Source organism: Zosterops lateralis, assembly GCF_965231275.1.
Source record: "Zosterops lateralis genome assembly, chromosome: 4".
Lineage (NCBI taxonomy): Eukaryota > Metazoa > Chordata > Aves > Passeriformes > Zosteropidae > Zosterops > Zosterops lateralis.
The window spans coordinates 46194268-46266122 of NC_139765.1; the positions used below are offsets into that span (position 1 = coordinate 46194268).

Genomic DNA, 71855 nt, shown 5'->3' on the forward strand with positions numbered 1-71855 from the left:
CACTTACTTTTATTATCTTGTTTTCTTACTTGACACTTGATCTAAATCCTACTAGAGCCACTGGAAATACACTGCTTAGATGTAAATATGCGTTTCATAACTGAAAATATTGGCTTGGAACATAGAAATCAATTCAGAGTCCGGAATGAGATCTGGTATATGTTTGAAACTGCCCTTGTAAAAGTGAAGATAATTTTCTATTACAGTCCTGTACAAAACTAGTAGGACACAATAAGAAAGGTGTAACACCTTGAAGGGTTAAAAGAAAATAAAGCTTTTAGAAATCAGATGATAAAAGCCTTAATTACAGTCAGAGCTATTGTGAGATGTAGCATGTCTCTGTGAGTGAATGAATAATATTTCTGTATTTTAAACAGCTTATTGTAAACATTACATTTCTCATGTTACAATTTTTATCAGGGCTTATAAATAGAGATTAAATCTAAATTAATTATACCTGAATAATTGCAATGGGAAAATCTTTTAAAATAGAGAAAGTATGCACTCTTAGACTACTTTGTGAATATTATGGTATATTAATTGAAGAGGGAAGCAAAGACTTTAATATATTTCCAGTACTTTAAAAACCCTTCTTCCTGCCATCTTTCATAAGTTCATTTTCATGTGAATTGAAGTAGGTTTGTTGTCATGAAAGTTTTGGGGTTTTATTAAAAGTGTCTACAAATTACCATTTTTCAATATAAAAAGAAAATTTTTCCTGCAGAGCTTATACATTAAAGTATCTAAGCACAGGAGACGAAAATAAAGAGGCTGAACACATGCAGAAGCACCACTCTGTTGCTTCTTCTTAAGTATTTTGAAATTCTATCAGCCTTAAATGCATATTCATCAGCCCCAGACAAGAGGATTCTGATTTCAAGCTGTTGACTGCCTACTACACGGATCCCTGTGCCTTCCTTTAAAACACTAATCGTGCAGGTCTTTGAGGCAAGCTGTTATCTGAGAGGGCTGATCTGTTCTCCACAAAGAGGCAGTGATTGTGTTTCAGGCTTAGGCGTGGAGTGAGCATCCTCAGCCTGGCTGCCCCTGGCCGGGAGGTGCAGGACATGGACTGCATGCCATTTCAGCCCCAGAGGTGCAGTATGGGGTGACTTGGAAAGGTCTCATGTCTGCCTCCCTTTTCAGACCCACAAGTCCGAGGAGCAATGCCTCCTCCTTCTCTCTTGGTGGCTGATGGCCTGAAAGCCATACTGATCCAACAGGATTAAAGTGAAGATCTGTCTTTTATAAAGCATTTGTCTAAGGCTGAAGGAATTACAGGCTTTGTGTGCATTAGTACATTAACAGGGCCAGGACTGAGCTCTGGTATGTGCTCACCATCTGCTAAAATGTTTGCACAGACTTTGGCCCAGTTCTGCCTTCACTCAGCTAAGTGCTTCCCAAACAGTCTCTGGACTTGAGGTGGTTACCACAGCCCAGAGACCATTCCCAAAGAGCCATGTCAATATATAAAATTGTATGCATAATTGTAATATTAGTACATTATTTTTACCATATATATGTAATAAAAATATATTTATATAATGCATAAACATGATTCCTGAATAGATAAAAATTACCATATAGCTATAAAAATCTATCAATGTGTTAATAATAATAATATCTAAAAATATGATAGTACATTAATATTGATCTCTATGTAATGCTAGTATAACTACTTTGTTTAGGGGTAATCAGAGGGTTTATGTATATACCTGCACTGTAGCATTTATCTCAGAACCAAGGAACAGTTCCCATTTCATTTTACCTCCCATTAGAGATGTGACCACAAAGATCAGCAACTGATCTGCACACAAAACAGTGGTTTCTAAATTGCTGTAGGTTATCTTTGTCTTCTGGAGACATCTGCCACAAACCATGTACTGAAGCTAGAGATAGCTGTGCTCAGTTTATGATAAAATCATCAACTCTGCTTTTATAATACCAGTGGCTAGCAGTGACTCTTGGGGTCACTGGGACACCTTCCTGCAGCCATGGGGGCTGTACTCACCTTATTATTTCTTTTCTATTGGGATGCTTTTTCATCTGGTTTATCCTTTTTTTATGTTATCATTATAATTTTTAAGAGTGCAATTAACAGGCAGCATTTCCATCTACAGACAAGAAACATGTGGCCTCGTCAGCAGCTTTGCTATGGTCAGAATTTGCAGCACTGCTAAGAATATCACATGGGGTTCCTTCTAGATCCATAATCCACAGGAAAAGTATGGCCAGAGACTGGTAAAACAATCTGTTTTGTCAGCTTTCCTAAAATGTGCTTTAATCACTTCCCTTTATCTGGTCTATGCAGCCCTTGTTGGCTAGGAGAAATGAGCTGGAACTAATTTACAAGCAATGAGTAATAGGCAATTTATCTAGTAGCTTACAACTGTTGCCTGGATACAAATCTCTTCAAATGTTTTTATATATAAAATGCTTCACAGCAATTTGTTTTGATGACAAATTGTCAAACAAGAAAGCCAGGGCACATGACATTACTACCTTTACCTCCTTTATGACGCAAAATACTGTTCCTGTGCTGCCACTGAATAGGTATAATAAGGAAAAGTAGCTCGTCAAGCACTGCTTGATGACAGAACTCTGTTTAGTTCTCATTTGCCTCTAGAGCATTAGAGACATGAGGGTACAAAGATCAGAATTTCATTTAATCAGATGACTAAAAAACAGTTGCTGCTATTTTTGCAAGGTAAAACATTGGAGAAAACTATTATAAAAAAATCACAACCACCCATTCAAATACACTGAGTTAATAAAAGGCATTCTCTCTCTCTCTCTCTTAAAAGTGGAACTGTTGAAATTGATTACAAGGATATTAAAAATCTGTGAGTAGGAACCAAAAAAATTGCAAACCAGATTACCATACACTCTGAAGAGGTGTTTTGAACCAGCTTTTTTTCCTTGTTCTAATATGTGTGTCTGCCAAAATCAATCTGCGTACAGATGTATGCAAATCAAATATTGGAATTCCCAAGGTGAATGCTAAGCTTCACCCACATGTCCAGCTGCTGAACTATGTCCCAGAAACACAAGACTCTGGTGGGAAACAAGGAAATCTCCTTTGCAGAGATTTGCTGCTCACTCTGATTACACCCACACTCTCTTTCTGGCAGAATGAGTAGTTTAATCAAACTCTAACATATAAAGTCTTAAACTATAACATCTATTCTTCTTTTTTTTGGCTTTAAAAATAAACAAAAAAGTGGAAAACAAAAGAAGTAGGAAAGCAACTCAGACATGAAGACAGCTGTAAATCTTCTGTTGAATTTTTCCCTATTGATTTACACCTTATATTTTTGAGCTTCATCCAAGAAAGGACATTGGAGTGTACTTTCAGAGTCTGGAACCCATGGGTGAGGAATTTACTTTTGGTAATTTGTAATATTGCCCAGCTTCCCTTTCCCTGGCAGCTTCCCAAGCAGAGCATAGGCAGGCTGGGCAGAACAAGCTGGTTCCCATGCTTCTTCACACTACTCTAGCTAAAGATAATTTATAGCAGTTTATCAAGAATTTTTTTTTACTTTAGAAGTTTCTAACAACCATGAGTTTCCCTATTAAAACCACTACTTAATATTTTTAAAAACTGAAAGTAAGAAAGCAGGGAAGCAAAGAAACTAATGCAGGACATAAAGTAAATTTTACCCACTGCTTCCTTCTGTTGCCTTTGGCTCTGGTCTGCTGCAATACAACTCCTCTAGGTCTAAAAGGTTCAGATAGTCACTATGAAATCACTTTTGCTATAACTATGCCCTCTCAGCTTCTCTCACCACCCCAGGGATAGGAATAGATATGAAGCTCTGGAACTTGAGGGGTTGGGGAAATGGTAGTGAAGGTCTGTCAGAGGTTCGCCCAAAGCAAGTCAGTTACCTCTACACATAACTACGGCTGTTCAGAAGGAAGAAGGACAATTGTTTAAAGTAAGGATCAGGGGGAAGGCTAACAAGAGAGACATCCTGATATCTGTTATAGACCACCCAAGCATGATGAAGATGCAGGTGAATTGTTCATAAGCTGTTGGCTGATATTTCACGAAACTGAAACTCAACACAACAGAGAGGAGGCAGCCCAGGAGTTTCCTGAAGTGTGTGGAAAATAACTTCTGACATATCTTGTAACTGAGCCCCACTAGACCTGCTGTTTATAAAAAGGAAAGGGATGGTGGGAGATGTGGTGGTCAGAGGCCTTCTTGGATATAGAAACCATGAAATGATTGAGTTTCAATTCTTGGTGAAGGAAAGGGGTCAACAAAACCTCTACCTTGGTCTTCCAGAGGGACGACTTCGGCCTGTTCAAGGCACTGCTTTAGAGACTCCCTTGGAAAACAGTCCTTAACAATGGAGGAGCCTAGGAAGGCTGGACATACTTTCAGAAGGAAATCTTAAAGGCTCAGGAGCAGGCCATCCCTACATGCTGACAGATGAGCCATTGGGGCAGAAGACCAGCCTGGCTGAACAGGGAATTTTTTACTGGAACTCAGTTTAAAAAAAGAGGGTTTATGACCTTTGGAAGAAGGGTCAGACAACTCAGGAAGAGTACAAGGATGTAGTTAGATTACATAGAAAGAAAATTAGAAATGCAAAAGCTCAGCTAGGACTAATCTGGCCAATGCTGTGAAAGAGAATAAAAAGTGGATTTATAAATACGTTAACAACAAAAGGAGAGCTAAGGAAAATCTCCATCTTTTATTGGACATGAAGGGGAACATTATCACAAAAGGTAAAGAAAATGTCTTCTTTGCCTCTGTCTTTAACAGAAAGAATTAGTATCTTCAGAGCAACTAGCCACTTGAAATGTTAGACAGGGAGCAGAATAGGCCCCCTGCAATTCAGGAGGAAGCAGTTACCAACCTGCTCTGCCACCTAGACACTCACAAGTCCATGGGATCAGATAGGATTCACCCAAGGGTATTGCTGAGTGAGCTGATGAAACAGCTCACCAAACCACTGTCCATCATTTATCATCAGTCCTTGTGGATGGGGGAGGTCTCAGATGGTGGGATGTCTCCCTTCTTGCAAAATGCAGTCAGTTTTGCATGACTGATGAAAGTGCTGTTACTTGGCACAAAATATTCAGGACCTTGTGAGAAAGATTTTCTTTGGAATATAAATCCTTGAAAGATTCAAGTATATGTCCATCACAACCCCCTCTATCTCCAGAAATGCAACCAACAGTGTATTTCCCCTCACACATGTGAGAGAAGCAGCAAAAAGCAGTTTTCTGTGGCAGTGTTTTTTTTTGAAGTTGAGCCTGTAGAATCGATTTTGTCTGCTTACTTTACCTTCTGTTTTGCCAAATAAATCTGCTTTTTCAATCACTTGGGTGGTAACTGCTACTGTTTAATTACTGAGCAAAAAGTAACTTTCTTATTTTAGCTTGAAGTTAAGGAAGTGTCTACTTTCAAGAATGGTAGATCAAAGGCAGCACCTGCTTAGCACACTTCAGAGCATCAAAGAAAGTGTTCCTTGAAACTACAACCTTTGGCCAAATCTCTTTTAGGTAAGATATGGTTTCCACAGCTCAAAATGAAGACTCACCTTAAAGCTGAAAAATACTTATCCATACTTCTAAACATGAGAACACAGGACATTTCATTAAAAGAATATATTATGGCCAAAGTAAACTATTAAAAAACCCTCAAAGATCATTTAATGTTGTATAAACCAATGACTAAAATTTAAAGATGAGATATTTAGATGCAGAGCAAAAGACTTTCTTTCAAGTGGCGAAAACTGCTGTGAGAGATCAGATAGAAAACTAAAGGGAATAATAAAGAAAAAACCCATTGCTTTTATTTTTTATGTTGTTCCAATTTTATAAAACCCTTTAAAGTGCAATATTTAAAGTAAAGTATGAAAAAAATAAGTATAAGAGAGTATAAGAGTATAAGAGAGACACAAACTGCAGCAGAGAAATGCTGAGAGTTGAAAGGCAGATGGCTCAGAGGATCTGTTGCTTGTGCACTGTGTGACCTGGAGCTACACTGCTTTGTGGGACCACATCCTGCAGCTGATGGATTCATGGAGAGACCCCTCAGGCATGAGGGAGCAGGGACATTTGCTGCTGAAAGATGCTGAAGGTTGTACTGGGATGATGAAGCCATTCAGGATTGCGGAAGGGTCTGGAGCGAATCTGCGGCGCTGCCACTTGCCTCAATGCCCAGCATAGATGGCTGTGGTGGGAGGTGGATGGTCAAATAATGCCTAGTGGTGCAAATTTTCTGGCTGGTTTTGTGGACTGAGGTTGGAAGGTAAAATAAGGCAGTGTTCCCAATTCTATGAGAATAATTTCATTTTCTTTACCTCTGTAATTGTCTTCAAGACTATTGCCAGTTTTTGCTAAAGCAGCTTTTAGGGGCTACATTCTTCCTCAACAATGACTCATTTATGGTCTATATTAGCCCTGTTTTACATTTGGAAAAAAATCATAAGCTTTTGTTCTCAGGAAATTGAAAATTATCATAGAAAATATTTTTATTGGCTAGTAGTCTTTGATATCTTCCAATCTCATGATAGACTGTATCATCAAAAGTAAGTGAAAACACAACTTGGAATTTACAAGTGACTGTAGGAAACATCAAATGATACTTCAGTTCACCAAGTTTGCTTCCTGGAAGTAAAATATACATGGAAAATTGACAAGAGTGTGTTAGCACTGTGCACACAACACTTTTTTCCCATATTCTAAAGCATACAAGCTCAGGACAATTTTTTTTATTCTTGTAAAAAATAAAGCTGTGTTTTATGGCTCCTTAACAAAGCATCTTCAGAATCATTGCTGTCTCACACACACATATAAAGCAAGTGACTTTTTTCTCATTAAAAAGCATGGATGAGATGACAAATACCCCAAGTTTTGTCCTAGAAATATTCTTATAAAGTTTGCATGCATTGTCATGAACAGTCCTATTAAAGTAATCCTTAAATGTATTAAACAATGCATTATTAATAATTATTAACTTCAATGTATGCAAAGGTCTTTAAGGTTCCCTACATTTGAATAATAATTTGGAAGTTACTACAATAATTACCATAAATCAATGTCAGAACACCAGCAGCTCAGGCTAAAGGTCCACTTAGCCTGGCATTTTTTCTCAACAAGGGTCAAAAGCGCAAGACCATGGCAAACATAGATGACACTTCCCACCTTTCTGGATGTATTTTGCTTACTTAGTGAGTCCAAGCAATAGAAGATGCCCTTTCCACCTCATCATCTGACTCCTCCTGAGCCAAATTGACTACTTGTACCCACAGTGTCCTCTGGCAAAGTCTCATGGAACTCCCTGTTCTGCAGAAGTTCTACCTCAATGCATGAAGCACTACATTTGATTAGTTCAAATGTTTGTAAGTTATGGAGAGGAATGCCTGCTCTACAGAAGATTTAATGGAAAAATGCCACTGAGTCTTTTCTTCCGTAGTATGTGTTTTGTTGTTACTGATGTCTGGTGGTGGGACACCCATATGATAGAAACCTATCATACACTGCAGAGTTTTCAGCCTATTCAATATGAATCTCCATTGCCAGTGTAAAATCTGAGCATCCCCTACTTTTCAAAATAACAAACAAATGGTCCAGGTTAAACTCACGAGCTTGACCCATGTGGAAAAAACCCATATGGCACGTTACACCACCTGGAGTACACCACCTCTCCATGAGTGGTCCTCTCCCTTCCATGTTCATATGGATCCCTCTCTGGCTTCTGCTGGGCATATTCTGCTGCCAGAAAATGCTGAGGCTTTTCAGGGATGGGGAAAACCTGAGTGCTGGAATTAATACAACATCTAATAAAATACTATAAACCACCATTTTTTAATGTGGGCAGCACTTTACATCTACAACCTCTCATTTCAGAAAGTTTTTTTTCTTTGGTCAGGTGATTCAGATTCAAGAGGAAGTACTCAGCAGCCCGTGGAGCTGTACTGGGAAATTACAAAGCAGTCACCAGACAGCTTGGCACACACATGTTCTTCTGAAGGTGGCAGCTGCTGTAGTCTGATTAGCAGCCATGAAATGGGTTGGTTGTAAGCCAGATCGATAAATAAAGTAACTTTTTCGATAACAAATCTGCCTTTAGATGTTAGAATGAAAATATATTCAATAAACTCTTGTTTATATTTTAGTCTTTCATGTCTGTTAGACTAAAACAAGGGTAAGAACCCATAATGCAGAAAAATGCTACCTGAATGTAGTGGGTTTTTTTTAAGAACAATGAGACAAACAAATAAATTAGTTAAAACTGTAGAATGAGATCAGAATGATTTTGGTTCAAATAGTCAAAAGTGATCTTTTTTTTCCCCTCAGTTCTAAAAAATATTGCTTGTTTTGAGCAGTGTCCAAAATTGTTTTGATTTCCTTTCTGGCTAAGCTGGGTTTCTGAACAGCATGTTTGATTCTCGAATCAGAATTAGCATGTTTCTAGATGCAGTGGTTTTATAGGACTCTCTAGGTTGCCTATAGGAGCTGCAAAAGCTGAGCATGCTAAAGAATGGCTCCTCTAATCTTTGGCACACTAAGGATTTTATGAAAGGATAACACTGACTTCGAAGATAAGCAAGTTGCTGCAGAAATTAAATCCCATTCAGTATGACGACAGCTGGGGAAACCAAGTAAGAAGATTAGTTGAAAATGTAGTAGTCATAAGTCTTAGCAAGTCAGCAACTCCTAATTGATCCAGGAAAGCATTTTGAGATGGTGCAGAGAATTACAGGGCATTCCCTAGGTACCCTTCCTCATGGTATAAACTTTATTTAATTTAAATGGCAATGGCAAAGAAGAAAGGAAAACACTAGAAAATAAATAAAATTTTGTAGAAGGGGCCAAGATATCTGCAAGGCACTTTGTTCTCAGTGAAAATTCAACCAAAAGATAGCATATAATTAGTACCCACTGAAACACCATCTCCCCAGGGCCTGCAAATTGTCAAAAGCTAAACCGTAGGCACATCAACCTGGTACAGATCCCTTAGCCTGCTGGAGGTTGTAAGCCGCTCTCCGCTCCTTATGCTTGATATTGCCATGCTGTGTTGATGAGCTTGGCAGCTGCTCACTTGGATATCATGGTGTGCTGCTGGTAGTGATGTCTGATGGGAGCTGCTCAAGCAGAAAGGCTCTTTGTGTGGAACACAGTGTCTGTCTGCAGCCTACCAGACTGTGTAAGGGCAGCTCAGGCTGTCAAATGAGACAGTTTGCATATTGTAATAGCCATGCTGCTAAAAGCAGAGGTTTCTTTTAGAATCAAGTGTTCAAAGTTATTAATAGTTGTGAGTGTGTGACCCACCCAATGAAATAGCTGGAATGGCACATGGGAAATAAGAGGATTTATCAATGACAAGATGTTTCTTTATCATTTAAGTTCTCTGTTATGTTTCAGTCATTCCTGGGCAAACAGTGTGCCAATTAGTTCAACTTCCCTGGGGAAAGGGTCTGACACTTTTTTCTTCCCTGAGAACATGTTTTCACACTTTTAATCAGAATATGCAGAGACTGCCTCAAATCACAAGAGTATGTCAAAAGCCATAATAAACCCCATAAATTGGTACTTGTAGGTTGGCCTTCTTGTTTTATATTTCTTGGTGTTTTTACCTGTAAAGAAAACAAACTAAAACCTGTATAGAAATATATATACATATATACAGATATAAATGATTGGTGACAATTTTGCTGATTGACTTCTGAGACAGATTTCAGAAACTGGCCAACAAAACAAAGTTTAGAGGCAACTGGCAGCCCTGGGGGATGCTGTCGGAAGTAGGAATGACCCTGTTTATTCCAAAGAATATAAAACTATATCCAGGCCCCTTTTTACTCTCCCATTTATATTTCTCATTAGGATCAGCAACACAATCTGAAAACAAAGCAGGGCTTAGTGTGGAAGGATTATGCTGTTCCACTGCCACTGATTCAAATGGATGTTCCTGGATTTCCCTTAATCATGCTGGGATGTCTCCAATGCCATTGTAACTTCAAAGCCTGAAAGAGGCTCTGCTGCCCCCTTGTTTTCCAGCCTTTCACCTACTATTTCTTGCTAAATATGGCAATGGGAAGGATGATAAGGGAATTGCAAAAATATTATTAAGTATCTATGTATTAGCAAAAAATAAACTGTTATCACCAAAGTATTTGCTGTAATTCTGAGAAGCTGTGTCAAAGAATAGAGAACATTTTATCTTTTCATTTTCCCCTAACTGGAGAAGGTATACTACAGTGCATTGTCTCCATTAATTCTGATGTTTTGCATCATGATGATTCACTTCCCATTCAGCAGAAGCAGAGCTCTGTATGCAGTCTTAAAATCAAAATGGCATTTTTTTTGCAGCCTCGGAGTACAGCTGGGACATGGATGGGAATCATTGTCATTCTTGTTCCATCTTTTTGTTCCCTTGATGACAAAGTTTCACCAGTAGCAAAACCAAAGGAAAAACTCCTACTCCTATTCCTACTCCTACTCCGAAAGTAGTTTAAAAGGCTTCCGCCATAAAATAATATCTGCCTGGTCTGTAGATTCTTGTGTGAACACAAGTACATTTTTGACCCAATACTATATTCAGAAATTATAACTGGGAACACTTCCCTCTTGTTTCAGGTAGTGTTTTTTGGTAGAAAAGAGAGTGTTTCAGGGTGGTGCTGTGGGCCATGCCAGTACCAGGACCCTTGTTCTCCCCCTGCTCCTGGCAGGGTGTTGCCCAGCCTGGAGAATCCATTACATCAGGGCTTAGTGCTGGGAGGGGAAGGCCTGCTGTGAGACGGAACCACAGTAAGTGACCTCCAGAGCCCTGCTAGAATCCACATCTCTGGGATTTTGTGCTTTTGTAATTTGTGTGTAGCTACTTAACTGGGTCTAGAGCTTGGAACATGTAGAGTCTTTTCTCAGCTTTCCCAAGGCCATTCACGTCCCTGTCTGGTTCTAGACCATACAATAGGGGTGGTGAAATCATCTTTTCTTACTTTTTAGTGCATTCTTCTATTAGGTTCAGAGCTGGGTGTGTTTGCAGGCTCCATCACCCCTGAGCCACATTTCCTTCATAATAGTAGTAATGGAAATTTAGTCAGCGGGCAGTCATATTATAATTGTGATAGGCTGTGGGAGATGGAATGTGGGTCAAAGTTTGACATTTTGTGTTAGTTTGGCCCTCACTCTCTCTCAAACCCTTTAAAAGTATTTTTATAGCATGTTTCATAGTCCCTTCAGGATCATGAGTTCATTCCTCTTCTTTTATATTTTTCATATTAGATTTATGCTTTGGCTCAAATCTCAAACCAATGTTTTCAATTACAAAGCTTTCATCAGTTTTAAGAGCATTGTTTCCCTTTTCATCAAATATTAAAACAGAAACATAAATGGAGTTAAATAATCGGAATATTTATTACTAATGATTACATTTAGAAGAACAGTATTGACCACTTAGGAGGTCTGATTAAAAACAAAGTCCAATGCCAAGGGTATGTTGCATGGGTGACTTGGAGAAGCTGCTCTAAAAGTAAGCAGTTGGCAATAAAGGAATAATGCAGCTTGCATATGGCACAAGGCATGTGGGTCATCTTTGCCAGGATTCCTCTTCTTATAGAGCTGCACTTTGCTTATGGTATTTGTGATAGGTTACTAGTTTCATGTTTCCAATGACTCAAATGTTTTCACTCTGGAAGAGAAGGTTTGCATTTCTTCCTTTGAGAGATACCGTACAGTGACTTTTTTTCAACATCAGATGTGACACTAGACTTGACAGAGGGCAAATATTTATCCTTCATTGGGGTCACTCCCTTGTTGCAAAGCCCTTTGCAACAAGAAGGGATCACAGCTGGCTGAGAGGCAGCTCTGGGGCATCCTGACTTCACTGTGGATTTCATTTTGTTTAGGCTCTGATATATTTGGAGGAGAAGGAGGAGTAGCATTTCTCAGAGGAAGCATTGAGTGTGTTGACACCAGTTCTTTTGTTGTTTCAGGTCTGCATACATTTCATGAGTATACTGCTTGAGTGCTTTGTTATTACACCATGTCAGGTGACAAAGGAATCAGTTCTCTCTTTTCGCATTTGTAGCATCTTCCCAGACCTGAGACTGTATATATTCTGTCACCTCCTCTTAGCAGCTGCTGCTGTCCCTTTGAGGGGTGGTTGTGAGGAAGAGGTGTGCCTGGGGTGGCTGTTGTGGCTCCAGGCCATTGGCACACAGTCAGCCTTGGCACACCACTTCCTTTCTCTGGCCAAGCATCTTGGATCTGCAGAGAATAAAAAAGATTAGTGGCATGATTTGTAAAGGCAGCCTGTGTATAACACCTACATACCTTTAAAATGCAGCCTTTAGTCTTTAGCTTCTTCTTAAGGAATATAAATACTTGAGGAAAGTGCAGCAATATGAAAAGCTCTATGTTTGGAATTACCTACATCTTGCCCCAAGAAAGGGGGCTGGGGAAATTGCAGTGGAAATTTGTAATCTTTGTTTTTTATAAAGAACATGTTAGAGGGACATGCATTAGTGATGAGTGTCTTACATCTGGCTAGGTCTCTGGTGAGTCTTCACTTTGTGGGATCTAACACAGGGCTGCCTCCCTGGCTCAGGGAAATGCTTTCATAACAGAAATGGACTTCTGCTGTAAAGGACAGGAAATGGTCTGTGTGGAGAACAAAGAATATCAAGCTTGATTTAAATTTTTAAAATTCATGACTCTACTTTTGTTTATGGCTTTACTCATATCCCTTGAAAATCATAAACCTTTTGGGAAGAAAATCAAAATGAATAGTGACTTAATGCTTTTAATGTCCCTGCAACTCTGAAACGTTATTTGCTTCTCTATTTTCTCTGGAGAACTGAAGAATCATGGCTGTTGTGCAGGTGTCAGTATTCAGTCAAAATTGTTCATTGCCAGTTACAGCTTTTCAGGATGATAGCTTGTTTCTGTTTCAAAATGCATCAATTTGCTCATTAGAAAGCACTAAAGGCTATTTCCCAGAAGGTTATTGATCCTGTCAAATGTAAAATACTGATGTCAAATACTGCAGTTTTAGAGAATGTCCTGAATGAAAAAGCAGGACATATTATTCTGTCGTATAGCATTTCATTACTGCTTCATGTTCTATTGTTAAAAACTTGTTGTATAAACACTAAAATGCATTTTTACAATACATGTTGAGAACCAAGAATGTGTTGGTTTTCATGCTTAGAGGGAGAAAATTATAGTGTGTCTGGGACTTGTTTTGGCAACATTATTAAAATACATTTTTGATTTTTAAAGCAAGCACAGTATCTTGAGAGTTTTTGAGGTGTACATGTGTATGATAGAGTATAAGTGATCTGCCTCCGTATCAGTTACCATCACTTCAGCATTGTGTTCATATCAATGCATGACACTCACAGCTTCACTTCACCTCCAATTAAACTTATATTAAAAGCTCATGCTTTTAATTGTTCTTAAGCATATTTATTTAAAACCCAAAGCAAGACTTTCATTTCTAGCTAAAACATCATTTAAGAAACTTACAATATTTCCTTAACTGTCAGATTATTTTTCCCTGTGGTAAGTACAAAATTTAAAAAACCTGCAGGTGTTTAGAACAGGTAGTTATCACAGTGACTCCCAAAAGCTTTCCATCTTTTATGTCTCTTATGCTGGGGATTAAATCAATGATTTCCACTATTATATGCAGCAGTTGATGGCAAATTTTAAAAATCTGTATTTATCAAAGAAACAGATCAAAAGTTGGAAAAGATCCATAGCTGTGTTTTAGTATTGTATTCTTTGCCTTTTTTCTTCCATTTCCACATACTATCTGCTATCAACAATGAGGGAGCTAGAGCTGCAGACCCCCACAGTGACAGATTATTATAAACAAAATCCTTTGAGACATAATGGAGAGTTAATTTTGAATAAAGTAGGTTAAAAAACTATCCTACTCATTGAAAAGGCAACATCTAACATAATTACGTTAGCTGGTGGGAGATAATTGACCTTACCAGCCAGGGTGCTGTAAAAGGAAGCTGAGGATTTCAGTGCAATAAGCCATGGGCATATCTACACCCCAGAAATTTAACATGTGAGCTTGTGGTCAGACAAAGAGATGCAGGCTGTAAGCAATGCCTGTTAGAAGCAGCAGGCTCCTGGCAGCCTGATGAGGGATTTTGAAATAGGATGTTGTGTTCTTAAAGTCCTGAAATGAGACCAGTGTAAAAAATGAACAAAACAAAGAAAAGGTAAACAAATAATGTCTGCAATTCTTCAGTATACACCAAACTCCATTGATAAAGCTATAAATTCATTTCAGATGTTAAATACAGAATAAAATTTATTGAAATCTCACAAAATGGATATTTGAAGAAGCAAATTTATGGTTTTAATGTGAAAGATGTAAAATACAATTTCATTTGGATTTACGACTGTGACACCATCATGGTGATTTATTTGTTTAAAAGCTGTGGAATTAGTAATCTCAAATGAAAGTGTAGCTGAGCTCATGTTTCTGTAGCAAGTCTTGGATAAGTGTCAGTGTCTAATATATTTTTAAGTAAAAATCTAATTGGGATTTTTTATTGCTTCTAATTAATGTTCATAAATGAAACGTAGTTTTGTGTTCCTTATCTGTATTTCTTTTTCCTTGCAAGATTTACTACCCCAGTAAGTCTCAGAGTCTCAGATTATTGGTTCCTCTTTCACTACAGTAAGGGGGAGGAAATAAAAGGATGTAAGCCAGCATCATCCCAGGTTTTGCTTCTTTGTAAAGTCCCTGTTGGAGGTCTGAGCTGTGATTCAGTCAAAGCAGATGTCCTCTGAGCCAGCCAAACCTTGAATATCTGCTTTCCTCACAGTGGGAAAACGGAGTGCTTCTGTACCAGGTAGGAAGTTGAGCTTGTTGGAAGAGAGTCCCCCCACTTCTTAAGGGACTACACATATAACTGAACCTCAGAGGGGGGCTGCAGCTCTGCTAGTGAGGTGTGGATGCCTTTCTACAGATGTTGGTTGGGGCTCTGGCTTGAAAAGAGAGTCTACTGTTGTACTCAACCTTATCTGGCGGCAGCAGAACATCCACCATTTCCTTCAAACAGCCTGTCAGTCTGCTGGAGGCAGCCCTGGGGAGGTTAATTCAGCGCTGTGAGAATATTCATAGTCTGTCAGTGGGCACTGAGGCAATATGGGGCTGTCACTCCATGCTATGGCTTAACCCCAGCCAGCAGCTATGTACCATGAAGCTGCTCACTCACTCCCTCAGCTCCCTGCAGGATGGGAGAGATAACTGGGAAAAAAGAAAGGGTAAAACCTGTGGGTTGAGATAAGAACAGTTTAATATTTGAAATAAAATATAATGTAAAATTAATACTAATTGTATTAAAAATGGACATTAAAAAAACCCAGAGACAGAAATAAACCCCTGGAAAAGCAAGTGATGTGCAATCCAACTGATCAGCACTCACTGACTGATGCCCAGCCCATCACTGAGCACTGATCTGCAGCTCTGGGACAGCTTCCCCCAGTTTATAAACTGGACATGATGCTCTGTGGTGTGGCATATCCCTTTGCCCAGTTTGGGCCAGCTGCCCCAGCCATGCCCCCTCCCAGCTTCTTGTGCAGTTTCCCCCGGCAGAGCATGGGAACCCGGAAACTCCTTGACTCGGGGTAAGCACTGCTTCACAACAATTAAAACATCACTGAGTTTTCAACATTATTCTCATAATGAATCCAAAAACCCACAGCACTATAGCAGCTATTGAGAGGAAAATTAACTCTAGTCCAGCTAAAAAAAAAAAAAAAAAAAAAAAAAAAGACACTCTGTAACTACCTTCCAGCTAGAGCCAGCTTTACATGGTACAGGATTTCTCACCACATAAAACATTGAATAAAGAAATTTGATGTAAGATTAATAACAGCTGCTGCTAAGTATAGGATCTAAAGGGCTTTATATATTTTGCTTGCTGTGAAACTATCCCTCTCATGTCTTTATTATCTCAAATCAGTAGCTATTCTTGTCATTGTGAGCTCCTAAAGCCTCATGGCTTCATCATCTGCTGACTTGGAATGAAGGTCAGACTCCTGGTATTTGTGATCTATAATGTGCTTACCCAAGCAGACATGGCTGAAAACATCTCGTGGTGTTTGCTGCCACTCCAGAGAGGAGCTATAGCAGCAACAAATTTGTTTTCAGGCCTGAGGGGCTGTCAGAGGTCAAACGTGTCTGACTGCAACCAGTTTGTACTATTCATGGAGGAGCACACAGCTCTTACAGCTGATGTGCACGTTGTGAGTATGTTTTGCAGCACCAAGACTTCTGCCTTTGATGTACTTGGACTAAGGCAGGCACCTAGTGACTGAATTTTCCTACTTTCCTACAAATTTCTTACAGAGATATAGGTGTCTTTCAAAATCTTAAGGCAAAAAAAAAAAAAACCCAAACAAAACAAAACAAAAAAACCCAACATTGTATCTATACAAATGAAATATCTGAGCAAAATCCCTTCTAGAATTTTCAAAGATCTTCATCTTGTCACTGGCTTTACAGGAAACTGGAGGCACAGTTTTGGAGGTTTGTTGTGCCCAACTCCTTCATGTTAGACTTCAGTCGTTCTAACCAGTCCCTGTCTGAGAACTAAAAGTGATTTACATTTGGAAACAGCTGAGATCTGTATTAGGGAACATAGGTATTTATAATATATTAGGTATTTATAATATATATACATTATATAAATCTGAAATATCTGTCTAGATCATCCCCTGGCTATATTCAGGAGATGAACAGACATTAACTTAGTTAATTTCTTCTTCATATCAAATATAATTTAATTGTGGTGCACTTCATGGTGGGTACAAAGAGAGCCAGGTGAGATGATTTCTTTCAGGAGGCTGTGGTGCAGGGGCTGACCACCACTTGCTGAGGACTCAGAGAAATTGCAACTCGTGGCACCACCAGCCTTAAAGATCATTTACACCTCTGAAGCCAGAGGTTGCCTTGATACATATCCCTTTACTCTCTGGTTTTGCAGTGCCACTGCTGCTGCCCCATTCCTTTAATTCAGAAAATCCCGTGTTCTTCTATATGCCAAATACTACAATGCCCAAATATCTGTTAACATTTTGAAAGTAACACTGAAAAAAGGAAGAAGAAACTTGCTTGAATGTGTACAACCAACACTCCCCTATTATGATCATCTCAAATTGTATATTCTCAGCAAAATTGAGAGGGTATTATGCCACACATAAGCTGTTGTGCACGTATCTTCCCAGTCTCAGAAGCATGACTGCAGTACTTGAGCAGCAAACCAGACACCCCTGATGGAGGGTGTGATTAAACACTCACACTATTATCCTGATTAATATGCAAATAAGCAATGCTAAACTGTTTACGGGATTCAAACAGTAATCACTGACCCACTTCAACAAATGAGGAATGCAGTCATGCTCCACGTAAGGACAGTGAATACATTTCTTTTCACCATTCATCTGAGCAGAAGGCTCTTGAATTTAATGTTTTATGTTCAGAATATAAATGAGTTTCATCTTGTCTGAAGCTTTATTTATCTAAGATTGAAGAGAATGTCACACTGTTTTGTTCATACACTGCCCTTCTCTATTAAAGATACGTTTGAAATTTAAAGATACATCTGAAATAAGAGGGGGGAAAACCACAAACCCCCATAGTTAATCTTTTGCATGTTTAATCAACAGCAGAATAAAAATAAAATGCGTGTTCAGTTTCGCTTCTACCGCGTGATACGGTAGCACCACCTGCTGTTTAAAGGGAGCACTGCTGCTTTAGTTATATGCAATATATACTATTTCTATATAGAGATGCCCATACCTTCCGTAAGAATCTCTACGGTTTAACCTTTTTGAATGGCTATGAAAAAGTCTTCTAGACTGATTTTGTGCTCTCAAAAATGTCAGTCCTTTACAGGAAAGGCAGGTATTTAAACAGTGATACACTTCTTGCAATGTACCCCATAATATTTATCAATGCCGAGAGATATGTTTACTGGAAAGCATCTGTTTAGATGCTTTACTCTTACTGTTTTCTTTGTGGAAAATATTTTGGCTGAAACTCATATCTTGGCAGCAGTAAATGGTCTGGTAAATTAGAAATCCATCACACTGGTTCCAGTAAAGGAGACAATAGAACAGTGATTTTTTGGTAAGTGGGAATAAAATTCTAAAGCATTTACAGAGATCCACTTGAGGTTGCAGAAATTTAAATCAGCTCATGTTAGTAAGTTAAATATTTGTCTCATAAATGAACAAAGAATAATATTTTTTTTGTCCAAATCTAAGCTCATTTTTAAGTAATGAGCACATAATTTTCCCTTTCTCTGTTTCTTTCTCCTCTTGCCTTGGTGCTGGCAATTCATGACTTCCAGTGCATTGTAGGAGAAGGGAATGGTGACCTTGCCCCTGATAAGTAACAGCTGTGTTAATTACTCAATACAACCTCGCCCCTTACTGAGTCACAGCTCTATCCAATAAAGATAAGTGCGATAGAATGGAGTGGGTTGGCTGGTGAGGGGGACTGGGGCCACCATCGTGGAGGTGGGAACTTTTAGTGTCATGAAGGAGAGGATCCTTGCTGTGAGGTGAGTCTGGATCTGCAGCCAGAGCCTGTTGTTAGAACCTGCAGTCACAGTCTAGCTGGATAAAAGCCTGCATTCAGAGTCTGCAAACTAATACATACAGTCATGGTTTAGCAGGAAATAACCAGCAGTCAGAGGCTGCAAGGGAAACCTACAGTAGGAGCTTGCTCCAGCCAGAGTCAGTGAATAGTTGGAGTCAGGATGGCTGAGCTATAAAGAGGAATAAACCAGGACCCTTTTCATGTTGTGATGAACAAAAATCTGTGTCTTGGCTCATTTCTACCCTTTAACAAGAGGGCTGCTGCAATATAGATTACTTGGTTTTCTCTGCAGCTTTGAGTTGTTCCTAGCACTGGGAATGCAACGAAGCGGACAGTACCTGCAACTGGTGCTGCATTGGTGTAGAGATGCCCCAGAGAGAAGCACTTTGGCCAGCACTTTAGCCAATGCTAAAGCCCACTCCTTCCTGCCATTTCCCTGAACATCTCACGTGGCCCCAGTGTGCAGGTGCTGTTTCTGCTCCAGCCTTACAATACAGCAAGAGGCTTCCTTCTCATAGCATCTATGGAAAGGAACCAAGTCATTCACCTATGTCTTATGCCTTTAATCAAGGTTAGATGTGGAATTTGTCTGGTTCTACCTGAGTGGTGAAAAAATTCATTCTGCTGCTCACAGTGTCTCCTGGGTTGCCCAGAAAGAAGATGGGTCTTTTGTGGTGCCTATTTCTGTGCAGCTGCAATCTCCCACAAAAGCAGGCTCTGGATCTCATTGCCCTTCCATCATTATGATTACGACTTTAAAGCCCTAAAGATTTAAGAAGTCTAAGAGCAAAGGAATTTCAGCACTTTTTCAGTGGGTTTAGAAATAACACATTCTGCCAAGCAGCCTCTTACTAGTGCCACTGACATAATTAAGTAATTATGGCTGTAGGAGTCCATGGAGGGCAGACAACCCTGCCAGTGTGAGCCTTGGCCTGGTGATGTGATGGGGTCCCTGGATGTTACACCATCTCTTTGTGACAGGGAAAGGCTGGGCTAGGCTGTCCTAGTGCTTTGCTGAGGCAGCACTGGATACAGGCTGAAGTGCAGGACGTGAATTTGCATATATGACACTAACCTGCAGTTCAGGGGCATTATCCAGGGAGAGGAGGCATCGAGTCGTGCATAAGGCAAACAGGAACAAAGTGTGTGTCATGGTTAAACCTCAGTCAGAAACTAAGCAAGCCTCATGCTGCCACTTGCATACTCTTCCTGGTGGGATGGGGAAACAATCAGAAGAGTAAAAGTGAGGGAATTTGTGGGTTGACTATGAATACAGTTTAAAAGGGAAAGCAAAAGCTATACATGCAAGCAAAGCAAAAAACAGAATTCATTTACCACTTCTCATAGGCAGGCAGAGTTTAAGTGGAATAATTACAGGCAAGTGGTTTAAATGGAATAATTACAAATGCACTGTGGTAAAAAGAGAGAAAAAAAGATCAAAGACATTGAATGAGAGATCTAGGCAGACTTCTAAGGAATGGCTGTGATGAATGCAAGAGTGCAGTCAATATTTGCACCACTGATACAAGAAAGCATGAAAGAGAAACTCTGGACAGTTATTAGTCTGAGAGGAATAAAAAAATCCCCTGTAGCTGTCCCTGCATTCAGAATGAGAGATAAATTTCACAGAATTAGAGTGATAAATTCAGAAGATGGAAAATCATGGGCAGTGGGCACCAGTCTATTCCAGATGGAATGCCACTGCTTGGAGGTAAATTTAATAAAACTGGTGGAATTTAAATAAAGACCCAGGAGAAAGCAAATGCCAAATTCCTACAGTAACCAGTGGAAAAGAAATAGGGCTGAACAATTCAAGAGGTGACTTAAAAAACCAGAGGATATCTGTTAAATATGTATGAAGTAATTAGTTAGATCAATGGAAGTGGAAAGTCAAAAAACTAAAAAAAAATCTTGATGCAAATCAGAAGTTATTGAAAAGATAAATACACACATTTGAGTTGGAACAAGACAAGCCTAATAAATAACAAAAGGAACGATGATGATTCAGTGTGCTTCTCAGATGCAGGGCTGCAACTGTACAAAAGCAGTTTCCACTGGATCTTAGGGAGTAATATATAGCACAAGTACCCATAAAGCTCAGTGAAATATAATTGTGTGTGTGCAGGGCTGCACTTTATGATTAGGAAACACTGAAATTGCACTGCACATGTAGGATCTAATTCAGAGGGGTTTGATTCTCAACATGCTATTTCTCCTTACCTGTAATAATTAGCCCACGTAATTCAGGGTTAGTGTATAACTGAAGCAAAGGACCCACACATATCTTCCTGTCAGCAGCAACAAGCCAACTACAATGCTAAATATTTTTAAATTAATACATTGACCCTGGGCCCATTGGTCCAAAACATGAGGAAATTTTTAAACCTGGAGAGAGGCTTGTAAAGTTACTAAGTTTTTCTGCTATAATCTGAGATGAAGTTCATTTCTCCAAGCAGCCCTCACAGTGTTGTGCTGTGCACTGGTAGCTGGAAAGGTGCTGATGTCACACCAGTGTTTTGGCTGCAGCTGAGCAGAGCTGGCACAGTATCTGCACAGTCCCCCCAACTTCCCGGCCAGTGGTGAGCAAGAACCCAGGAGTGGACACAACCAGGACAACTAGTAGTTGTCCAAAGGGATATTCCATACCATATGGTGTCAGCTCACATATAAAAGCCAAGGGAAGGAAGAGAAACATGGGGTGGAGAAAATTGGTTATTTACAATATTTACCTTTTGGAGTGACCACTATGTGTGCTGAAGCACTGCTTCCTGGGAAATGACTGAATATCATTGCCAATGTGAAGCTGAAAGTCAACCATTCTTTTTCTTTCTCTTTGCTTGTGCGTGAGAACTTTTGCTTTTGCTTTAGTAAACTGCCTTATCTCAACCTGTGAGCTGTTTTCTATCTTGTTTTCTCTCCCCTGTCCAGCTGGCAGGGGAGAGATAGAACAGCTTGGTGGGCACCTGGCATCCAGCCAAAGTCAACCCATGTAAGTCCCAAGAAACCCTATAACAGAAAGGAAAATTGAGCATTTTGGGTTTTCCCCCACATTTAAAGATGTCTATGCTGCGAACAATATTCTCAATTTTAATACAGTAAGCTCTCAGTAAAAGCAAAAATGTATCAGCTATGCAAACCCTGGGTTAAACCCCACAATTTTTTGGGGGGAATAGAGCTTTCCTCAGACAACAGCTTATATTGTTGCAACTCTTTTGCCATGTCTGAGCTCTCACTGCCATTCAAGGACTACAGTGAAATTTTGAAATAGGTTGTTAGTCTTAAAACATGCACTAGCAGAGGATTTGTAGTACAGTCATGAAACTTCTAAAATTGCCAAATCATTTAGCAATTTCATACAGCATTTTGTAAATCACTTTAAAAGATCTCTTACTTTGTAAAACATTACAAAATGTGCAGTTCAGAGAGGCCACCTGGACAATGTTCCCAAGATGGGATTAGATATGGCAGCAGTGTTTCTACAGTACACAGACACCCCTTGTGATTTCATAGCACACAAGGCCCAACAGGAATGTTCTCTTGTTCCAGGGAGAACAAAATGAGCAGGTCAGAGACATGGTAAACAACTCACCATATGATAAGTGACCTTTATGTCCTTTAGCAATTTTATCAAGCATAGCTTGTGCTTAAAGTCTGAAAGAAGTTAACGAGTTGAAGGAAAAAGCAAGCCTAATCCAGTGGTTAATAATGCAGACTACCTTCTACGGAACTGTGCTTTAGCAGCCCAACTTCTGCACTTCAAGATGTTCCAAGTCTCAAAAATTTTGAAATTTGTAACTTACTACGTAGTTGGAAGCCAGCTTTGTAGCTAGTGTGAACTGATTCTCAATTCCTCATGAAAAGATTACCAGAACAGTTTAGAAAGTGCGTAAAAGAGAATACAAATAACACTGAAAAGGAATCCATTTCCTCCAGTCCTAGACTGAACTGTGGGGATGACACCATTTTGAATAAAGAAAAACACATCCTCAAGGAATCTAATGTTTGTAGACTATAATATATTAGAAGAGTTCAGCTGGAATGGGTGTAACAAGGATCACCTAGCACAGCTACGATGTCTAGTCACGGACCAAATGATCTAGGACTTTTTCACTGTACTAGAGCACACAGCAAACTAGATCCAAAGGAGTGACACACTGACAGAACAAGCAGAAAATATTTAAGCAAATTAATTTTCTTCAATATGAATGATAGTATCTGTCTACTATAGTGATAACCTATGCATTTATTAAGGTATTATTAAGGTATATATGCATTACCCAGTTGTAGGCTGTAAGAGAATCAATGCAGACAAGTCTCACTAGAGCTTTCCCTTTTCTGAACTAGCAAAAACATCTGTGATTAAGATTGCTTTCCACTTGAGCTGAATCGTAACAAAAACATATTAAGAATGAGATGGGCCTGTCCACTGGAACAATATTCTCATGAGAATTTTTGTTTCTAGAAACGAATGAAAGAAAATGCCTTTTATGCAGAAACAATTTTAATAAGATCAAAGTGTACAAAAACTATCAGAACAAATGTTAGATAAACAGAAAACTAAAGAGCAATTTTGGCCTCACTGGACAATGCAAATATATACATACATAGTTTTTCATCCTATATACTTATTTTGTCCATTTTACTGCTGTCTCAAATACAGGCATTGCATGTTTCAGAGAAGCCTGCAGCTGAGAAAAGGTTAAATTATCTTTTATTGACTCAATTCACACACTTAAAAACCTTTGCCCAATTCATTTTTTTTAATCTTACTTGCCAGTATGTTTTACAGAAAACATTCTACCACTTAGCTTTGGCTGATGTAACATTTTAAATAATATTTGCTATTCACGTGATTTGCTTTAGATATTTAAAACACAACTGGGAAAAGAGTTAATTTGTCCAAAGAGGCTAAAAAGATGTTTTAGAACCATCAGTTGAAAGCCTTTACTGTATCATAGTCACTTCAAGTGTTGTAAAGTAATTTTCTACCATCTTCAGCTTTTCTTCAGAAAGCACGTTTTCTTGCTTCAACTGTCTAATAAGAGTTTCCAAGGACCTGAGCCTCCCCAAAGTTTTTACCTCCTGCATTTCAAGTAAAGTTATCTTAGAGTGGAGTTTTGAAATTTTTTCCCAAAGGTGATCTCTGTCTGTGTCTTGTCTGCAGTACGAATGCTCAGTCTGCAGTATTTCATTTCTGTCATATTCAGTCACTTCTGTCTCCTCTATGTCAAGAAACTCTTCCTTAACAGGCAGGAAAGAACTATTTACTCTTTCAGGCTCTTCTGGATTCTCAGCTGGCATAATAATAGCAATGACAGACTCTTCACTTCCACTGAACTGTTCAATGGTTTGTGTGACTGTACTCAGTAAAACTGCATCTTCATTTGTCTGCACTTCACCAGAACAGACCACTTGAGGGACAGAACTTTCAACTGCATAGTCAGTAACAGACCCTAAAGCATTGTTCAGTTTCAGAGATGAATTCGAGTAGTTAGGGTCTGTAAATTGCAAGACTGTAGCTGTACAACCTCCTGAATCCTCTATGGAAGAATGAACACTGGCAGCTTCCACGCTCTGGACTGCTGCTGCCATTAAAACAGGATTAGGCTGATGTACATACTTACATGAACTATCAAGAATGACAGATGAAGGTACCTGAAAGCCACCTTCATCTGGAAGCTGCAGGTTTTGAATTTGTAAAGGTTTTCTCCATACAGCTGGGCAAACTACTTCTGCTTCTTCCTCTACATTTTGTGCAATTACAGGATTTTTCTCTGGTGTACAAGGTTCAAGTGGTACAGATACTTTCTCTGACACAACAGTTGTTTCTTCCTGGTCTTCTTTCTGTACCTGTTGTGGACTGTTCTGAGAAGAATTTTTTTCCTGGAGGAGAAAAAATAATAAGAAAAGAAAATCAACACCTTGTAACAAGAAAATCATTGAGCATAAAGAAATTAGGCAAGTCTCATTTCACAGCACGGTACTGCAAAAGGACTAATTTAGATGAGCACTGTTTAAAAATTACATCAGAGGCCCAAGAATTCATGTAAGCATCTTCCACAACTTTGCTTCAGGTCCTAAGTGTTAGAATAATATTTTAAAGCTCTAAAAGCAATAATAGTGTTTGGCTTTTTAGTTTTGGGTTTTTTTTCCTTATTGTGGTTTGGGATTTTTTTATTTGTTTTATTCTGAGGTTTTTTCAAACTCTAGGGAATTTGAACTGTTTTACACAAGATACAGTAATTTTAAATGCACTTGAAAAGAAGACTAGCTAGCACCTTCTATTACCATCTGAAACACTGTATTAAATATATTAAATGTACACAGTACAATGTTCTTGCATTAAAGCTGATTATAAACCAGCAATTCCATTTTGCCAACTAAACGTCACAGTTTATGAAAATGAAGGGGTTTTTTTGATAGATAATAATCTTAGCAGAAAAATACAATGTTAACAGGACTTTAAACAGAAGTTGATACTGAAAGAGAGACAATATAAAGCTTATCCTTTTTTAGCCACTTTTTTTCCCTTCCTTCACATAAACTACATCACATGATTACATTTAAGATTAATATACAAATAAGCTTTTAGGTATGTCAGTCAGTGAAACAAAAATACAAAAATAGTGCATGTTTAATTTTTTTTCTAGTAGATCTGATTATGAAAAGACCAATCTGAAGAATGTGTACTCATGTAAAACTGTATACATGTTCACACTGGGAACAGAAAGACAAAAAACCGCAAAGAACAAAGAAACAGAAAAATAAGCAATTTTAACTTTGCTAATTAAATACAGGCCAGGCAAAAACCTCAACCAACAAAAAAACTCAAAATCCCAAACCAACAGAAAAACAGGAAAAGGGGAAAAAGACAGAGAAAAAAACAGAAGAAGAGGCCAGGCTGAAAAAATGTATTACAATGAATAAGATAATTTCAAAGTGTATGTTCCTGAAAGTATGTATGTAGTTTGAAGAATTCTAAGTACATTAAACTTTGTGATTCAATTTTATATGAAATTTCAGTCTCAAAAGGACTGGAAAATTTATACATAAATAGCATTTATTTGGTTACCTTCACTTTTTCAAAGACAATACTTAGTATCATGTCAATTTTTTGATTTTGTGAAAATGAAGCACTTCCCTTTCTTTGTTCTGCCTGCAGCTGAAAAACACCTTCTCAGACTATGCAGTTTACCTAGACAAATCTCTTACAAAATACATTAGGTAAATGTAAAGATTAGGTGCCTGTGTAGCACAGTATTTTCATAACCAATAGCTTAAGTCTGTGAAAGACAAGATGGACTAGTCTTGTAGGTTGTCTTTGGCAGCCTACAGTCCTGAGCTCTTAGGTTAAAGGTTAGGGACAGGAAAGAGAAATATGGAGTTTGAAACTAATACATTACAAAGCCGGTGTTTCTGTACAGTTAATAAAAGACTTTAAAAGAGCATTAAAATATTAAGAGTAATTGCATAAGAAAAAGCTTAGAATCATAATATTCTCATAAGAAATTTAACATTTTCTACAGTAAATCCTTCTGTAATTTCCAGTTAAAAAAGATATTGAACCTCCACTCAAACTAGAGGAAGCGTTCTTCCTTTACATTATGGAATCACACACCTGTTTTGTGTCAGTCCTGCTGACAAACTGTTTTGATGGACAGGAATTCTATTTTTAAAATAAAAAATAATTACCTAACAGATTAGAAAAATCTGTATTACATCAATAGTTGGTTAGCTTTGTACTACAAAACAAAACAAAGATAGAAATAGATTACCTCATCATCCGAGGAAGAGAAAATAGTTGGCACAGCAGTATTTTTCAGGTACCGTATCCCCCATCGCACGTCCAGGGAGTCGGGGGTGAAATGGTCACTGCAGAGGAGCTGGTGCTTACTCGGAGTCCAGGAATCGCGCTTCATGTTCCGCAACCATTTCTCAAGTCTCTCTTTATCATGAAGTGGGAATCTTTTCAAAGCAGTTGAAAAGACAAATAAGAAAATATACAAAAATCCCCGTTATTATTGTCTTTCTTTGTCTTAAATAAGAATATCTCATTGTCGCCTAGAAGGTAGCTTTCCTTTAGAAAGATTAAAATAATCTTTTTTTCAAAAATTTTAGGTATTAAATGCTAATCTGGATGTCATGTACATGTTAATCCAATCGTTATCTAAATTATTTCTAGTTGCCTATTTGCTCTGGAATTCAGAAGCAGAATTTCTGATTTCTGTTAGCTGAGGGTTTCAGAATCCAAGATGTTTTGAAAGTTTGATCCTACAACTTGCTCAAAAAGCAGTTCTGCTGAAGGGAGATGAAACACTGAGACATAATTTAAAGAAAGTTAAGACTAGTCCTCATTTTATTAATAGTATTTCTAGGGCTTATTTGTCTTTCTAGACACAACTAGTATTTTCTGTTTAACAGAATACCTCCTAATACATGCACATCTTCGTTTATCAGATAAATTTGGCAAGCTGAATATTTCCAATACAGGACTTAAATTTTGTTCAAAAAGTAAATGCATGGAAATGCAAAGCATTTCTACATTTTGTGTTTCAGCAATTAGACTTTCTCACAGGGTTAGGAGCCTACGTCATATTTTATAATTTAGAATTAACTTTTCAATCATCTAACCTACCTGAAAAGGAAAATGATGAGTATACACCTTCCTAAAAAAAACCCTGACTTAAAAAATACTTGCAAATGGTCAGACAAATTACATCAGAAAGAGAAACAAATTAAAAGGAAAGTGTGTGAAGATATGTAATTTACTTAATGAATTGCAATACACAAATTAAAGGGAAATTAAAGGCTTATTATGATGCAAGTACAGTCCAGAAGTGATGGCAACGGGAACATGAACATTCAGACCACTCTTGTCTCTCACCTCTTCTCAGACATGTATCAAGGTATTTGAAATGTGCTTCTATATTTCTCTGGTGCATACTGGTTTTATTTTAACTCCAGCATATAACTACATATGATACATAAACCGTAAGTTGAATTCTGAGCACTGTTAAGTGACTACTGTTCAGAAAACAATATTCCTGAGAATCATGAGAAGTAATAATTACAAAGGAAAAATCTCCGCTTTTGCAATCCCACCCTCAAATCCCTGAAGCTGCAGGTTTCCTCCAACACATAGCAATGACTCTTATGCAGGTACTGTGTTCTAAACCTGCAAACTCAGGTGATTTTGAGAGAAAGAGGGTTGAAATTTACACTATAAAGGTGCATGTCTTTACTCCTTCCCCAATTTTTTGGATTTGTTGCCATGTAAGTCCTCAAATTACCAAGGAAACAGAGCAAGCTTTTGATGCATCCAGTTCTGTGTATCTTCAGGAATGCAAGGAGTAAGAACACAATAATAAGAACACAATAACCTCTGAAGGACAAGTTAGAGGTTCAGGCCCTTCAAATCCTGTCTGCTCAGATCATGTACACCCAGTGGCAGCACTGCATGTATGACAGAGCACGCTCCCCTGTAACACAGCTTAGGCTGGGTGTTATCACAGAGGTCCAAAAAAGTCTCTCAGGAAGACAGTGGCTTCCTTTCATTGAAGGTTATGTCTCCTAGAGGAGAACACCTGCTCCCATTGCAGCTCCCTCACAACACAGGACCCACTGCTCCACCCAGACTGCTTCAGATGGAAAACAAAATAATCTGTAGCAAGGGAAGGGTCTGACAGTGAAAGTTATTACTTTAGCCTAAAGGCAGCATTGCTAAAACCTGCTCAGGCTTCAACACTCCCTCACTTATAAACAGAATGTTCTCTGGTGTAAACAAGACACAAAAAAACAAAAAAACAAAAAAAAAAAAAAAAAGGGGGGGGGAATTGAAAGAGGAAGTGGACAGAATTTATTTAGCAGCTTCCATCACTACACAAGTCAGAGAAGTCAAGAAATAAAACAAAGAAAGGCAGTAAGGCCAGTTGATATTAGGCAACAAAAAGTTTGGAAGGGGCTCAGACCCCAACCACAGAGCAGCAGAAGACTTCTTCAGTGGTGGTAAGAGGCAAGGGAATAAAACTTGCAATTCATGTCTGTAGTAGTCACTAATATAAGGCAAGAGAAACCTATAAATCAAATCTCAGCACCCCTTCTATAGGAGCATGAAACTCAGAATGCAGCTCAACTACAGCTAAGTTTTGGCAATCATCTCCCTACCGATGCCACACATTTGAATATAAACATGTCTTGATTTGATTATCCATGTGACACTCACACTCTCTAAAGCATAAGAAAAAAGAAATTGTTTTCATGATTGTTTAATGATGCATTCCATATTAGAAATGTGCCAGGAAAATAAGCTTTCCTTCAATCTAAAATAAAATTTCTTTCAAAGCAGTCTTCCTGTAGGTCTTCCTACACAGCCTTCTTGATCTTGGAATGACTATGACTAATCAGAAAAGGAAAGAAGACTTAGTTTGAGGTATAAATTTTACCAAAATAGATGTTGAGGCTAATTGTGAAATTTATCTTCCAAATCTTTCTTAAGTTGCTTTTGTTGACAAACAGTTCCATACTTTTATTCTATATAAACACATTAATATTCAGTTACCTGCACTGTGCTTCTCTCAGGATTGTGAAATACTGTTTACAACTCCCCACCCTGGGAAGCGACAGCCACGTAACCACAGCAGGGCAGAGTTCCCGCAGGCCCGGGGCGGGCCTGCCCCTGCAGCCAGTGCCGTGCAGCATCACAAACTGCTCTTTGCCAGCCCAAGAGCCGGCCCCAGCCAGCCCAGCTGCCCCCAAACAACCAGCAATGCCTCTGTCCACAGCGCGGGTAAAGTAATAATTCTAGTGGGAAAATTTCACTATAAGAAATCATTTTATGTTTACTTGCTTACTCGTCCGGGCCCTTGTCCTGGCATGTAAACCTTCATACACAAGGCACTTCACCACTAAGCCAGTGTCTCCACTACTGCTTGTCCCGCTGGAACATCGCTTCCATACAGGCAGAGCGAAACAGAGCCAGAAGTGCAAATTGTATATTTTAGTCCAATTTGCTTGCCCTTTACTTCGCGGACCCCCCCGCAGGTGTCCGGAGACACCAATTCCGGAGCCCCCGGACGCTGCCGATCCCGGCCCCTCTCCCAGGTCCCGCCGCCTTGTGCGCGGGTTGGTGTGTGTGATTATGTCCACTCTTTATTCCCTACACCCTCCTTTCCCTCGGGGGGTCAGCGCTGTTTCCCTCCAGCCTCCCGGGACCAGACGGGGTTCCAAGGCGAGCACCACCGTGCTCGACCCGCAGCGCTGAGCCTTTCGGCCGTTTAGTTCCGCGGCGGGGCTCACTGCCACCCCCGGGGCAGCGCTCACCCACACCCTGCCCCGCTCCGCGGCCACTCACGGGTAGAAGCTGAGCTTGCGCTGGTCCTTGGCGCTCTGGCCGCCGCGGTTCTTACAGCGGGTGGCGGCGCAGTACCGCGGCATGGCGGGCGGCCGGACTGGGCTGGGGCGGTCTGAGCTGGGCCGGGTTGAGCTGGGCTGAGCCGGGCCGAGCCGAGCCGAGCCGGGCCGGGCCGGGCCTGGCTGAGCCGAGCCGAGCCGAGCCGAGCCGAGCCGAGCCGAGCCGGGCCGGGCCGGGCTGAACTGAGCCGAGCCGAGCCGAGCCGGGCCGGGCCGGGCCTGGCTGAGCCGAGCCGAGCCGAGCCGAGCCGAGCCGAGCCGAGCCGAGCCGAGCCGGGCCGGGCCGGGCCGGGCCGGGGGCGGCCCCGCCTCCTGACAGCGCCCCCAGCGGCGGATGGTGGCGCCGCGGCCTCCCACGTGCAGCGCGTCACGTGCGGCCGGGCGGCCAATGGCGCAGCGCTGCGTGTAGGAACGGCGGGGGCCGCAGTGCGCGGGCGCCGGGTGCGGGCGGGCGGGAACGGCGGCGGCGCTGAGCGCGGCGGGAGCGGGGCCGGCGCCCGGTGAGGTGAGGGTGAGCGCGGCGGACACGGGCCGGGGAGGGCTCGGAGGAAGTGCAAGGTTGCTGAAGTGGGTGGAGTGAAGGTGGACGCGGAGGGGTCGGGGGAAGGGGGGCGCGCTGCGAAGCTTGTAGGGGCAGCGTGGGAAGCAGGCGGAGGGGCGGAGAGAGGGGCCACTGAGGCTCGGCCCGGAGCATTTCTGTGGAGTTCGGGCCTGTCCGAGCCACGCTGCGGTGGTGTTCCCCAGCCCGGCTGCCCGGGAGATGGGGCAGCGTCGCTCGGGGCGGCTGTTAGCGGCTGCCCGGCTCCGGCCCGGCCCCGCCTCGCTCCATGGTGCGCTCCGGCCCCGGCCCGCTCTCCAGGGGTCTGCACGGGCAGGGGGTGCCAGGTTCATTCCTTCGTTTCCGTGTGCTCCACGGCAAGGTTCAGGAACCTTCTTCTGTATTTGCTTTCGAGTCAGTATAGAGGTCAAGACAAGTACAAGCTGCTGAGTTTGACAGACTTGCCTGTAGCTGCTTGAGGACTGGAAGACTTGCTTACTCATCGGATTAGTCCTGGTAGGCGAATCGAGGGAAGACCTCGGTAACTTTATTACTGTCAGTAAATTGTTTGCAGAAGTAATTATAGGACGTGAGCATTCCACAGGTTACTGTAGAGCAATTCTGTAATGAAAGCAGGAGCAGAACACTAGTGATGCTCTGTGTTCTCTGAGGACGTGAGACTTTGAATATAAGCATTTATCCAATATTTTGGTTATTTACTTTCAAAGACGGATGGAATAGAGTATTTGTGTTGCAAGATGAACTAGGCCCTTATTTGTTAAATCTGACAGATTTTATCATCCTCAAATATGGCTTCATTGTGCAGCTGTTGATGAACGTTGATAAACTAATGAAGAACCGATTGTTATCACCTCTGCAGTACTTTGGATAAACATTAGACGGTGCACTTCTAATACAAAGGTGAATAGTAGTTGAGATCTGTACCTGCTTATCCAACAGAGTTAAATAGTTACTATGTGGCATAAGGTCTCTTACTTCATTGACAGATGTACCTAAATAAAGTGTAGCTCTTCATAATTATTAGAAGAGCTCATTACAGTGTGAGGTTAATGTGTACAGAATTTATTGAATTCTGGAATATGGTTTAAGTAGCTACACTGTGTGGCCTGGAAAGTGCAACTTACCTGTCCCTTTTTGATCGAGAAACAGAGGGTGAAGAGACATAAGCAAAAAAAAAAAAAAAGTATTTAGAAGAGACTTTATTTTGAAAAAGATTGTAAAAGTAGTTAGGAATGGCAGGGCTGAAGTAGTTGACAGTAGCAACACTAAGGTACTGACAGCATATAAAATAGGTGTTTTCTGAAAAGTAAATTGAATAATTGGCAGTATCTAAATATAATACTTGCTCTCTCTGATAACCCTATGAAGTTTAAAATGCTGCTTATACTGGAGTTTTATTTATATTTGGTTTTCATTTACAACTTAGTCTTAAATTTGGGTTTGAGCTCAAGGGCAGGATTAAATCTGTGTTTGATAGTTTAAAAAACAGTGAAACTTAAGTACTATGCTTTAGAAATCAAATATAGCTAAGAACTTCATTACAGAACTTCTAAGGTAAGGAACTGTAGAAAAATAAAAATTCAGATATATTTTGCTATCAAGAATTAATACAAGTTGAGATGGTTAGCCAGAACAGAAAACCTGAAGGGGCTAACTTGATGATCTCTGGCTCTCATGAGTTATGGAAGAGGGTTTTGCTCTTACCGGAGGATGTGAACTGTTCCTTTTAGCTCTTTTGGGTGTTCAGTAGTAAAAAACAGAATGGTTGACCTTAAGAGAATGCAAGCATGATGCAGGTGTGGTTAGTGAAGTAAATAAGAACAATCCCAATGTGTGAGATGAGCACATAAGTCTGATCTGTAAGGCACAAACAGGAAGAAAGCCCCAAAAGCATGGAGGGGTGTTTACGTGTGCAGTTCTTAGTGCCCAAATGGTAAAAATTCAGGTTAGTGAAGTGGTGAGAGAAGATATGTGGGGAAACTGTACTAAAAATACATCTGATATTGTGCATGAAGAATACTGGAAAGACCTGTCCATTTGGTATCTAAGTATACTGATCAAAATACGATTTGTTTCGACTGCTGCCCCTTAACACTTGATATCATGCAGGCTGCTGGCCAAATAAATGCTTAGGAGGGCATGGGTAGATTAGTCTTGCAAGCCTTTTGCTCTCGTCTCACAGCATTCATTTTAGCCCCCTGAGTTACTTATTAGAAATGATACTCTTTTCTGGTTTTGGTTTTTGCATTTTAATTTTGTTTAGAGGGTATTGACTTCTAGGTAAATGCTTAATTTTCTTATGTATGGGATATTCAAAGGTTTTGAATTCTGCCTGAAAAATACTGGGTCCCATGCTGGCTAGCAAAAGTATTCTGACTTTAATGGTGCTCAGGCTGTAAGTTTGTTTATTCAACTTTCACGAAAGTAACACCAGTTATCTCTGAGCTGTTCTTACATGACATTCAAATCAGTGTAATCTGCTGGGGGAGACATGTTACATCTGGAATGTTCAGGGTCTTGTCATACATCCTTCTGGTCAGGTGCCAGCCAGCATTCTGTCTGAACATTTGCCTTTCTGCACTCTGTGTTTTAAATGTAATATGTGCAGGCATATTATCTGTTCTCACCTTCTAGTAGGAACAGCTCACCCTGTCCTTCAGGAAAATCATGAGACATCATGTGGCTGTGTGGAACTGGTTTTTTAAATCATTTAAGTATGCCACAATTTTTCCCCTGAGTTCTCAGATACTTGTTTCAAAATACATCTTTTGACAGCTGAGTTGTTGAAAAAATGTTACAGCTTCTAATTATTGTCGAAGCTATTTGTCTTGTATAAAAGACTTTTTTTTGCCTTCAGTTCCATTATGGGGGTTTCATATGTAAACCTTTCTGTGCAGTGGTATTTATCAGGTGAATTCTTTGATATCAAAGATATGGTAGGTGTTTTCTTTTATAATGCAATCTGATACATGGATGAGCTAAGCCAGCCTATTGTTAAATAAAGGAAAATGTGCTTTACTTGGCTGAATTCTGGAAATGAATGATCTGCTCTTTATCATTGTTCAACCTTAGGTTGGTTTAACAAACTGAAGCTGAGCACGAGTGTCTAATAGTCTTGTCTCCCTGCACCTCACAGTCATCTCCAGTCACAGGCCAGTTGTGTTTTCAGGCTCCTGTTGTTGCACCAGCTAATCAGTGAGTTGGTCTTCCAGGAGAGAGTCAGTTTTTGCAGCCTGTGCTTAGTTTAGAGCTGCTGTGTTTCTGGTCCCAGAACTCAAGGATTAATGTACAGCTAGTTCAGGTATGGTAGTGTGAATGCAATGGAATGTGCTGTGTATTTACTTATGCAACTTTTTATGATAATGATCAGTTAAGTGTAAAACAAAGATGAACACTAAAGTGGTTGTTATGCATGTGAAATGTCACTTTGCAGTATTTTCAGTTACATATTCTATGAATATGAAACCAGCATAATGGAGTTTGACAGGTGTAAAACAATGTGCTTACAAGTCTGTCATTGACTCCCGAAACATCCTGGTCTTCCTCTGCCAGCCTACAATTGCAACTAAGTTGTTGTGGAATGTAAAACAACTTGTTCTTCAAGTATATTTCCTTTTCTTTTTAGGAACTGGAGAAATGGCCACTACACAATCTGTCTTCACGTTTGCTCTCTGCATTTTAATGATAACTGAATTAATACTGGCTACAGAGAGCTATTATGATATCTTAGGAGTTCCAAAAAATGCATCTGACCGCCAGATTAAGAAGGCATTTCACAAGCTGGCTATGAAATACCACCCAGACAAAAATAAGAGTCCGGGAGCAGAAGCGAAATTTAGAGAAATTGCTGAAGGTAATACGCACTATCTTTTGTCTTAATAATTTTTACATGTCTTATAGATATAACCTAAGTGTTTGGTTTTTTTTTTTTTTATTGAATAAGAGGTATAAAGGGGTTTTTTTTCTGAATTCCATTGAAGTGCTGTCAAATGTCCAGTATAAAAATCTGAGTTGTTTCTGTGTTCCTGCACATAGGAAGGCTTTTTACACAGTTTATACATTTCGCTTGTTAGGCTTCTGGCATACTCCTCACAAAAAATACTTGGTATTAGGACAGCTTTAGCCCTAGGAGGTTAATTGTTAGCTTTTGATCTGTTTCGTAAGATCCAGCTCAGGATTACTACCAGGGCTTCAGGAAGGCCTAACAGCAACCTTGCAGTAACTCTGGGGAGATTATAAGAAAACACACAGCAGGGTCCTTCAGTGGTTCAGGTGGGAATACAATAGACAACAGGTGCAAGAGGTTCTAGTGGTTATAAGGAAAAACTTTTTCACTTTGAGAATAATGGCTGGATTGGATGATCTCAGAGATCTTTTCCAGTCTTAACAACTCTGTGATTCTGTTTTACAGGCCAGTGTCAGAACAGATTGCTTAGAGAGGTTGTGCAGTCTCCAACCTTGGACACTTTTCAGGAATGACTGGGTAATGCTCTGACTAACCTAGTCTGATCTCATAACTGACCCTACTTTGAGCAGGAGGTTAGAGACTGAGGTTATGTCTAACTTGAACTATCTTGTGATCCTACAAATATACCACTTGTAGGTATTGTGTGATAAAATGGTGCAAGGGGATAATTTAAAACAGAAAGACTTGCTGAAAAATAAGGTACACACACTTGTATTCCCTGTAGACTCAGGTATAACATCCATCTATCTGTGTAGTTCTCCTAACTAACCTAAGTGGGATTTCTGGCTTTTACCTTCTTGTCTGCAGAGGAGTTATTTTGAAAGAAAAGTAGTTAGTAATATAATGAAAGGAAGCAACAGCCTTGTGTTAGATACTTACTGCAGTTGTTAGCACCTACCACAAGAGGAGATAGGAACTCTAAATGTGGAATTATATAGAATAATTTCAAGTCTTTGACAGGTAAGAAAATGAAAATGAGTTTTTAAAATATTTAGTTATCAGAATGGGTATATTTTCTATCAGAGTTTCTGCATTGGAATACCAGTAGCTGTAGCTGTAAACCAAAGATTGGAGGGAAATCTACTTTAATTTTGGGTATATTCCGTCACCAAATCTAGGTTTATTGCTGAACTTCCAAAAAATTGAAAATTGACACGTGGTGAAATTAATTTTTATCTCCTTGATGTTTATGTTGTTGCTTGGTTGTAACTGGTGTTGGTAGAACTTTCTGGCTGGCAAGTAGCTTTGCAGACGTTGCCCTGTGTTTCTGTGATAGGAGTGCAGCAGATGCTTTGTCAGGTAGAGCTCCTAACTCATCCTTCTTCCTTCAGGCTTTCTTATCACCGCTTCTCATTGTTAATTTCTTTCAAATCTAAACACTAATATTTATTAGTAGTTAAACTGTGTTGTATTATGTGTAACCTGTCCTCATAATATAGCTGTGTTTGTCTATTATTGTAAGTAACTATTTTGAAGCAGTTTATTTTGGTTCAGAGAAAGGTAAGTAAACGTTGGGCTTGATTGGGCTTGAACATTGAATGACAGTTTTGTTTGAAATTTGTTTGGTTCAGGAAGAGTGGGAGAGAAAGCTGATGTTCTTTGTATTTGTGTAAGTTTTTTTTTTTCTGTTTTTTTTAAGTGGAAATGAACTGTAACAACTCTTTTTTTTTTTTTTTTTTTTTTTTTTTTTAACATAAATAGCATATGAAACATTGTCAGACGAGAATAAACGAAGAGAATACGACCAGCTTGGCCGTCATGGAGGAAGAGGAAGTAATGGAGGCCCGTTCCATCAGTCATTTAATTTTGACTTTGACGATCTGTTCAAAGACTTTGACCTATTTAGTCAAAACACACGGTCAAAAAAGCACTTTGAGAATCACTTCCGAAGTCATCGGGAGGCTCATAATCGGCAAAGACGTTCTTTCCAAGAGTTCTCTTTTGGAGGTGGACTGTTTGATGATGTGTTTGAAAACATGGAAAAGATGTTTTCATTCAGTGACTTTGAAAATGCACACAGGCACGCGGTGCGAACGGACGCCCGGTTTCATGGATCCAGCAAGCACTGCAGGACTGTCACTCAGAGACGAGGAAACATGGTTACCACATACACTGACTGTTCTGGACAATGATGTTTCCTTCCTTCTAAACTTTCCTTCTTTTCTCAACATCTTCATAATCTTTCTTGGTTTTGTGCTAACATGGAAGAAATTCTCTGAACTGTATTTTCTAAAAAACACTTAAACTATTATAAAGAAGTTGTAGATGAAATTAATCTTCAAAATAGAAACAACATCCTGTTGGGAAGTAAATGTGTCAACAGCTACTTAGAATGGGAGAGAAATAATCTCATGTAACAGAAGAAAATATATATATTTCAGTTTAGTAAACACTTTCCCTAAATTTGAACACAAGATATATATTTTTCATTTCAGATATGTAATATAATTTTTTTTCATAGAAACCAGTTTAGGACTGATTGAATTACTGGTGTGTGGATTGAAGCAGAGGAGATACTTTAATTTTGATGTGCTGCTTTTTTTTATTATTCACGTCTTTCCAAGTTTGCACTTGCAGTTTTTGCCTGATACAGACTTACTGCGCAAATTACATAATTTACACAAAATAGCAGCAGAAATACGACTTCCCTGGGTCTTTGTTACTCTCTCTAGCATTGCAAAAGTGTTAGTAAAAGCCTTACTTTTCGAAGTTGGAAAATAGTGAGGGAATATGCCGAGACATATGCGAGTGATGTAGGAATTAGTTTTATTTCTGAATTGGCCTGAAATGAGCTTATAATTTGAATAACCCTTGACTTATTTAGGGGATATAGAGATAGTCATGTATGTAAGTTCATGTGCTCACTAAGTTTTTGCTTTGGTTTTTTTTCCCTCCCCCGTTCTTCCACAATACAAATATCTCTCTAACAAGGTTTGGAAGGGCACACCCAAAACACTCTTGTTTTTGGCTTACTGTATTACCACATGTTCACTCACAACTCACTTTATTGAACTAAAATATCCCTCTGAGATCCTAGGAACTTCAATAAGATAAGCTTGCCTGCAGATTTGTGGTGTTCCTGAAAGGGTTGAAGTAAAAGCTACAGTGTTTAGATTGACAGATTTATTACCTGTCAGCAGGAATTCTTCAGCATTGTGATTTGAAAGGTAAATTCTTAGCCTAACCACAGAGTAAAACTGAAAGTTACAATCCTTGTAATTCATCCAGTGCCTTGTGGGTCTGGAAACTGCTAATAAGGACAGTACTAATGGGTATAGATTTTAGCACCATGGAAACCCAACCAGTGTAAGCTACTTAAAACTAAAGAGGAAGGAAAAACCACCAGAAAATGCTACACAACAAAACCCCGAAATACTTTAGCTGCTGTCAATCAGAAAGTTCTGTTGTAACTCTTTAACTAGTCATACAGGTTCAGGATGTTAAATTGGCTGTCCCTTTAGTAATGGGAGATAAGAATTTACCTTTAAGGTTGATTGCATGAGCAAAATAAGCATTTTAACTAGCAGTGTTCTAAATATGGTTTTGAGTTCTTAAAACCTTTATTAAGAGATTTAACCCTTTGCTTCTCAGATGGATATTGAAAGCTGCCTATTTGCCAAGGAACTTTGGCCTTCCCCTCAAGTGTGCATATTATTGCTTGTTCAATTTTCATTGCCTAATCCTAGGAATGGATTGTTGCATTATATTAAGTGCTTTTGCTTTTCTGTGTTCTTCTTTATTTATTAATAGACTAATACCTCATATATGGTCTTTATTAAAAGCCAGTAATTTGTGCAACGTTATCGGAATGTGCAATATCCTTATAGTAGGAAAAGTGCTGGATTGAGTGTGTTTTTTTCACCCTTTTCCTGTGTAAGTAATGGTTTTTGTTTCTTCTGTATAATTAATATATGATTCAAGCAAAAGTTGTACTTTGTAGATTTCTGCATTTATTTTCTTTAACATTCTCCATTAGTCCTGTGCATGAATCATACAATCTGCCCAATTCATATCATATGGGCATCCAAGTGAAGAAATTATTAACTTAAAGTTATGAATTACTTTGTCTCACCAAGATTAAGTATTAAACATGAGAATGCTTGTGAATGTCGTTTGATGGGAGGCAATTCCAGAAGAGGGATGCAAAGGTAAATTATTAATGCCTTTAGTGAATATTTATTTAATTAAAAAAAATTCGAAACATTAGAATGAGCAATTCACTTGGGTCCCTTCCTAAACTTTGAATTAGAAGGGATGAAAGCTAAAATGAACACTATAAATTGTAGTAAACACATTTCACCCTAAAACTCAAGTCATTTAAGTGAGTGTATAAATTTACAATCTTTCAAGCTAAACTTTTAGGTGAAAATAAGGGTCTTGGATCCTTCTAGACTCATTTCCCCTCTTTAAGAATGCTCCAAACTTAGTACAATGTACTTGTTTTCCTGATCTCTTTAAAGTGTAAGTATGAAACTGATAAGAAAACCAGTAGTGTTGCTTTTTTTTATCTGATCCGCCTTAAAAAAACTTCTGCTTAGTCTATTCTAATTCGATTTCATATTATTTCTCTTAATTACTTGTCATGGGAAAAACAACAAATGCTTTCCAGTATTTCTGTGGCTTCTCTAAGTCGTCTTTCTGGTTGTTTTTGTTGTTGATCCAAGGTCAAATCCAGAGGAAAGCTTGTCATGAGTATTGCAGAAACCAGTGTATGGCTGTCCCTGTGGTTTTCTATGATGGGTTTGCTTTGAATAGACTTCAGCTGGGAAAATTTGGGCATGCTTTCCTTAGCCAAGAGTCTTCACTTTCATGTCCCTCAGAACACAAGCTTGCAACACATGTTGTGCTTCTCACTTATTCAGAGCTCTTGCACATTCTTTCCCTATTTATAGTGTTTGCTTCATGGCAGGCTGCAGCGGAAGTCCTGGTATAACCTTATGACACCCCTGACTTCAGAGTTTAAGTGCCATGTTTGGTCTCTCTAAATCTTATGAAAATACCCAACAAAACCAGGTTTTGTTAGATAAGAGTGAAAAATAAAATACTGAACAATTTTTTGAAAGTAATTTATGTGTATGTAACTCCAAATTATTTAGTTTTTAAAACTACCAAAAAAGTGTTTCACCATGTTTGTTTTCTTCCCATTATACTTTTGAAACACAGTATCTAGTGGAGATAAAAGTACTGTAAAGTTAATTAGCGTGCCATTACATTAAACATGTGAAAATTAATGGTGTGATTTTTTTTTTTTCTTCAAGATATAATGGGGAACCAAATGGAAGTGGTTTGTGTGGTGCTTGTGTTTTTATGGAATGTTTTGACCACTGAAATTTCCCCGAATGAGATGATGGGGTTGGCAGGGAGTGGGGCTGAAAAAAAATTGAAACAATTTCACCTGGTTTGTATTTTTTTGAGATGTTGGGAATGGCTTGGAGTTAAGGTATTATGCTTTTAAACAAAGCAGGCAAAAAAGCCTATGCTAGAGGACTTTTTGTCTGAGAAGCAGGGCGTGTAACAGCTGAAAGCTTCTGCCTGGAGCCGATGGGTCGCTGCCTGTGCTCTGCCCTGCTGAGGTGTGTGAGGGCAGCACAGGCCAGTGCTAGAGGCTTAGAGTGTCACAGGGAATTGCAGCCAAGATCAATTGAAGCCAAGATCAGATGCTGTTGTGCTGATTCACAAGACTGCTTGAAAGTTTCTTGTTTTCTGGGTCTGATCTTTAAAAGGTGGAGAGTATGAAAATTTTGGGATTTGGTTTGTCTCATCTGGCCCTTTCTCTTTAGAATCATCTTCCTTGGAACCCAAGCAAACTCTCATCTTAATAATGCAAACATAGATTTTGAGGACTGACTGTGTTGGTAACTGTAAGATCTGCACTATATTTTTACGGTGAGGAGTGGGGGTTTTAAAAAATTATTTGTAAATTGAAAACTGTGTGTTTTCATTTTACAATGTGTATGTTGGACTTAAAAGCCTTGTGTAGTATTTATCAGCTGTGCCATGTATGGGGCTCCTTTCAGACTGAAATGCTGTTCAGAAGATAGTTTGGCTCTGGCAGCTGTTGTGGTTGAGCCTGACTGGTCTGCCCTCGGATAGTGAGTGATAGATTCTCACAGCCGTGCTGCTGGCTTCTGTCCTGTGGGCACCTGTTCCTTCAGGAATGGGCAGAGACCAGCTCTGTAGAGGCCACTTAGCAGCTGTGATATCCATTGACTGTAAGTGACTCCTGGTATAAGTCTGAATCAATTCTAGCTTATGGCTATGCTTCATCCTTGATTCCAGTTTCTTGTTTTGAAGTTTTTCAAAACAACAAACTTTCAAAATCAAACAAAAAATAGACACAATAATAATAAAAAAAGCAATACCAAAGCCCAACAAAACTGCTTTGAAGTGATGTACTCCAGAGCTTGATTTGGGGTATGTTACTCATTATGCAGTAGCGTGTAGTTCAACTACCTATTTATGAACTACAGTGGCACTGAAATGAACATTACTGCTTGTGTTGTTCCTGCTGAAGTTGCAGTCACACTGAAAGTGTTGTGGAGCAACAACACAGATCCCTAGGATGGCTGCAGGATTCTGCCAAGGCTCTGAGACACTACCTGGAGATGGTAGACTATCTTGTCCAAGCAGCTCTTCTGGAACAGTCCACCAAGGAATGAATATGACCCTAGTATTAATATAGCTTTTTTGTGTGTTTGCACAAAAAGGGAGGAGGTTGTGCTGGGGGTTGTGTTGACTTGTGTTGCTGGTCTGTTGAGAATCTGAGTTGTGTGTTTCTCTAGGCTGGCAAAAACTGATGCTCCTCTCAGAGGCATCCATGAGGGGAGAGAGGTGTCTGATGCACCTTTGATCTCCAGCCATGTGCAAATGGGAATGTGTGCTGACAATTGGATCTGTGGCACTGGTGCCACGGGACTACTGACCTCTGTTGATCAGTGATGTTAGTGTCTGGCTCTGTCAAAAGCTTGAATCATGAACCTGTCTTAGGTGGGACTGTAACATCTCATACGTTAAGCTGAATAATTCTGGCCAGTATAGATATAGTAGCCAGAAGCACAATCAGGGACTGTTATTTTTACTCCAAATAGTTATGCTGGATTTAGAGGAAACAGAAGTACGGAATATTGAGTAATACACATCAAGGGACCCTGAAGCTATATCTATGTTTCTGTCTTATGAAGATTTTTCTAATTCCACATTGAATGCTCTTCTTAAGCACCACTTTTTAAACTAAAATATTATCTAGATATGAAAAAGAAAATGGAGTTTTAGTGGTTACTTCTTGCATGTTATTGCTGTAACCTGTTCATCTCCTGCTGATGTGGAAATGAATGTGAACTAGGAAAGGTGAAGTGAACTGTCTGGAGGTTGCAATAGAGTTTAACCCATTTTACTTTAGGGCTTAGAACTTGCAAGATTTTTAGCCTTCAAAATGCAGGATTTTTGGTAGTGACCTAATGACATGTTGTGTGTTATGCCCACATGGCAGTAGTAGCATACCTGTCTCCTGCTGTGCAACAATAGGCACTTTAGGGAACTCAAATATAAAGTGGAGCTGAAGTGCCTGTGCTGTGGCAGCGCTTGCCAGGCTCCACCTGGCTGAAGCAGGGGAATCCATTGCAGCACCATGATCATTAATGCTGAACATACAGAGCTCCAGCTGAGGAGGAAGGAACTCAGCCCAAATTGCTTAAAGAATCCCAACAATTAGTTTGATTCAGTCTTTCTGCTTTAATATGTAAATTTTTGCATTGAAAGTTGTTTAAAATAAAATAGATCTTCAGCCTGTCAGGCAGCCAATGCCTGCTTGGGTGGATGATTCTGCCACCTCTTGGTAGCTCAGACTTGGAGACAGGTGGGGAGGCAGGGCAGAGGAAGGGCTAAGACTGTTGCTGGGAGCAGAGTGCAGATATTATCACTTGTGTACAAATAAATTAAATCATTACTGTGCAGGTGGAGCATAAATATAGCTTGCTTCTGCTGGGAGCTGAATGCAGAGCTTGTGGCTTCTTGGTAGAAATATTACTACTATCAACAACATGTATTGTCTTCACTTCTTCTTACACCCTCCTCCCCTCTGTGGTTTTTTTTTTTTTCTTTTTTTTTTGCTTTTGATGGCTGATGACTCTGCTCCAGTTCCTGTATTTTCCCCATTTGGTAATGGCTAAAGTAGTTATGTTTCTACTTGCTTTGCAAGTTCCTGTCAGTTGACTTTAGTCTATACATATGAAACCTATTTTGCAAATCCAATTTAAATGGGTTTAGGGTTTTTTTAGTAGTACAAACTATTTAAATGAAACCTAATTTCCTCCTGTCTGTCTTTCCCCATATCCTGTTGAGTTAGCTACATATACAGAATGAGGTTTTGTACTGGTTTTCTGCTTTTGTTCTGCCTGTGGGAGGACAAATGATACCTAATTGGGCGTAAAGTGAGACAGGTGCTGACAGATGATATCTTATATAAAATCTGCTGATATGAATTTAACCTACAAATTTTCAGAAAAAAATTATCCCTGGCAGAATAAGTTTTTCTAATTGGCACTTTGCATGATAACATTGAAGCTTGAAGACTAAACAAACCTGAAACCCCACCCACCCAAACCCACTGCCTTCCTGAACATGTAGGTTAACCTGAGCAGGGTAACTATTTTACAAAGTTTCTTCTGTGTTGAGGGAAACAGGCTTTTTAACAAAAAATAAATATCTGTAAGAGGTAATGGAAAGAAGTGCTGGAGCACTTATACCTCCACAGGTAGATTTATGCTTGTTAAAATAAAAAGATTTATTTCAACTTAAGGGCACCTAATCAACACAGGGCACTCTATGAAATTACCCCCTTGTCAAATGAGTATTATTTACACTTTCTAAGTACTGTTTTGCATCTGCCCAGATTCAAAGTTATTTGCATCAGCTTATGTATCCTTTGCTGGCTATGAGAGTGCAAGGAGTTATCGTGAGTTATTGCTGCTTAGAACCCACAGTAACTTACTGCCTGCTCATAATTCAGTCACACATTTGAACCCTGATCTGAGTTATGCATGGTTGCATAAATAATCTGAGATAAAGCCATGAGGAGAGGCCAGATTTCTTGACTCCTGACATTGTACTCTTATCATGAAGCTGTTCTGACTATTCAATCAGGTCCTGTCTCCAGTGTCAAATTAACAGACTGCTTCACATAGTGTTTTTTGCTGTGTTACAAAACCTGTCTTGTGTACGAGGTGCTTCTATTGAAACTTTTTTATTCTGTTGTGATAAAGGTGGACCAGGAGCTATTCCTGTTTTATGTTGAAAATAATGTTGATTTTTTTTGATGTGTGGATCTTTAATGAAGAAGACATAGCTAGTTATTTTCACATCTGTGGATTTACAGTAATTTAATTGGTCTGTGTGCTAAAAAGAATGTGGATGGAATAAATTGCAAGCTCAAAAAGACTATGTTTGCAAACAGCGGATGGTGCCACAAAGCATAGGTAAGCATGGAGAATGGGCAATTAGTCACAGAGCATCACAGCTGCCCAATAAGTGGTCTTGATCTTCCAAGGAGAGTGCATTTGAAAGAGGGATATGACTGCATTATTGCATTTATGTGCTGCAGGAGTCATGTGGATACACATTATTTATGCCTTTATGTAGCATTTCCAGTAGGTGGCTGACTGTCACTTCACACTGACTTAAGTACTGTAAAATAACAGCTGTCACACCTCATGAGACTCACAGTCTATTCCAACAATATCATAAATCTGTTTACTTGCTATCCATGAAGCCTAAGAACCACAGAAATGCTACATGGCACAGCAGTAGTCCCCTATGAAATAAGCAACAAGCCGTCTTTAGTGCATTTTTTTTAAGCCATACAATTCTTTTCAAGGCAAACAAATAAACAAATTAGGCTCAGAAAATACGTTAGTCACTTAACACAGTCTAGAAATACAGGCTTCTTTCTGTTGTACATGCCTAAAGATTTTACTCCCTTTCCAATATGTACATGCAAGGTGATTCTGACCAGAAAATTGTTGATTTTTTGCTTGTTTTGTTCATTTTTTAAAAATAAATTCTATGACAAGCTTATCTTTCTGTAGAAACTGTGTTTCTTCCTGAAACTGTTACAAAGAGCTGCTGTAAGAGGGGAAGAAAGTCACCTCTGAAAATTTGTTGGATTAAAAATGTGAAAGAAGAGATATAAGGGTGATCTCTTCACACTTATTTATTGTATAAGTAAATTAGCAATATCAGGGAATATTGTTACTTCCGGTGAGACTTGGATGATTAAACAATGAAGTGGCAAGTGGAGATTAAAGTAGATCAATGTAAGATAATGTTCATGAAGTAAAATGAAAATGAGTGAACCCAGATTTGATGATCACTATTAGCAAGACCTTGGAGTTGTAGGACACAGGTCCAGGAAAACATCAGCTCTGGCTCTAGGAGAAATGAGCAAAGTGAATCAGATTTTAGAAAGGAGTAAATAATAATGAAGGGAACATGGTTATGCCACCATATAAATCCATGATTTACCTAACGCTTGACTCTGGTCAGTTCTGATCCCTGGATCTTCAAGACACAATGTTAAAACTGGAAGGCATTTGGAAAATGGCCACAGGGATAATTAGATGGAAGAGATTTGCATATGAGGTTTTACTGAACAGATTATCTTTCTTCAGCCTTGAGAAGTGTCTACGGGGTAATGCACAGGCCTCATCTCTGGTAATGAGATCATGGATAGGGATTGACTGTTTGTACTCTTGTGGGCTACAGGGACCAGTCAGTTCCAGGAAAATAAAGTAAGCAGTTCTTCATACAAGAGATAGTAGACTTACAGAATTTGCGAAAAAATAGGGTGATGACATGATTATGAGAGAGGCTCAAGTTGAAACTGAGAAAATCTTGGAAGAATTTTCTGCTGGAATTTAATAAACATGTAAATCTCTTCAAGCTCAGGAATTTCCTGAGGGGAAAATATTTGGAGCTAAGGGGAGTAGAAGGGAACACCAGAAAATGTGCTTACCCTGTGCTAGCCTTTCCAAGGGGTTTGCTAATGGAACAGTTGAAGAAAGAGTATTAGACTTGAAGGACCTTTGGTATGTGCTACTGCAGCAATTCCAATGTTTTAAGACTCTTAAAATTCCATACTATATTTAAATTTATTAATAATTTTGTTGGGTTTCTTTTTTCACTCACCTTCCACCTTGTTGCAAGCCCCCTTCTAGCAAGTGTAATTTTACAGGTGCATTCATGCTCAGCTTGATGTGATGTCCTCTTGCAGGTACAGCTGTCTGTCACCCTTTTAGCACCGTGGTTTTTCAAAACAAATTCTGACTATACGCTTAGAGTTATTCATTAATGTTATTTAGCAAAAGAAAGAACTTTAGTCTTATCTTTTTCACCCATATTGGTAATTTCTTCTCTAAGATACTGTGCCTGGTCTTGTGACAGCTAGATTGTAAAATCAATGGATAGCTGCAAGTTGCATAATCTGAACTCTGCAGATTATGATTAAAGAGAAAAATTAAGGATTTAGATAAAAAGATTGAAAGATAGGCAAATATATTTAAATGAACAGTAGAAGAATTTGAGTTCTAGTTTCATTACTCATCGTGTTTTTTTGCAGAATGCTAGAAACACATATTCACAGGAGTATGGGGAATACTGAGCACACCCACAGACACAGAGTACCTTGTGCTGCTGCATGGTGGCTGTCAGGCCTCCCAGGCACTGTGCACCACTGTGCTCCGAATCACTATCCCTGATGGAGAACTCTGAGCACAGATACAGCCAGGCATAGCTGTGAGATATGGGACTACTGTCAGATCAAAGGGTGTTCTGTCCCTCAGCCATCTGGAATTAGTGATTGTTTTGAGAGAGCAGCAGAGCAATGCTGAACTGAGTTCCCAGAGACAAAGATATGTCCTGGTCTGGAAATGCTGGAACAGGGGTGGAGAAATCCCAGCTCCCAGCACAATAATGCCCTGACAGCAAGGATTTCTGATAACACATTATTTTTACCCTCAAGTTTAATTTATTTATTGCAAGCTGCAATTGTAAGAAATTAATCCTCCAGGCATAGGAGCAAAGTCAATGTTTACCAGCCCTGTAGCTAATCATATACTGGAAAGGCTCAGAATATTTCTTATTAGCACAGAACAGCACAGTGACTACAGTAGGCACCTAGAAGACTGGCAGCGAACTTTGGTTCAGATATGCAGATAGCTCCAGGGGACGACTCTTTGGAAGTTCATTCAGGGTTGCTATTGCTTGCTCTTTACTACCTATTTACAAGACTCTACCTCAAAGTTGTGATTTGGACTAGAAGAGGAAAAAATCCTTCTGGAGGGGTTATCTAGCAGGGATTAGGAAGCCTTCTGAATCCCTGGAGTGACAGCACAGCACTCTGTGCTGGGGGTGGGCGTGGAAAAGCTTCAATTGCACTTAACCTTGAGCCTGGAGTTATTTGCAGGGATGGGCAAGAGAGATATCTGAGAAACAAAATTAGGTAAGGATCCAGTGATTCGTAGTCACTGCCAATTCTTCTGGTTACTCAGGACAAGACTGGTATGATTTAAGCAAAGCCTTTCACTGTAAGTAACTGTAGGAGTCTGGAAACTCTTCAATCAGAATGAAGAAATAGGTGATGGCTGTCTTGACTTGTTTTAGTTTAAGAGATAGAGGAAGCTTTCCATGAAAATATTTCTATTACCTCAGTTTTCTTTCCTTGGACAAAGGGTGCATGAATAATTCCATGGACTAGAGGGTTTAAGTACAATGAGTGACATATATGAGAGTTTGGGCAGTTCAGAGCCTTTTCCCTGGGGTGCTGTAAATTGGCCAGAGTTACGTCCAAGTAAAGCATGGTGGAGAACTCAGGTCATTGCAGGCTGATGGGACCAGGGAATATGTGAGTCATAGGGTACAAGGTTGGCAACTGATAAATCAGCTGAATATCACAGATAGCCTTTGCCTCATCAACAAGTGTTCAGCCTTTATGAACAATCCAGTTGTCTAGAAATGCAGGTAGGTGATTACAAATTACTCTTAAAGCAGGTTTTTGGGAGAGTGCATCTGTTAAAGGAGGTGAAAAATGAAGGTGAGTGTGAAAAATGAAATACAATGAGAGGGCCTAGAGCCTTCTTCACAGCCCCACTGAATACACACTGTTCAGTAAGTAGTCTGGGTTCAACCTGCACTTGCTGATAGATCTCATTAAAAGTTAAACCACCTCCTTGGCACCATACTTTAATCCTTGAATGGCAAGGACAATAATTTTGTATGATTGTTTTGCATTATGCATACTTCTTAGGCAATACGGTTCATGTGAGATTCACCTAAACAGGAGTAGGGGCAGGAGCCCCTGTGCAGAGGCTGGGTGGCTCCAATAGCTCTGTTGCCAGACTTGCAGAACTGCCCTAAGCACAGGCAATAACTCTCAGGTGCTCTCATCTGGCTGTTTAAGGAATGCAGATGTCTTTCAGTGTCTTCTCCAAAGGACAAGCAGAACTATCCAAGTCCAGCCTAAATGCTTTCCTTGACATTGTAGCCTGAGGATGGGTGCTGGCATATATGGATGCACTTCTGGCCAGGAAGAGATATAGAAAAGTCTCAGGGACTTGGAGGACATTTTTTCAAAAGGTCACATATTTTCAAATAACTGCATTATCTATTTTAAGGAAATCCACGTGAAATAAAAAGGAAGATTGTTTAACTCTTAGTTTTATAACAAACTAATGATATTCCTGAGTGAGGTAGATTTCCTTCTGTAAAAATTAATATCTTTACTTAGCACTTGAATAATAAAAGGGGAATTATCCTCAGTACTTCAGATTTGCACTTTGACTTAACAAGAAATTAAAACTAGATTTTCAGCATATTTTCATACATAACTTGGTGTGCTAATTACCAGTACCTGTACCTTACCAGTCCTGTTCAGTTTAGAAGGACTATCTGAATGAATGCTATTATCTAGAACTGATCCAAAACAAGGAGGTGGTCCAAACACTCCTGAACTTTTTGGCAAGAGTCGTTTCAAAACTTTCTGGAATCAGGGGTTTACCTGGCAGCTGAAGGGAATAACAAATGAGCATTCAGCAGTGGCTCTCCAACTATTTCAGGCACAGCTTTACTGACAACTCTTTTTATCAACTTCAGAGCTACAATACCTTCAAAAGAAAATGGGCCATACATGGGTTTAAAATGCTGAAAGGCAACATTGAAAAAAATTGATTTCTTCCCAATCCCATACTACAGCTTCATAGACAAACAGCACATACAGTGAACCTGCACAGGCTTCAATAGTGTCAGAATACAAAGAACCACAGTCTGAACTGTTCCAGCTCTGCCTTGAGGGTAGTCCAAGGAGATGGGTTAGAAATGGATTTGCACAGTTTTTCAGCTCCAGGTTTCTGGAGATCAGCCAGGCCTTGGCATACTTGAAAGCAATTAGGGAAAACAAAACAAAACAAAGAGTGGGTCAATGTAATATCGCTGAGAGCTTGGCGCAGGCTGTTTATTGTCTGAATTAACCTTTCACACCATTTTTTGATAAAGTTGGTGTTGTGTTGCTGAGACAACAACATATTTTCTCTTCTTTGTGAGGAGAATCTGAGACTGAATGTTTCTTGAGGCCAGGCCAAAAACAAAGAGAAAGGAAAACAAGAATGTGTTCCTGGAGGCCAAGGTAAGAGTCAAGCTGGGGCATCCTGTCTTTGAAAGACTTAAAGCACAAGCTGCTACAGTGAGGAATAAACCTGGCATTCCTTTGGGTACTGCTAGCCAACTCTGCCTGCATTTTGTTCTTTTTTGTCCATAGAAGCTAAAATCAATGTGGCATAAGAAGGGCAAAGAACCAGGAGCTTAACTAATTACCGAGTCTCTGCTGGCAAAGCCACATTAATTCTTCTAACCCTGCACTCTCTTTAGTGGTGTTCTCCTGCTGCCACACATGAAAAATGTGAATGGCCAGAAGCCTTTTGTCACATTAGCAAGGAGGAGGCTATTGATGTGGCTGTATTAAACTGGAGGAGGAAGGGGCAAAGCAAAGTGGGTGAGGCTCTGCATTCTCGTCTCCAGAAACTGTTAAAACAGCAGGAGAATATCAGCTTTCAAAGACAAAGCTGAAATCTAAAGGTGGATAAGAATTAAAATCCACACCATTTACTGATGAGATTTTTATGATAAAAATACAGAGGTTTTTTTAATATATATATGGAATGTGCCTTTTTAGGCCTCATAAAAGGTCTTTGAATGCAGTTATCGGGTTGCTAGCTGGGCAATTTAAAATCAAGACGTCATTTATTTCATGCTTTGCAAAAAAGTCTGAAAAACTGAAGCTCCCGGAAAGCAGCATTTTAACATTTCACCACTGGATGGAGACAGCACTCCAACAGTTGTGAGTAATTACTACCTGGACTGTAATGAAATGCGCTGCGATTAAGAGATTGAATAATTAGTGGACTGCAGCTGCAAACAGTGGAGCACCAGCTAGATTTATGGCAGAAAATATATTGAGGGTACATCCCCCAGATTTGAGGTTGACCTATTTTTATGGTGAGAAAAGACAACATTTAGCTGAAAAATATTAATTCCACTTCTCCCTCCACATAAAGCATCAATGACACAGACTAGCAAAAAAGCCACAGGAAGATAAAGCAAAGCTTTTTAAGATCCTTTCTATCTTTCCCCAGGTCACAGTATATTTTTCCTGACAGAAGGATCCATCAGCTTTGTGGGTCTGGTCTTGAGGGCTTAGTGCTTGCAGGTAGTAGCTGGGTTTCTCCAACAATGGTTGCAGTGGATGTCACGTTTGCAGTGGAGAGCCTTCCCTTACTTGCAAGAAGCAGAGAGGAGGTCACTGGATGAGATGATGCAATAAAAGGAATTCCCACCAACTTGAAGGTTGGTAGGAAAAATTTCAAGTCACTGCAGTTCAGGAGTGACAGCATAGATGGGGGACAGCCTGCCCTATCGGGGTTATCAGTTTCAGTTTCTCTCATCAGGTATGTTATGGCATTAACACACATTTTCTTCCCACTTTGATTATGTGTGTATGTGGATGCAGGTTCATGTGCATGAGAGAGGGAAGGAGGAAAGCTCTGTGGTGGATTTTAGCTCAGTCCCTTATTTAATCATACTGGGCTTCTCTGTTGTTAGCAATAACGTTTGATTTTTTTTTTTTTTTTGATGATTTAAAGACAAATAAATGAATTCAAGTATAATTAAATTATTATAAATTTTGTGAAATTCCAGCCAGATAGGATGGAGACTCTTGAAATACTCTGACTAAAGGCTGAAGAGTGAACTCATATAGTAGAGAGTCCACTCTGGAGAGAGCTCTTATAAGTGCCCCTTCTCTGGGAGAAGCTTTAATCAGTGCTTGCAATCAACCACAAGATAAGAATAACCATAGGCAACCAGACTTCATCAGTTCAATAAGCACTAGAACTTTTCCTTAAAAGCAACAGAAAAGCTGACCTATTCCATTACCATTTCTCCTCTGCCTCCAGGTCACTGAGTCTGTACAGAGTTTAAAAGCTGAGAATTTTCACAAATAAAAGCAGCGCCAAAGCAAATAACATCCACTGAGACTGATTTTTCATGTGTCTGCTTGTTATATTCAGGCGATGTTTTTTCCAGACAGCTGCGACATTGCATAGTGATTAGTGGGGTGAAGCTCTAGAGGGAAGGGGCATGGAGAAGGGAGACTGAACATAAAAGAATGTGACAGGTGCTAATGTATGCCTGTCACTTTTGTTCCCCAAATACAGTATTTATTGGATCAATTATATGTTGATTTACATTATAATTTCTTAAATTTTTCTGAAACCAGGATTTCATATGTAATTCCTTTGCCCACAGCAAAGTCTGATATAAATCTTCAAGAATAGATTCATAAAGCTATTTAGGTGTCCTATTCCTGGGTGAAATTCTCTGCCAACTTCACCATCCAGGATGTCTAGGGGGATGTCTGGTGCTGAGACAGGAAACCTGATCAGTATGGTGAGCAGAGTTCTAAACCACTACAGAGAAATGCACAGTGTTTAGGAATGAGGGGGAGGTGACCTTCCACAGGTAGGATTTGTTTGCAGTGACACAGAGGTTTGCAAGCATGTGACTTATTATTTACTTATTTGTGTGCTCAGCTATGGATATGTACTCACCTCATCTGTTATTTATCTGGTATGCTTCTCTTTGCAGAAAGTGATGAACACAGAAAAGCTTGAGAACTACCTTTCCTTCACTATATTGTGGGAACACTGACTTGAAGAATGCTTAGGCTAGAGGGAGCCACCCTAGTGGTTCCCTAGCCACTCCAACCACCTAGTTTTCCTGTCCACAATACTTTTGACTGTTTCTGAGGAAAACGCTGATGTGGGAGCTGGTCAGGAAGGGGAGGATGTGCTGTTATATGGCCAATCAGTGTGAAATTATGGACTGTGACTTTGGTCAGTGATAACAAACTAGTTCAGAGGAGAAGACCTCTGAGGAAAGAAACATGTCAAAAAACTAACTCTGCTCTTGCTGGTGCTTGATGTGGGAGCAGGAAAACATGCTTACTGGATGGAATTAAGAGGCTAGATTAGGACATGAGAATCAGAGCAAGAGGCAGGCCAGGAGCACCAGGAGCACATGATTATAGTGGTGATGAGCTGGGATGTGCTGTAGATACATTAGAAAAATGGTGTGCATGATTGGCAGAGGCAATACCAAAGCCAGGGCTCTGAAGAGCAGTAAAACTCAGCCCCTTGTGATGGTGAGACATGACCTGCTAAATAGCATGGGACTGTGTGGGAGATTATCCATGATCATCAGAATGGATCTGAAAGTTCAGCATGTGCTACGTTCCTATTCCCTCTCTCTGCTTCCTTTGTGATGGATTGATGGGTATGTGTGACCTGACTAATCTAAAAGCCCACCCTTTCTCTGCTTCCTGCAGCAGCTTGCAGTTCCGTGGGCACCTCATAGGGTGCCACAGTGTGATCAGATATGCTGGGTGTGCTGTGCAGCCTTCCAGGTGACCATGGGAATGATGTCCTCCCTGTGTGCATCTCTCTGTGTGATCCTCCATCACTCCCCAAGTGCCAGAGGCAGAGCTGAATGTGCTCTGAGTTGTTTGCTGTTGGATATCCCTTCACACCAGGCAAGCACCTCAAACCATTCCTCTGACAGCTGACTTTGCAATTGCATAGAGCCAACACTTGTGGCTGACTAATCCATGCACAGAAGAGCGTGTACTTATATAGGTATGATTTCTTTGCTGATTGATCTCTGTGCCCTAGCACTGGTACAAGTGCTCCAGTGCACAGGAAGGCTTAGGGAAGTTTCTTTCCTCATAAGAAAACTTCAGAGGCTGTGTCCATTAGGTTATATTAATTTGCCATTCACTGCTCTTTCTTCTGCTGTAGAATTGCAAGTAAATGCTTGAGAAGGAGGAATTTGTTACTAGCATTTCTATCTCATACGGGATGAGTGGGATTTCAAATCAATATTTGATTCCTTCTCAGCTTCTTCTTCCTCCAGCCTGGCCCATTTCCATCAATCATGAAAAGCTTCCCACTCTCGGCAAATGACCACTCCACGTGATTAATCACTCAGACCACAGCCATAAAGAGATCTGCCAGTCCCATAACTTCAAAACCATCTCTACCAGGCAGCATGCCAGATTGATTAAGAAGCTTGCTATGGCAAATAGAAAAAAATCATTGATTTTTGACCCCAACAACCAAACCAACAAATTTTCACACAGAAAGGTGACCACAGGTTTTCTGAGAGCCTAGGATGCATTCACATTTATGAACAGCCAAAATACCATGTGTTTGCACTGCCAGAGCAGTTACGCCAAACACCTTTTCTGTTCATATCCTCATGGGACCTAGCTCAGTTCTCCCTGTCATGGAAAGGGAGACAGGAATACTTGGAAAACCCAGTAGTACTTACTAACTTACTGCTTAAAGCATTGCCAAACAATAGGGTGGTTCCCACTGATGACATCCAGGGATTTTATACAATTAAATTCCCTCTGGCCTTGTCTTACACAGGGTCTTTGTTTATTAACTGAATTGCTTCAGCAGTTTTCTGCATGATGAATGATGAGAACATAAACCTTGCCATGTCTAGTGTCCTGTGTGACATACTAACAGCAGGACAAGGTTGTTGAGAACCTCTATGATGCATCAATGGTGAATCTGAAAGAACAAAGGGTAAGGGAGCTATGTGAATATCCCTGAGAATCCAGTTTAATACACAAAGGAGTGAGTATGTGGTTTTGTTTCAATTTGAATCAGCAATCTAGTTGTGATTCTAGTTTTAAACAAATCCTGAAGCTTACATAGCAAAATTTGGGTTGACCTAGAATCTCCAAAGTAATCATCCCTTGAATTTGCCCTAGATACTGGAGAGTCTTGAACCACCTAAGTGTTTTTCCTGAATCTCCTTTTTCTCTGACTTGGAAGATTTGCAAGAAAATATCATTCACGCATTTTGAAATTTTGTGTGAAAAGTTTAAATAGGTTGATAGCAAATTCAGGAATTTTCTTTTGTAAGGAGGCAGGTGGCAGTGTAAAAGCATATAGTCCAAAGCAAACAGGTGGGATTTTCTTTTGTTTTCCCCTAGGGTGGTCACTGGCCTCCCTTTAAATAAAGGATTTAAAGTGAAAGCGAAGATAAATCTTGAACTGTGCCTAAAGAACAGCATGTATAAAAAGGACCATGAAGATTATTGTAGTGTTTCAATCTTGCTCAGAGCAAATCCCCATGTCTTCCATGAACCTATTAAATGTTTCATTTAAAGTTAAATATGCCTCTACTCACATACAAAATGTTGAACCCGTAGGGGGTTTTATCTGCTTTATCTAAAACCATACCACTATCTTCTGTGATGCAAAATTTGTACTCATACTCTGTTTGCTTGCTTTATGTTGTTCTGTTTCACTGGTTGTCATTGCCTCCTGCTGTTGTGAGGACAATGCAAAAACCAGCAGCATGTGTGTGACTCAGGTGTGTGGGAACAGACCCACCCACAATGTGGTTGTGAAGGGTCTAGCATTTTGATGACACCTAACTTCTAAGAAGCATCTCTCTCCAGTGAAAATGGATGTTCCATAGAATACTGTGGGAAGAGGCAAAAAGAGTAAGGTGTGCTCGGCACACACAGGAAGCTCTGGGACTGCCACAAGAGGAGATCAGGTTGGGCATGATGTTGACTACCTTAAAGGCCCTCTGTGTATGTAGGCTTTCTGCTAACAAGAGATAATGACAGCTGTTCCCAGGGTAAACAGTGAAGAGTACTTCAGAATGCAACAGCTGTGGAATGTTATTTTCTGATTAGTGCTCTTCAATCACCCAGAGAGATTTGTAGCAGTATTATGGTTTCTACTTGTCACTCAGAGTTATGGCAGTATCATTGCAAAGGAGGAAAAGTTCCTGGTGTGTTAGCAACCTGTACTTCTGGTGCAGGAACAAAAATTAAACCATGGACCTCACCAGTCATTCTGCTCTTGTCCAGGCATATTTGTATCCAAAGAGTCCCAGGATGATAAAATGAGACGTAAAGATCTCCTTTAATAGTCAGGCTCCTAAAGCCCACTCAGAAATGAGTCACTGGTTAAAAACTAACTTTGAGCAATTTTCAACTGCCATTCACAAAGTCAAGCACTCCATTCTGCTCATGTTCCAATTAGCCAAAGCCAGATAGATATTCTCAGGGAGCTACATATGGAGCATACAAATGCAGGAAACACTTCCTGATGTGCCATATACAAAACAGAAGTAGAACACAATAGGGAATATTTCTTATCTCATCCTGCTCTCTTTTGCACTCTGTTTTCCATATGTTATCATGTGAAATTAATTCCTAAATAATGACAGTAGCATTCCATTTAATTCAGTGATTTTTCTTTACAGAACAATAGTTAAGATTCCACATTGTATGTGTTATTGCTAATTTTGGAAACATAGCTACCTCATTGAGGATTGCAATGTAAGTGGTACCAATATATCCCTGTGGCTTCTCTAAATCAAATTTAAAAGGAAAATAAAAAAATTTTGCAAAACACTAGTTTTCCTATTGGCAGTATTGTGTTCCCATCCCATAATATATACAGTATGTCTTTGTAAATGTGTCTGAACAATATACATACATATGGGGGTGTGTGTACACATTCTGTTTTGCATATGTAGCAGCTTCCTCTCAGTATTCTTTAAAGAGTCACAGACACACAGAATGTAATAATCAGGCTTGGAAGAAACAATTACAGCTCTTTCTCTTTGCAACAGGAGGTTACAATCCTCAGTGCAGAATGTGTGTGCTATTAACCTGATGCCTTAGAACATATCAGAATGGTTTCCCATGTGAAAATGCCGACAGGAATATTTGCTTTTATCATTTTTGTGCAGGATCTAATAATGCAGATTGAAAGACCAGTCTGGAGAGGAAGTCACATGGCTTACTTCTTCATACTAATTATGTCTATTTTATTTTTGCCTTGTCTTACCTCTTTTCCTCTATTAACATCCCTCTAGTATATACAGGACAGAGCAAGATCTCCCTTTTAAACTTCTATAGAGGGCCTACTACCATGGAGCTGACATTAGAGCTCTTATGTTAAGATAAACCCGTCTTTTAACAATTTACCAGTCGGACAAGGTGACATGATCAGCACCAGAGAAGTGTTGGCTTTAGAGTAAGCCTGCCAGATATTCAACTGCATATCTCATCCTGAAAAGGTGAAGTGAGACCTCAAGGGAGGAACTGCCACCCCTACCTGTAGCCCACAGTTTCCATCACCACAGTTCTGCAGTGTGCATGATATTTGCCATGCAAAATTTTGAGTCTGCCTAAATGGCCTGGCTGGGACAAGCTGGACAGTCACTCCTGTTTTCAGAAAGAAAAGGGAGAGCTGTAGTGGGCTGTGCTATGAGACAGAGACTGTGCCTTGTGCCTTCCAGGGAAAAAGTTCCCAGATACAGCTCAACAGGAGGGTCTGCTAAAAGCAGAAGGAAGGGCCCAACTTGTCTGAGGCCTCTCAGCTTACAGGGACTTGAGAGAAGCTGAGAGAAGCACAGAAGAAAATTGCATGAAGAAGCAAATAAACAATATTTTGTCTCTTTATTCCTAGTGGAACTAAAGCCCATTTTTTTTCTCCTGACACTGTGGTACTGCATACAATTATCAATTTGCACTCTAACAGTCAAATGATTTCTTTGCAAAATGAGTTACTTCTCAAGCCATTTGTATCCATTATGCATGTATGTATTGATATTTTCCATTCATTTCTTCTAAAAAAATTGTCTGAGAAGCCATACCAGCTATTGAGTATTGTCTTGGAACAATATTTCGACTAATTTAATATTTATATAGGGAACATTTTTGAAGGAAAGTTTCAAGATGCCCATATAAAAGCCGTATTATATGTTGTATTATAAACTTAGCCAAAGGCAAGCTATTTTATGTGATAATTACCATGACAGACAGATAGAACACCATGAATAGAGACTACTTTTGACAAGTCTAAAAACCACTGTTAGGAACAACGTTTGAAATTATACATATTGAATCCTACGTGACCCAACTCCTATGCTCCAAGCACTGAAATGAGAATTATACAGATCAAAATCTGATGAATAGGAGGATATAACCTCACTGATATCATTACATCTATAAAAAATGATCTGTAATTAGAAGAGATTGATGCTGTGGGCATGCTGTTGTCAGGAAATATACAATTGTCCTTACTCTTAAGTTATGGTAATTTTTATTTTAAGTGTATTGTCTGACTTAGAATTGTCAGTCTGTGAAATACACATCAGTAGACAAATGGTGTACACTACACTGAACATCATCTGCAGTAAGACGACTGTTCCCATCTGTATCCTTTCAAAACTAGGCTGCAGGGGATGCGGTTGCATATCTGTAGATTTTGATATGTTTGGTCTTTTTTTACCTATCTAGAACTGTTAAGTGGGGTTCCCAGAAACATTTGCCTAAAAGTAAGAATTGAGAAAGAAGATTTTATTTGAAAAAGACTGTGGAACTGGAAATTGCAAATTGCATTCACTGCTGAAGGCCTGCACCCTTTCTGGTGTGTTAAAAACCCTGAATTCCATCATGGTTCACTTTCAGCTTTACATCTCACATTACCTTTTATTCTGTTTGGTGTCTAAGAACACAAGCTGCCTAATTAAGTGTCACTTTCTATTGAAGTAAGGTTTTGAATTTCCTGCCTTTGAAAAGACACCAAGTTATTTTCCCACCCTTCCAGGAGACAGCATTTTTGCTCATCAGCTCTCTACTTGCTGAATAAGTGATCCAACATTAAAAAGAAAAATTGCCACTGGTGAACATAAATAGAACTTTGAAACATCTTGGGATTTAGTTTTTTTGCCTTTTTTTTTTTCCTTTTCATTTCATTGAACAACATTTGGAATGCCTCTTTGTAAACATCAAATACTAATTTGTGGCCCAAGTCTATTATTCTTTTTCAAGTCCTTCCTTCCTTCCTTCCTTCCTTCCTTCCTTCCTTCCTTCCTTCCTTCCTTCCTTCCTTCCTTCCTTCCTTCCTTCCTTCCTTCCTTCCTTCCTTCCTTCCTTCCTTCCTTCCTTCCTTCCTTCCTTCCTTCCTTCCTTCCTTCCTTCCTCTCTTCTTTTTTTTCCCCTTTTTTATCTTGTTTTTTTTCTTTTCCTTTTTTCCTCTGTTTTTTTTTTTTTTTTTTTCTTTCTTTCTTTTTTTCCTCTGTGTATGTGCAGAAATGATAGTAGAAAAAGAAGCATCAATACAGCAGAGTTCTAAGAAAAATGAACCTGTCTTGGGTCAGGTTAAACTGTTGAAAAATCATCCTAATATATTCTTTAGGTAAAGAGACAGAATATGATTGCCTTCTTGGTCTTGAGACTAGTTGTATAGAGTAAGATTCTACTAGATTTGGGTTAGATCTGTGATCAGTTAGTGGATGATTTCACAGGGTGATAGAATCACTGAGATTGGAGGAAGACACCTCTTGGAGATCACTTAGTCCAACAATCTACTCAGTTCAGGGGCAGTTAGGGCAGGTTTCTCAGAGACATATTTTGGTTGGGTTTTGAGTAGATACAAGGGAGAGTGCACCACCTGTCTAGGCACCCTCACAGTAGAGGGTTTTTTTCTATATTTATATGGAATGTCCTCTATTTCCCTTTGTGTCCATTGCCTCTCATCCCGTCACTGGGCACCAGGGTCGAGGTCCCGGGCTCCATCTTCTTTATTGCCCTCATCAGGTATTTATACACATGGAGAGCGTCTCCCTGAACCTTCCCCAGTATGAACAGCCCCAGCTCTGTCAGCCTCTCATACATGTCAGCTGCTCTAAATCCTTTGTCATATCCCTGGCCTTTGCTAGGCTCACTCCAGTGGCTCCATGTCTGTCTTGCAGTGGACAGCCCAGAATTGGGTCCAACACTCCGGGTGTGTCTCACCAACTCTCAATAAAGGGGAAGGATCACTGCCTTCAGTCTGCTGGCAATGCTTCTTCTAATGCAGCCTCAGATGCTGTTGGCCCTCTTCTGCTGCAAGGGTGCAGTGCTGCCTGATGTTCCATTCTGTGCCTGCCAGGACTTCCAGGTCCTTTTCTTTAAAGCTGCTTTTCAGCTGGTTGGTCTCCAGCCTGTAATGTTGCCTGAGTTTTTTTTCTTCCCAGGTACAGGAATTTGCACTTTCCTTCACTGAACTTCACAAAATTCTGTTTGCTCACTTCAAAGGGAGATGTTCAACCTTCACTCTGCTTTCAAATGGTAAAATTGATCATCAAGGAAAAGTGCCCTCAAACACTCTCAAATGAAAATGTGTTGTTCCTGACAAAGGAGGATTAAAAAGTAAACAGGGAAATGCAACCCATCTCTTTAGATATAATAGGATTTACCACATGTACTTTCATTCCTAGTGTTAAACATTGTTGAAATAAATCCCATTATACTTAATAACTGTACAGATTAGAGAGTCTTCTAAAAGTGACTGATTAGTATTAAAAGCACAATTTGAATACCTTCTGTGTCTATGCTGAATCTGAAAATTGAATAAATAATAAGTATTCTTTAAAAGGATTTTTCTGTGATCAGTGCTCAGTGTCTCTTGTTGAAAAAAATATCTTATTTTTTCAGTGTAAGAGAAGTGGAAAAAGAGGTTACTGTCTACATTATTATTGCAAGACTTAGGAAAGAAGGCTGAATAAATAAGCCCTGTGGAGAATCGACTAAGAAGATTATTTTGCTGTATGAATATCTGGGTTATTATAATTTGCACAGTGTCTTAAGATAAATAACTAGAAGAGCAGTATAAGGCTGCTAGGTTGAATCACAGGAGATCTCTTATAAAATATGTTTGAAATTAGTGTGAAGGGCATGCAAGAAAAAGTAGCTCGAACGTGTATTTTTTGTGTAATAAGAATAGGCAATGAAGCCTATGTAATACACTAATACTCACTTGCACTTCTCTTAGTGGTACCTCTACAACTCCAGTGGCTTCAATTACAATTTAGACATAATTTCAGAAATATCAAACCCTTCAGCTTTTTGATTACCTCTTTCTATTTAACTCTCTTTTCTTGTTCCTGTCATAAGGCTGTAAATCCTTATTTTTTCTGTGTACTCATCCAGCCTCACTGAAGAGGACTGATAGCAGAATCTATCTCCAGGTATTTTGTTTATTCAGTTGCTATGTTTCATTTGTAACTACTACTCACAGAATTTACCTTGGTGTAATATTGGTTTACATCCAGAAAAAAGTGAAAATCTTACCACTAAAATCTACAGAGAAAATGTGCAGAGAGGATGCTTTATTAGGAACCATTGCTTGTCAAAAATTAAACAAAAATAAATGAATTGGAATTATGTCAGTGTCTTGTCCTGCACCATCATCTTTTATTCAGTCACTAGTGGACACTAAAGAGATTGCAGGCTAAAGAACACATTATGTCTTAAGGTGCTTTTGTCTGACTGCTAGGAAATTGAATACAAAGAAGGCAACAGTGACTTAGGATGAGAATGTGAACTGGTTTAAATTGATTTAGCACTACGAAAGTCAGAACTATGAAAACCTGAGAATAAACACTGTGAATATCATCCCCTTCCTCTCCCCCCAAGTCTTTCAACAGTGTGTCTTTCTGTTCAGGAAACTGAATTTAACATTCTGTGTGGTTGCTGTGTTAAGGTAGACATGCAGCCACTCATTTTGCATAAGCAAGATTCTCTGTTTTTTTCTGTGCCTCTCTTCTGTTCCTTATAATAAGTAATAAAAAGTCTGTTTGGCTGATATATATTTAAAATGTATCATAACTGCCACCTTCAATTTTATATGTCATTTTTTTTGGTGAATTTACAGTGTAGTTTTCTCATTCAGGGACATTTAGAGGGTGGAAAGAGACCAATGACTACAGAGTGTGCAATGATATCCAGGCAAGGGCAATGCAAAAATTTAATAAAAATGGAGAAGCTAAAATATTGAAAAACTAAACAGAAGGCTTTATTGATGCACGTGCTGAATACTACATCTCTAGGAAGAGCAGGCATAAAAATCTCAGCACATAATTAAAATTATGACCTGATTGGCGTAGCAGAGGCTTTAGGGAATAACTCACACAACTGCAATATTGATATACCAGGGTAGAGCTGGCTCAAGAAGTCTGGGTTGATAAAAGGAAGAAAATATATTGCTTTATAATTAAGAACATATAGACAGAGGAGACAGAGATATAAACCAGCGAAAGTCTGCTAACAATATAAAGAGGAGAGAACTGGACAACAGTCTTTGCAAGGATCAACTGTGATGGTAATTTTAAAGAGGTAAAGCAGTTGGTCCTGTTTTTTCTAAAACTTAATTTTCTCCAAAATGTAAGGGTTGCACATCTCTTGATGAAGGAGGCTGGATATGCAGGTTGCTTCTGCTCTGCTAGGCAGGAAAGCCTCCCAGAAAGGGTGAGAGCCCAAATTTATTTTGAATTGTACAGCTTTGCGATGGTGCAGCACATACTTCTATGTTGGAAACTTGGAATATCTTTTTCTCCTTCTTTTCAGGCACAGGAACTTTTCATGCTATGCATGTTCTTGCAATGCTATCAGGTGATGTATATCAGCAGAGAGGCTATCCTGGCCACAAGGAGCTCTGGCAAACAGCAGCTAAAAAGGCATTCCTGGCTGACCCCTGGGATCAAATGCTGTAGGAGTATCAGCAACTATCAGTCTGCTGAACTGTAGTTTTAACCAAACCATTTGAAAAGCTTTTGCTGTATGCTGAAAGCAATTTCTTGGCAATGCAATGAACTTGAAAGAAACTAATTAAAACTCATTATTCTTGATTATGAATAACAGACAAAAAATGAAACAGAAATTTAAAGATGAAAGGCATGATTTGTTGGAGAGAAAGGAGAAAGAATAAAAAATAAAGACAATAGACGGACTTTAAAAAGCCAAGTCATAATCTTTCTGCAGAAGGAAGGTCAAGGAAAAAAAATCAGGAGAGTTGGCAGCCTCAGAAAAGAAAGAAATGTGTGCAATATCTGTGCAAAGGAAGGATAAGAAAAAAACTTCAGTAAACATGAATATTTTGCCAGGCCTGAACAAAATGTTGAATTGACAGTCTGGTGTTGGAGATGAGAAGGCCTATGTGCACAGCACCAGGAGTGCAAGAACCTGAGACACAAGTAAAGGGGTCTAAACTGTAACAGAAATACATTTTATAAGTACACTGATAGTGAGGAGCAGACCAAGCAATATTTAACCCCCCTCCCATCTTCCCCCAAAATCAGCTAATTGCAGATCATACTAAAAAAAGTAGAAAAAGTTTCATATTCAGCCCTGTACTGTCCATTGAGTGTTCATTGATCAAATGGTTAATACCATTGGCACCAGTGACAGAAGGTCCAGAACAACAGACCGGTGAAAGAATATATTTGAATATTTGGATAGTTTACTGAATGGCCTTGAAACTTCTTCAAGAGTTCTTCCAGAACAAACAGAAAAAATGTCAGTACCATTAACTATTATTCTGTAAATTATTCAGAAACATTGTCATTCCAGAAAGGGCAAACGTATTACCTGTCCTTAGACACAGTAAAAAAGAGAGGAAATTACAGACCAGTCAGCTCAGCCCTGATGTCTATAGTGGTGGCAGAAGAAATAATCAAAAAGCTTTCAAAATAGCTAAATGACAAATAATAGCCAGAATAGATTTGGGAAAAAAGAAAGACAAGTCATATCAACTAAATTTCTTTTTATGAATAATAGCAGGCTTTTCAGATAGAGGAAAAAACCAACAAAAATCCAACTTACTTTAGTAAGCTGTTTTTTTTCTCTGTCATATATATTTTGTTCTCCCAAAAAACCCTAGAAAAAACTACCTTGATGAAATTACTGTGACATGAAAAAAGGGACTGGGGAGCTCTTCTCACAAAATGCATCCGAAAGTTCCTGGTCAAAGTGAGAAAATATTTCAAATTATGTTCTAAATAAATTTTTCAGTGTCAGTCACTCCTTGCATCAAAGACATTATGAAAGAGCTTATTTATTTCATCTGGGGATGGTAAAATGGAAGCACTTGGAAGAACTAGGGTGAACAGTATTGAGAATTCAGAGTAACTGGCAAAAGTATACATTGTCTGAAAAATACCCAACATACGACTTGATGTGATAAATGTAATAAGGCCAGGACAGGGCTAAAAGAACACAAAATGGGGCCTGTGAGGGAAGAGCGGAGAAGGCAGAGAAGAGATGGCAACATGATAACACTTCCCAAATGTGCAAAGGAAAAAGGAATGGATGGTCTCCATGCATGTGAATATGAAGAAAAAATGTAGTGGTTTATAAGTGGTAGGAAGGGTCTTACTGGATGCACATCAGGGTAAAATACCTCTAATTAGCCTTTTTAATCAGTGGTCCTCTTGTACTAAGGGGATAATGGATGCTGCAAGCTTTCTCTGCAAACATGAGTTAGAAACACTGTGTGGTTACCTTCCCTTGACATGGTCTAGACAACACCTAGGGGTATCTTTCATATTTATTTTGCATTAGAGAACAATTATTAACTACTACCAAACTGTAATTTCATTCTGTTGGAGGACCAATCAAATTTTTTGTAAGAGAGGTAAGCATTCAATTTGTTTTACAAAATGTGAAGCATTTTTTTCTGCATCTTTTCTTCCATAGCTTTTACTAACACAATTATATTACCTGTAGAAAACAAACAAGAGCAAAATAACGCCTGAGACATATTTAAAATATCTCTAAAAACATTTAAATTATTTCCCTGTATTGATATTAGTCACTTGACCTAGGAAAACAAGCGCTGCAGGTTGTATTGAAAGTGGAGGAAACTGTTTTTGGTGGTACAGTTTCTGTATGTGACCACTGAATCTCTCTGTTGGGGTAGCATGTTTAGTCCTCTGAGATCTAAAGCTAGTTAATGGAGAAATGTATGGATTCACTGGGAATAGGCAGCTGCTGGGCTCAGCTGGTGAGAAGATGCACAAGCACACGTGGGTGGAGGGTGAGACCCGAGGGACTGTGCTTTGCCTCCTAGGGCATGAGCCCCGTGCCAGAGACCTGTCTTGTTTAATTTTGACTATAAAGCCACTGGCTGGGGCTTATGGGCTCATGGGTATGGCAAGGGACACTCTGCCCTTCCTGCAGCCACCCTGCTGTGGGGTTGAGAGCACCACAGCAGCTGTGCTTAAGGACAAAGAGATAGCTGGGGGCCTGCAGCACTGCTGAGTAGGTTAGAGAACAAGATGTTGGTGAGAATGATGTAGGGAGAAGTTTAGAGTACAGAGGAAAGGCTGGATGACCCAAGCTTGTCTTTTCTGATGTAAAATACCAAGTAGCAACAACAACAAAAAAACAGCCAGGAAAACTTTGTTATTCCTGTTTGTGGTCAGGACCCTCCTTTGAGGTCTGTTGTAGGCAGTTTTGATTGACACTCTGTTCCTCCTGAATAGGCTGAACTCTCAGCAGCATTCACTTCCTCCAGGTATGTCAGGTAGCAGAATTTGCTGAAAATCATGTTATGGTAGAAAAAAAAAAGAAAACCAAAATATGACATATCTGATTTGCTTTCGGTCAATAAATTAATTTTTTTTCAGAGCTAAATTTTCTCAATGTAAAGTATGAAAAGACCCTTTCAGAGGATTATTTAAAAAAATGTACAAACACTGATTTTATTTACCATGGAACTAATTTACACATTATCTATAATTTTAACAATCATAGCACTATGGATAATAGATATGTTTGCTATGTTTTGGTGGCTGCATTGGAATACAATGAATATTGTAATCTCCGGAGTCAAACTGCTCTTCTTTCCACTAATACCATGATACACTAACTTCTGTTAAGTAAATGTCTGTACAAAAATCTCACCTTTTTGTTTTTTATTTACAGATATTTTGTTGTTTATGGTGAGCAAATAGTTTCAACAAGAAATATGCTCCTCTCTGCTAGTGACTAGGATAAAGTTACATGAGACTGAGAGAACGTGAGATAAAATGCAGGGGTAGCAGCCATGTGTCAGCAATCATGAAAGAATGGTTGAGTTACTCTGTTCCTTCATGTCTTTCTATTGTTATTTAGATGCACTTCACTACGTTTGGCTGCCATTGAAAATAGTAAGGTTTTGTGATGAGCTTTTATGATAAACATCCTTTAAACATCTTTTCTTGAATGTCTGCATCAGAACACCTAAACATCTGCTTCAGATGATGAAATAAATTTAACTCAAATTCCATTTCATTTCATGCTTTCTAGGCTGTCTTGTCCAACTCAACAGCTTTGCCAGAAGCAAGGCTTAGAAAAATTCAGAGCAGTTGAATATATTTCAGACCTCTGTCATTTGTTACACTGCTCATATTCTGTGCCTTTATTTGGTTTCAAAGACCTGCAATTTCACTGGGTTTTTTTTTTTTTTTTTTTTTTTTTTTATTTTTATTTGGTACAAACTTAAAAATATGGATAAAATAGTACCTAAGTGGCCAGCAGGCAGAAGAGAAAATTAAAACTCTGCTTGAGGTCTTTTGCTATCGTGTCAAGGGTGGAATGAAGTGCCTATTAAGCTGAAGTTAGTGTCAGCAGCCTGGGCCTCTCAGGCTCTGGGGCTGTAGGGTAGGCACATCTCCCTGTGCAGCAGGAGGAAAGCGAGCAGTGCTGTGTTGGCTGTGCAAGCCTTCATCTGTCTGGCGTTACCTCACATGGGCACTGGGGAAAGGCAGCTGAAGACAAGCCAGCTGCAGGCAGCAGGGTCGGCTGGTCACCGAGCACAGACTTGTTTCTGTCAGTCCTGACTGCAGAGTCGTGGCTGATGTTGTGTTAGTTAACATATCCCCTCAAGCCTTGTTCTCCTACAGCTCATTAGACACTCTCCAGCTTTTAGTATTGACTGAGGTTTGTGCATCCATGGTTTGTAACGTGCCTTTTTTTTTTTTCTAGGTCAGCTCTGTAAAAGGACTTTATGTCATTTTTCACTGGCTTGTGCAGGTATCTTCAAATTACCGTAGTACACACAGAGATTATACATCTGTCACACTCTTGGGTGTTTTTTTCTGAAAGACTGTATTTAATTTTAAAAAAGGCACCAATTTTTCCATAAAATTGTAAGGATAGAAAAATTTCCACTAGTGGAACAGAGAAGAAAAAATAGATACTGAGTTCTTTGACAGATTGTTTCAAGATAACAGCCTAATCTCAAGTCAATGTAAGATGAAATAATTACAAGTATCCAGCCTGGAAGGAATTAAATCCCTGCAGAGCTCATTTGCATCTGGACATTATGGCTTCAGAAAACATTTTTGATAGCAAATGCTCCTCCTTTTGCTTTTTCTCAAGAAAAAGTCTATGAATCCTGTTTTAATCCTGCAGTAGCTTTAAAATGATGGAAGTCAATAAGTCCTCACTTTGTAGTTGGCATGGTAGAGACCAATTTCTTTGCTCATTTGGAAAAACATCTGAGTGCACTTCATTTCTGATAGAAAAGCAGAAGATTTCAAAATCAAACATAGCTTTAGAACACATCTGGAGTTCAGTTAGTTTGTGTAGCAGGTAGACCATTTTGGAATGAAAAGAAAAAAGAAGAAAGGTGATATTTACATCTTTGAAAGAGAGAAAATTATCAGGTGACAGATCATATTATGTGTGGTACAAGTGCCAGCTCTGCTGAGGCCATGTTTTCTGTTTCCAGTAAAATTATTATTTTTAGCTCCTATGCTCATCTTTTGCAGGTATTTTGTGGGTTTTCCCTATAGTAGAGAGCTGAGGATTAGAGGGAGGATGATTATTCTGCAAAAAATATTCATCCATTGGCAACTACCAAATCCTTTACAGATTGTCTGGATGAGTCCATTCTGCTGTGAAGTGTTTGCCTTGTTTCCCTGACATAATTACCCTGAGAGCATCTGATGTGCTGGCTGAAGAATATAACGTACCTGGATGTGTAAGAACAAGTCTGGCAGGATATTTAGGGTAATACTTTGGGTTTGCTCATGGATATCAGAATCCAGGCACATGCATATGTCAGTTTTATGTCAGTCATCAAGCAGCCTTTGCCAGCAGCGGGCAGGCCTTACAGATTGTACCAGGGGTAGGAACCTCTCTGTGCAAAGGGAGCCATTGGACTGCATTTGCTCTTTGAAAGCTGCAGGGCTGAAGTTTGCCCCTGTGGTTTAACAGTATGGAATTTCATCAGGATGCCTAGGGACAGATGGCGGTGGTGTTTGTGCCTGCCAACCTACCTTTGCAGACAGGACATGTAGGACTCTCTTCTGAGCATGGATCTATTCTTCTCCAGGAAACTCAGTGTTAATCAACGTCTAGTGAAATAGGAGCAGGCTGTAGCCCATCATTGCCATGCTGTATTAATCTGTCTTTTTCCCCCGAAGGATAGTCAAGAAGAGCCACAAAGAGGTCAGGTGGCACCGGCAAAATGTGACAACCACAGTTGAGAGAGCAGGACCTGCCTGTAACTCCAAGGCATATTTATACTTAATATTAATAAACAATGATCCATCAGTTGATGTAACTACAGCTAATAACTGCTCTGATGTTTGGGCTAATTACTTCAAGCTGATGCATCTCTGACCATGTCAGGCAGTTTTTATTTAGAGCACATTTTGGCTAGATTCAGATATTAGTTGTCACAAAGATGTGAGGAAGTAGAAACAAAGGTTGTGGGGACTAAGTTTAAATTTATTTTAGACCTAGGCTCCTGAAGAGGTTTTTGGCACCTGTTAAGTCACTTGATCTTTGAGAACTGCAGGTGCCCTCAGAGTGCTCTGGTTATCAGGGCCTATGGGATGCCTTGTCATGCCAAGAGTTCTGAGGCCCCTGGACTGCTTCTAAACATCAAACCTTGCCTGCTCTCATCCACTGCCCCAAATTAGTTGCAATTATCTCTCAGCTCCTCTTTTTCCAGGAAACATCTGTGGGAGGATAAATAGAGAAGAAGTGGGTTTAAAGATGTGGCACTGTGAAATATGAATTGCTACTTTTCCCCACTGCTCATATAGCAGCTCTCTTCTTCTGAAAGGCAAAGTAAAACATGCTGTGAAACATCTACCCCTATCAGCTTGGCACTTCAGTGTCTGAATGGAGCATCAGAATGTCTGAATAAGTATCAGGCCTCATGGATATGTCACTAGTTGACTTGGGTGTTGATTCTTAATTTTATGTGGGTAGATCAGTTTGAATCTGTTGTATCCTGAGAATATCAGACACCACACACTTCATTCTGGCAATTTTTCCCAATTGTTACTGTCTAGTATTTTCCTTCTCTCATTCATAGAGACCGCAATCAAAGAAAAGGCCTTCAAAGAACTCATGAGCCCTCTCTGGCTCTTTCTCACACATGTGCATGCAAAAGACAGTGAGCACCTAATCTCTCATAGCTGGACTCTCTCTGTGGATTGAAATGTGTACAGCAGAAGGGATGTGTCCCCAAAGCCCCTCCTCATGGAGTGTCATACCATTATCAATTTGCTTATGTGGGAGAAATTCCCTTGAAAATCCTGTAACAAAAACTTCTTTTTTGCTCTAGTGTGGCATCTCCAGTGACTGGGAGCCTGTGCTGTCCTGGAACTGATGGAGCTGGATGTGTGATCTCTTTAAGAAGGAGTAAATAGACAAACAAGGGATCTGGGGTTGGAGAAAAGGTATGACAGAACCAACTAAAAGGATAACTTCCACTCATACATTTAAGTCCACTTCTTGCATTAATAGCTTTTCCAAAGGTGTGTGGACTCTAGGGAAGTGTGAACCCTAGGGATGCTTAAGCAGAAATGGGACCTGGCATGCCATGAGAACCAGGCTGTCAAGCACGTTTACATTGAAACTTCAGGACAAACTGGGGTCCCTCCCTGTCTCTAAGCACAGCAGGGTTATTTCTGATTTCACATATGCCCACCACATTGACTCGGCTGGGATGTGACTCATGAAAATGGACTGGAAATGGGCTGATGAAGCTGGTAATACTCTATGAGGATGCAAGACACAGGGGAAATTATGGATTTAGCTATTGAATTCAGCTGAGCTGACCCTGCTCCAGGAAGAGAAATTAGCAAACAGATTAAGAAGCCTTTTCAGAGTGAAGCTATTGGCCTGTGCCCATCTCCCTCACAAGATTAAGCTGTCTATGAGCTTCAACTCTTTTTTGCATAACATGAATAAGGGTATAAGTTGCATGGATACACCGGCCTTGGCTTTTGATCTCCAGTTAGTGCAGTAAAGGTCCCATGTGGGATTATTTGTAGAATATATGTGAATAAAACTAAAAGCAATATGGATGGGGTAGACATTGATTTTGCTCAGTTCAGAGCTGCAGTGAACCCTGACTTCTGACACTTCCACATGGACATGACAAAATACTGTAAGATGACATTGTTCTGTGATAGAGGAGATGGCACTGTATAGACTTACTTGGTACCAGTACAATAGCTCCATTTGTGAAAGAATGGATGCTCATGGGATGAAAGGGGTGAACTGAGTCCAGTATTTCTGACAGAATAATGTTCATGAAAGCCCTGTACTGTAACTAGACACTTCAATGTTGAGAAGTTATTGATTCTTCAGAGGGCAGACAACATATGTAAGAAAAAGAAAACAGCATCAGCTGTAGTGCCTGGGTATAGGAACATTCAGAATGTTTAACAAGATGTTCCAGGTTGTGCTATATAAATAATTTACATGGTTTTCCCTTGGCATACAGTGTCCATGTTGAGCATGATTCAAGGCCAAAAGCATGTCAGTTTTTACAGGGTTTGATTTCGGGGCATGCTGAAAGATAGAATACTTCAGTAGCCCTGACACAAAGTTGAATGAATTAGTTGAACTTAATGACATAAATTTTTGTACTGTGGATGAGATTATTTTTACCTAGGATTGTTTGGGCTTTATAACTTCATCAGTGTTTCAGAACTCTGTTATAAAACAAACAAAATCTTGAAATAAAAAGTTACTCCAGAAATTAGAAAACTCAAACAGAAATCACTAGAATGAATTTGGAGGACTAGCATCTTAGTTTTTAGGCAAAAATCAGTTGACCAAATGAATAAAAATTAAACATTGGAGCAGAAAAAAATTCCAATTTTTCCCTTTTATTTAATTTTATTTTTAATAATCATCTACTGTTATTTTTATGATCCTCTTTAAAGTTTCTGGCAACCTTCATATACAGCACCAAGTTTTCTTGAGCATTTTGTTTAATTAGTTTGCAGAGGACTGACAGCTGACATGACTTCCATTAATCAATTCTGATACTCTACATTAACTTTTCTTCTACCTTGTGTATTAATTCAGCACTGAGGGCCTGTCAGGAAGTGGTTGAGAATCTCTCTGGGATTGTACATTTGCTTGAAACTGAAGTGTAGGAAGATAATAAATCTTGTGAATTTCTGACACTTCTCCCAGTTCGTCATTAGGCTTTTGGAGCAATTAAAGTCTGACAGTTCAGCCACACAGATTCACTTGTTTTGCTCAAAAATGAAACACAAGGACTGTTTTTTTAACAAACAAAATCTTTGAGGTCTTTTCCTGGATTTGCCGCTGCACTGATAAACAGATCATTTCCCTTCATTGATTGTAGTCTATGTCACGACAGGTCCTTTTCAGTGTATGAATTTTCGTTACATTCTATTTTTAATAATAATAATGAGAATTGATAAATGACAGAATGATAATAATAATAATAGCAGTAGCAGCTGCTATCATCAGTGAGAACTTGTGCGTTATCTTATTTCATGATATAAAGTCAGAATGATTAAGCTAAAATAACTTTGTGGTGGAATGTCCCATAGAACCTAAGAGAACTGAACATCCAGTTTCAGTGCGACTTAGATATCTAGCTTCTTTCAATATTTTCCTTCTTCAATAAACACAAAAACTCAGAAATATGTCATGACAGTCATGGATTCTGCATCAGCACACTGACGACAAAGTTTTCCTTTCTTACCCATTATTATGTTTTCTGGTTTACCTCAAATATATCAGTTTCTTGGATTGAAAGAAGTATAAACACATAGGTTCTGGATCTTGTGAGCTTCCCTTCTTCCCACCCCCACGCTCCTCTGCTTTATTCCCATTACTTAGCTAAACTACTAGAAACAGAGATCTTATAAATGGGATTGAGATCTAGGCTCAGATAAGGTACACCACCCTCTCTCTCTCTCCCCAGCTCCTCCTCTCCCTCCAAATCAAATTTTTATATATTTAAGCAGTTATAAAAACATTTAAGATATGAATTTACACAGTCACAGAGATGTGCTAACTCACAATATTTTTCTCAAAAATAACAGAAGATAAAGTGAAATATTTAGTAATTGAGTTACTCTTGGATGAGGATATCTTTGTGTAGGTTTAAGTCAGCTTTCCCACAACAAAACATGTCATTCCCACTGTCTTTTAGATAGACTTTAAATTCTAGCCAGCCTACAATTTATATGACTTTTTTGGGAGTCACTGCGCTTGAATTTTTGCAGATCCAGTGACTGTCACATTATTTTCTGTGTTTCAGCTGAAAAATAACATAACATAATGTCAAATAGAATTTCCAATATTAGCAGGAAAAGACATGAGGACCTCTTAAGATCCAAGAAAATTTGTAATCTATTGTCCTATTTTACTGAATGGAGCTTTAGTAAAGTATATTTACATAGCAGCACTTTTGATACATACATATATTTTAAGATAGAAAAGTGACTGTCCAGGAAGCACCTTATGTTTTTTATGAGTTGAAAAGGAGTTCAGTACAGTGCTGGTCATAATCTAACAGTTTTACTAAAAAATGTTATTTTTATCATTCAGAGGAGAAGATCATTGAAATCATTAAATCTTTCATGTT

The 71855-nt window shown here is 39.4% G+C and overlaps 2 protein-coding genes and 1 long non-coding RNA gene across 10 annotated transcripts; 1 reads left to right on the forward strand and 2 right to left on the reverse strand.

The window, feature by feature from the left end:
* Positions 1 to 11352: 11352 nt before the first annotated feature.
* Positions 11353 to 19784, reverse strand: LOC310908561. The gene is made up of 2 exons (XR_014589878.1): positions 19671 to 19784; positions 11353 to 12228 (listed from the first exon to the last, which is right to left on the reverse strand). It is a non-coding gene; the product is annotated as an uncharacterized lncRNA (long non-coding RNA).
* Positions 19785 to 23078: 3294 nt separating this feature from the next.
* Positions 23079 to 30192, reverse strand: THAP5 (THAP domain containing 5). 4 transcript variants are annotated; one of them, XM_083860572.1, is made up of 3 exons: positions 29946 to 30192; positions 26371 to 26560; positions 23079 to 24478 (listed from the first exon to the last, which is right to left on the reverse strand). In XM_083860572.1, the coding sequence occupies exons 1-3, from the start codon at positions 30026 to 30028 to the stop codon at positions 23540 to 23542; spliced, it is 1212 nt and encodes a 403-aa protein (XP_083716698.1). In that variant the 5' UTR covers positions 30029 to 30192; the 3' UTR covers positions 23079 to 23539. The 4 variants fall into 4 exon arrangements, with proteins under 4 accessions (XP_083716698.1, XP_083716701.1, XP_083716699.1 ...); XM_083860575.1 differs by lacking the exon at positions 29946 to 30192 and adding an exon at positions 29755 to 29878; XM_083860573.1 differs by lacking the exon at positions 29946 to 30192 and adding an exon at positions 29438 to 29638.
* Positions 30193 to 30441: 249 nt separating this feature from the next.
* Positions 30442 to 39761, forward strand: DNAJB9 (DnaJ heat shock protein family (Hsp40) member B9). 5 transcript variants are annotated; one of them, XM_083860577.1, is made up of 4 exons: positions 30470 to 30509; positions 31334 to 31463; positions 34189 to 34416; positions 36232 to 39761. In XM_083860577.1, exons 3-4 carry the CDS (start codon positions 34200 to 34202, stop codon positions 36660 to 36662), a joined length of 648 nt encoding a protein of 215 aa, XP_083716703.1. In that variant the 5' UTR covers positions 30470 to 30509; positions 31334 to 31463; positions 34189 to 34199; the 3' UTR covers positions 36663 to 39761. The 5 variants fall into 5 exon arrangements, with proteins under 5 accessions (XP_083716702.1, XP_083716703.1, XP_083716704.1 ...); XM_083860576.1 differs by lacking the exon at positions 31334 to 31463 and having other exon boundaries at positions 30442 to 30509; XM_083860578.1 differs by lacking the exon at positions 31334 to 31463 and having other exon boundaries at positions 30481 to 30515.
* The last annotated feature ends 32094 nt before the right edge of the window (positions 39762 to 71855 follow it).

Coding starts and splice junctions, on each gene's coding strand:
- THAP5 (XM_083860572.1), bottom strand. CDS start 30,028: ATGCCGCGGTACTGCGCCGCCACCCGCTGTAAGAACCGCGGCGGCCAG. Junction 26,561..29,945: donor CGCAAGCTCAGCTTCTACCC/GTGAGTGGCCGC, acceptor TGCTTTGAAAAG/ATTCCCACTTCATGATAAAG. Junction 24,479..26,370: donor TCTCTTCCTCGGATGATGAG/GTAATCTATTTC, acceptor TTTCTCCTCCAG/GAAAAAAATTCTTCTCAGAA.
- DNAJB9 (XM_083860576.1), top strand. CDS start 34,200: ATGGCCACTACACAATCTGTCTTCACGTTTGCTCTCTGCATTTTAATG. Junction 34,417..36,231: donor ATTTAGAGAAATTGCTGAAG/GTAATACGCACT, acceptor TAACATAAATAG/CATATGAAACATTGTCAGAC.